This window comes from Sciurus vulgaris (genome assembly GCF_902686455.1).
Source record: "Sciurus vulgaris genome assembly, chromosome: X".
Lineage (NCBI taxonomy): Eukaryota > Metazoa > Chordata > Mammalia > Rodentia > Sciuridae > Sciurus > Sciurus vulgaris.
In genome coordinates, this window is record NC_136471.1 from 21898867 (window position 1) to 21970955 (window position 72089).

At 43.2% G+C, this 72089-nt stretch overlaps 1 protein-coding gene across 2 annotated transcripts; it reads right to left on the reverse strand.

Moving 5' to 3' along the window:
• Window positions 1-12106: 12106 nt before the first annotated feature.
• On the reverse strand, window positions 12107-41372 carry ARHGAP36 (Rho GTPase activating protein 36; the record flags this gene model as incomplete). Of its 2 annotated transcripts, XM_079123845.1 has the most annotated exons (12): window positions 12107-13355; window positions 15150-15256; window positions 15380-15477; window positions 15688-15864; window positions 16034-16182; window positions 16674-16824; window positions 17051-17106; window positions 17308-17500; window positions 17747-17982; window positions 18459-18524; window positions 19705-19863; window positions 41232-41372. In XM_079123845.1, the coding sequence occupies 12 exons, from the start codon at window positions 41287-41289 to the stop codon at window positions 13198-13200; spliced, it is 1608 nt and encodes a 535-aa protein (XP_078979971.1). In that variant the 3' UTR covers window positions 12107-13197. The 2 variants fall into 2 exon arrangements, with proteins under 2 accessions (XP_078979971.1, XP_078979970.1); XM_079123844.1 differs by lacking the exon at window positions 41232-41372 and having other exon boundaries at window positions 19705-19957.
• Window positions 41373-72089: the final 30717 nt, after the last annotated feature.

Consider the following 72089-nt stretch of genomic DNA (forward strand, 5'->3'; position numbering starts at 1 on the left):
TGATCTCTCATGGAACTGAGAAAGGTGACCCAGGCCTGCCATTTCCTGACAGTTTAGCAACAGAAGGTAGCCCACATAGGATTATTATTCCTCTGGACCAAATATGTGTCACCTACAACAGGTGAGCAAGAAGGCACTGTGAATCAATAACTGAAAGATAACAGAAAGATCTCAAGAACACTTGGAAACTACACCAACTGTCTAAACAGTGGATCAGTGAGAATATCTCAAGGGATATAAAAAATGTATCAAACTGGATGAAAATGAAAATATAACATATCAAAATTTGTCACTCTATTAAATTTCTACTAAAATGAAAATACGTAGCACTTAACATATACATTAGAAAAGATAAAATCGGTAATGTAAGTTTCTATCTACCCAAAGAAACTAGAAAAAGCAAAGGAAAATAAACCAGATACAAGCAGAGAGGAGGAAATAATAAAGATACCAGCAGAAATAAATGAAATTGAAAACAGGAATTGGATAGAGAAAAAAAATCAATGAAACAAAAAGCTGGTTCTTTGAAAAGAGCAATAAAATTGATAAATCTCCAGCAAGACTGACAACTAGAAAAAGAGAAAAGACATATATTACTAATATCAGTAATGAAACAGACTATATTTCTATAGACCCTGCAGAATTTCACAGGATAATAAGTTAATACTAAAAACAAATTTATGCCTATAAATTCTATAACATAGAATAAATGGACCTATTCCTTGAAAACCCCCAAACTCAACCAAAATGAAATAAGTAATATACGTAGTTTTATAGTCATTAAAGAAATTAAATTTGTAATTTTAGATGTTCCCACAAAAAGATATCTGTAGTCCTAGATGATTTCATTGGAGAAATCTACCAAATATATAAAGAAGAATTAGAATCAACTCTACAAAATCTCTTCCAGAAAGCAGAGGAGGAGTTAAAATTTGTGACTTATTTTATGAAATCAACATTATCTTGATACCAAAACCTGATAACAGTATTTTTAAAACCCTACAGATCCAATGGCACAAAAATTCTTAAAAAGAAAAGTGTGCATGGTGAATACATCAATGTAAAAAAAAATCACTTAAATACCATGAGCTCATAGACTCTATTCCAGATGTTAGCAGACTCAATATACATAAATCAAACAAAGTAATTCATCATATCAATGGGCTAAAAGAAAAATCATATAATTACATAAATAGATGTAGTAAAACGGATTTGATAAAATCCAACATCCTTTTGTGATAAAAACTCTCAGTACAACCTTAAGAGAAGCACAAACTCAACATAATAAAAAGCATTTACAAAAGACCTACACTTAACACCATAATTAATGGCAAAAGACTGAATGCTTTACCCTCAAAGATTCAGGAAAATGCAAGAATGTCTTCTCTCTGCACTTTTATTCATCATAGTGTTGGAAAATCTAATCACTGCATTTAGATAAGAAAAAAAATGCATACAAAGTGGAAAGGAAAATATAAAACTGTCACTCTTTGCAGTTGACATGATTGTCTACATGGAAAATCCCAAGTAGTCTACAAAACAATTAACCTTTTAGAACTAATAAGGAAGCTCATCAAAGTCACAGAATACAAGATTAACACACAAAACCAATCCCACTTCTAGATACTAACAATGAACATGTAGAAACTGACATTAAAATACAATACCAGAAATCTGGTTTTAGCTTGATGCAAAGAACTTAGAAGTTGTCACTCTTGTCATTACAACATGAAAAAACTGGACAAACTAAAACCTAAAAACTTCTCTTGGATTAATCAGAAAATCAAGGTTACAGGGCTAAGCACCATCCCTTAAGTTGCAGAGGCAGACACATTAAAAAATATCCAAAAACTGAAATCTGCTTTAGTACAGTAGAATCCAATATAGCCATAATGTGGTATGGTAGGAACATTTAAATGGTCATTTTGAAAAAATGCTAAAAGCTGAATGTGGACTAATTTAAGTGAGAAACTCATGAAACACACAGGCTTAGAAGGGCCCCCACACTTTTGTTGGTATGCCCTCCAGGAGCCCCACTGGGTTCTCATAACCTGGTTATGAACACAGGATCCAAAGAAAATCCTCTTATGGCTCTGAAGGGAGAGTAGAAAGAGTAACCTTTCTGAAATACATCTAGAGTTTTTTCAATAGTCAAGGCTAATCCCAGCGACTCAGGAGGCTTAGAAAGGAGGATTGCAAGTTAGAGACCAGCCTCAGTAACTTAGTGAGGCCATAAGCAACTTAGCGAGAACCTGTCTAAAAATTTATTTAAAAAAAAAAAAAAAAAGGCTGGGGAATGTAACTCAGTGGTAACATTCCCCTGGGTTAAATCCCTGTTACAAAAAAAAATCAAAATAAAATATAAAAAATAACCAAGGCTAACTCTTTCAGGTTTTCCCTTTGCCATAATCTAATTCTGAAACTTTATCCTAGCAGAGGGAAGAGAACTCCTCTGCACTCCAGCACCCTCTAGACTTCCTGTCTCACATCAGGGAAAAATAGTCAACGTGGGTCAGGATCTTAAGGAAGCAGATTGGAAACATGGCAGCCAAGGAACTGAATAGGGGACAGAAGAAAAAAAGCTCTCACTAGAAAAACACTTATAAAGGTTAAAACTCAGAGGCACAGACCCATTAAAAGACAGGTTTAATCAGATTACAAAATGCCCACCTGCTCCATGCTTTCACACCACACCAGCAGGGCTCCAGCATAATATTGGCAAATGGCCCATATCTTACAGGTCTTTCAGCTTAGGAGAGCACAACGTCTAGTGGGAGACAAAAACAAGAACACTAGAAAAATTTGAAGCCAATGCACCTTTAATAACAGAAAAAGTTAAATACAACCCAATTCCTGACCAGATTAACAAACATACTCAAATCAGAGGCTTACTTACCTTATATGCAAATACCAGATAGAACATGTTCAGGTTTGAACAAAAATTATTAGTCACACCAAAAGGCCAGAATATCAAAGTCTGAACAGACAATATAAGAATCAGAACAAGACTCAAATATAATATAGATTTGGGGATTATCAGAGAGGGATTTTAAAATAACTATTTTAAGGGGTTTAATGAAAAAGTAGACAACATGTAATAGATGAGTAATATAATCAGATAAATGGAAATTCTAAGTAAGATATTTTTAAATGCTGAAATAAAAAATACTAAAGCACAAATGAAGAATGTTTGTAATGGCTCATTAGTAGACTCCACAGAACCATAGAAAAAACAAATGACTTTAAATATATGTCAATAGAAGCTTTCCAAACTGAAACTCGAAGAGAAAAAAAAATGAAAAAAGAAAACAACATTCAAGAACTGTGAGAAATTTTCATATGGTGTAATATATGTAAATGGATTACCAGAAGGAGAAGAAAGAGAGAATGAAGAAGAAATATTTGAAGTAATAATGGTAAATAGCTTTCCAAAATCAATGCTAGACACCAAGTCACAGATCCAGGAAGCTTAGAGAACACAAGCAAATTAAATATCCAAAATATCATACTTAGGCTTATCATATCCAAGCTGTAAAAACCAAAGTAAAGAGAAAATCATGAAAGAAGCCAGAGGGAAAACAATTTGCCTATAGAGGAATAAGAATAAGCATTACAATGGATTTCTTACCAGAAACCATTTTAGAAGTGAGTGAAATGAAATATTTAATGTGTTGAAAGAAGAAAACCCACCAACCTAACATTCATATACAGTAAAATTATCCTTCAAAAGGGAAAGAGGGGGAAACAAAGACTCAGGGGTAATTTATACCAGTGGCATTCTCCAATATAAAAATTTTTATTTAGGTAGAAGAAAAATGATAAAGGTCAGAAACTCATATTTAAAAAGGCAGAATAGCTAGGTATGTCAGTACACACCTGTAATCCCAGCAAATAGAGAGGCTGACACAGGAGGATCACAAGTTCAAGGCTAGCCTCAGCAACTTAGCAAGGCCTTAAGCAACTCAGTGAGATCCCATCTCAAAAAAAAAAAAAAAGTGCTGGAGATGTAGCTCAATGGTAAAGCCCCTGGATTCAATCCCTAATACTCCCCCCAACCAAGCAAAACAAAAAGAAAATATAAATATGATTAAAATTAATCTAAATATAACAATAATCATTCTTAATGTGAATGATCTGAACATACCAGTTAAGAGACACAGTGAATAAAAAACAGACCCAGCTACATAGTGTGTATCAGAAACCCTCCTAGACAAAGATAGTGAGGCCTTCAAGTAGTTTAGCAAGACTCAGTCTCAAAATAAAAAATAAAGGACTGAGACTGTGGCTCAGTTGTTAAGCACCTTTGGGTTCCATCTATAACCAGGCTCACCAGGAATATAAGAGTATATACACAAGTTTTCAATATCAAAAATGAAAAAGAACACATCATCACTTATTCAATATACATTAAAATTAGGGGCTGGAGTAGTAGCTCAGTGGTGGAGTGCTTGCCCAGCATGTGTGAGGCACTAGTTTGATCCTCAACACAACATAGAAATGAATAAATGAAATAAAGTCATTGTGTCCATCTACAACTAAATTTCTTTCAAAAAAATTAGAATAAGGAATTACTAAATACAATTCTATGCTTGCATATTTTATAACTGACATAAAATAGACTAATTCCTTGAAAAAGACTATCAAAACTAATACAAAAGAAGTAGAAAACCTGAATATAAATAGCTTGAAAACCACCATATATGCTAAATTAAATTAAATTAAATTAATAATTTAAATCTTCTAAAAAGGGTACACCAGTCTTACATGGTTTTATTGGTGCATTCTGCCAAACATTTAAGGAATAAATAATATCAATTTTCCACCATCTTTTCCCAGAAAAATGCACCAGAAGCAATACCTCCTAGTTTATTTAATGAGACTAGCATTCTCCTCATATCAAAGCCAGATAAAAATGTTAAAGGTAAATTACAGAAAAAAATCTTCCATAAAAATAGATTCAAAGATCCTCAACAAAATATTAGTAGATTAAAGATAATAATGTGTAAAAAGAATTATACACCATGACCAAGTGGGATTAATTCCAGGTAAGCACTGCTGGTTCACCATTTCAAAATCAATTAATGTAATCCATCACAACACAGGCTAAAAAAGAAAATCATATTATCATATCAATAGATGCAGAAAAAAATTGGATAAAAATCCAATATTCACTCATGATAAAAACCCTCCTTAAACTAGGGATAGAGGAGGAATTCCCTCAACTTGATAAAGAACATGTATGAATAAAAACTACAGCTAACATATTTAATGCAAACAAACTAGATGATTACCCCCCAAAAAGGGAAAAGGCAAGAATGTCCACTCTCGCCACTTCTATTCAATATTGTACTTGAAATCCTGTCTAGTGCAGTAGCATAAGATAAAGAAATACACAAATAAGAAAATAAGTAAATAAAATGACCTTTATTTGCTAGTGCCACCAATGTCTATGTAGAAAATTCCAAAAATATCTTAAAAATATATATACACTCCTTGGAAAAATAAGCAAGTATAGCAAATATACAGAATACAAGGTCAATATACAAAAGTCAAGTACTTTCTTATATAGAGGTAATGAACAATTTGAATTTGAAGTAAAAACCAGGCATGCCTGTAATCCCAGCTGCTTGGGAGGTTTTGAGGCAGGAGGATGGCAAATTAAAGGCCAGTCTCAGCATCTTAGTAAAACCTTAAACAACTCAGTGAGACCCTGTCTCACAATAAAATATAAAAAGGACTGGGAATGTGGCCCAGTGGTTAAGTGCCCCTGGGTTCAATTCTAGGTATGAAAAAAAATTACTGTAAAGCTACAACAATTAATAAAGCATATCACTGGCAGATGAACAGACATATAAATCAATGGAAGAAATTAAAGACCCCCCCAGTAGGACCTACACAGATATAATCAACTGATTTTAACAGAAAAAAAGGTATTTCAGTGGAGAAAGGAACAAAATCTTTTCAAGAGATGATGCTAAAGCAAATGTCTACATAAGTAGACATTTCACCAGAGTATAGAGGTGTATGTAGATGTCAGATAAACACATGAAAAGATAATCAGCCTCATTAAGCATGAGGGAAATACAAATTAAAACCACAATGATTTATCATTGCACAATATGAGAATAGGTAATATTTTTAAAGTAATGTAGCTTGGCATATTGGTGCACACCTGTAATCTGAGCAACTTGGGAGGCTGAGGCAGGAGGACTGCAAGTTCAAAGCCAACCTCAGCAACTTAGGGAGGCCCTAAGCAACTTAGCAAGACCATGTCTCAAAATAAAAAAAATAAGAGGCTAGGGATGTGGCTCAGTGGTTAAGTGCCTCTGGCACCAAAAAAGAAAAAAAAAGATAAAATTTGGAGTCGTAACAACTCCAAATGTTGAAAAGCATGCAGAGCAACTGGATAGCTCATACACTGCTATTGGGGATCTAAATTGTTTTCAGAATTCTTTATAAAAACTAAACATGCAGTTACCTAGGACCTATAATTGCACAGTTTGGGCATTTATTTCAGGGAAGTAAAAATAAACATCCACTCAAAATCTGTACATAAAATGATTATAGAGGCCTAGAAACGACAAAATGTCCTTCAGTGGATGGATGGTTCAACAAACTATGGTACATCCACACTATGAAATACTACTCAGAAACACAAAGAGATGTATTCTTACAGACACGACTTGGATGAATTTCAAGGGAATCATGGTGAGTAAAAAGAGTCAAACCAAAAGGACACATGTAAATGATTCTATTTATATAACATTCTTGAAGTGACAAATTGTAGAAATGCAGAACAGATTTCTAGGGGTTAGGAGGCAAGGGTGATGGGAAAGAGAGGTAAGTATGTCTATTTTGCCATCAAAGGGCAACTTATCATATGTGGACTATATCAATTTCAATATCCTCATTGTGATATTCACTGTGGTTCTGCAAGATATTACCATTGGGGACACTGGGTACAAGGTACAGAAGACCTCCCTGCATTGCTGCATTGCTTTTTTTTTTTTTTTTTTTTTTTTTTTTTTTTTTTTTTTGCGGTACTGGGGATCAAACTCAGGGCCTTGTACTTGTGAGGCAAGCAAGCACTCTACCAGCTGAGCTATCTCCCCAGCCCTCTGCATTGCTTCTTAAAGCTGCAGGTGAACCTACAATTATCTCAAAATAAAAATTTTTAATTTAAAAAATTGCAAATAAAACACCCAGAGATGATGCCACTGAGACCAAAGTAAGCAAGTAGAACAACCAACATTTATTGAATATAATAATTTATGGTCACCTCTGCCACCATTATTTTATTGCATTTGTGGGAACAGAAACCTGATTGGTATGGATTGAAGAATAAATCTGAGGTAAGAGAAACTAGAGTAGTCTCAACAAACTTAGCAAAGAGATACAGCACTATGGTACCAGGTGACTGATGATCAGTGGAATTGTTTCAGAAGATCGATGATGCCTGATCATGTGAATAACTTGAGAAAATGAAAGATTCAGGCAAGAGAACTGCTAATAGTGTAAATAAGGTTCTAGGGGGGATGCAAAGGGAAAAGGACGAGGTAAAAAGACAGAGCAAGACAAGTAAAATAGGGACTTCTAAAACTGAAGGAATGCTATGCAATATGAAGTGAGAGCTAGGAAAGCTGAAGTGACCTTTGTAGGTGAGAGGTACCAGGAGTTGAACTTGGCTTTGATTTCCTTTAGGAATTAAGGTCTGCCATTTTATGGGGTAGAATGTGGGTAGACTGAAAGGGTATTTTTCAGAGAGAAGGGATGAAGCAACTTGGATGCAGGGCACGGTGGCACATGCCTGTAATCCCAGTGGCTCAGGAGGCTGAAGTAAAAGGATGGCAAGTTCGAAGCCAGCCTCAGCAATTTAGCAAAGCCATGAGCAACTTAGCGAGACCCTGTCTCAAAATAAAATATAAAAAGGGCTTGGGATGTGGCTCAGTGGTTAAGCACCCCTGGGTTCAATCCCTGGTACAAGACAGAGATGGAGTGGCAGGGGAGGAAGGAAGGGGGAAGAAACTTGGAACACAATGGGAAAAGGAGGAATCCATTCTATATAGGTAGTGGAATGGATTGCTCAGTGGCCTGAGGGTCCTGCTGAAGTTGGAAATTCTGACTGTTAGGGTACCAATGTTTGGAGTGCTTCTCCTTTCTACCACAGTGGTCCTTATTGGGATGGAAGCAGTCAGATGTTTGGAAAGTCCTCAAATGGAGACTAAATAGTGCAGATATGGTATTTGGGGCACAAGGGGATGATGTAGTCAATACTAAATTAATTTGCCTCAAAACGTTGGAGGCACAAAGAAAGAAGTGGCAAGCCAAAGAAGGGCTTGGGGCACAGCACCCCTCATTGAGGCCAAAGAGCAGATGCTGGGGAGATATGGGTCTCAGTGGGATGTTGAGTTGAGTCTTTCATAGGTGAAGCCATGCCCAGTGAGGCCAAGTGACTGGGGGTGGTTGAGGTGCTGAGAAGTTAAGTCAGACAGGTGTGAGGCCAGGGTATAAGGGATGGGTCTTCTGTGTCACCCAGGAGGAGGGCAAGACTTGGAGTGTCAAGTCCTTTGAGTATGGGGATGATAATGCTCATGTCTATGCACATTCTCAGCCCCAGTTCCATAGTTAGTTGTCTGTACTAGGAACATTAAGATCAGGAGAAATTTTTGGTTCACAGGCCAGAAAGTGAAGGGAATGTTTTGAAACAGTTTGCTTTACTATTTATTTCTTGGTTTTAGTTGAGTGAGAAAAGCACAGGTAAATTCTTTGACACAAACATGCATTGTGATATCCTCAGTCATTTGTTTTGGATTGGTGTCAACAAGTAAGCTTTGGTTTTCTACCTATATATATATATTTTTTTGTACTGGGGATTGAACTCCTGGGTGCTTAACTTCTGAGCCACACCTCCAGCCCTTTTTATATTTTATTTAGAGAGAGGGTCTCTCTAATTACTGAGGCTGGCTTTGAACTTGGGATCCTCCTACCTCAACCTCCCAAGCTGCTGGGATTATAGTAATGCACCCTGTGCCTGGTTTATTTTAGTATTTTCACCTCTCACAAAATTCTGGAATTGCAGTCAGGATGACTGTCTGAACCATACCTCCAGATCTCTGGTCTTGGGTAAATCATTTGCCAGACTGAGCCTTAGTACAACCACCATATAACAAGAACGTGGAAATGGATAAACTCTACATTTTCCTCTGGCTCTACTATCTGTAGAACCAAGATACAACAGTTAGGATCTGATGGAAATATCACAATTTTTGTCTAACATTAGGTTCTCCTACCTGGAAAACAAAACCTATATGGAAGAAAACTGAAGTTTACTTGTTGAAAGTGCAAACCCCAATCCAAAATAAATGACTGGGGACATCACAATGCATGTTTGCGTCAAAAGCCGAATCCTAAGATGAATGAGCTAGTATAATCTAATATTTAAACAATTCAGCTTTGAACACTGGCTATTTTTCTACTAACCAGCTGTATAATTTGTGCAGGTTATTTAACCTCTGTATCATTTTCTTCAAGAATTAAATGAAGATGACAGTAGCATGTATCTCATAGACTTATTGTGAATATTAAATTAAATGATACATGTAAAGCTTTTAACACACTGCCAGACACTTTGGAATAATGCGTTAACTATCATTATAATCATTATAAGATTATTATTATTCTTATAGGAACCCATGTCTGCTGTTTCTAAAACTCTATGGAAGGAAATATGTTAGACCAAACAGTATAAAAATAAATGACATACATCATAACACTTTCTAGGGCCATATCCTTGACATGGGAAAATTTCAAGTGTGTTATGATGTCATGAACTTTCAAGAAAGTTTGGAGGTCCCATCAATCATAGAGTAGTAAGTTTTCCTCTTACCCTCATAAGTCATGTGTCCCTGGATGTTTCTAGGCTTTCCTTTTGCGCCTATTCAGGAGGACTTTCTCAGCTGAGAACATTTAGTGGTTTCCCCCTTTATTACACTCCCTTCCCATTTGAGACCATTCTTCCCTGCCCCCCACTCCAGTGCCAGGGATTGAACTCAGGAGCACTTAACCACTGAGCCACATCCCCAGCCCTTTTTACTTTTTATTTTGAGACAGGGTCTCGGTGAGTTGCTTAGAGCCTTGCTAAGTTGCTGAGGCTGGCCTTGAACTTGTGATCCTCCTGCCTTAGTCTCCCCAGCCGCTGGGATTACAGGCATGCACCACTGCACCTGGTTTAGAGACCATTCTTAGACATCATTCCTTATCCTGTTTCTACCTCATCCAGCCTTAAACACTGTACTTTGACACTTTCATCCTCTTCAGTTAGAGCCCTTGTCCCTTTATCCTTTATTCCCTTTACTCCCCTTTAATCCCCTTCTACTTTATTCCATACCTCTCCACCTTTACTCCGCGTCACTTCCTTTATTCAACTCCACACCACTCCATCCCCTATACTACATCTTACCCCTTCCCTTTTTCCACATCACCACCCTTTTCTTCCTTTCCCACGTTACCCACCCACCACATACATCTTTCCATCTTCTTCATTCCATGTCACCCCTTCTCTTTACCACATTCCCTCCATTTATTTCACATCATTCCTTGACTTTTTCACAAGTTACCCCTTCCCCTTCACCCTATATCATCCCCTCCTCTATATTCCACATTACCACTTCCTTTTATCCCATGACACCCCGTCTTTATTCCACAGCACCTGCCCTTCACCCCATATCATCCCTCCTCCTTTGATATACGACCCCTCCCCTGTGTCCCATGCTACCCTTCTTTTTATTCCACATTATCCCTCCCTTTACCCGTTATCTTGTTATCCACATAACCCTGCTTTTGTCCCATGCCACCCCCTCTTTATTCCACATTATCCCTCCACCTTATCCCATGCTACCCCTCCTTTACTGTCATGCTCCCCTCTTTGTTCCATATCATCCCTTCTCCCCTGTAACCCCTTATCATTATGCCACACAGCACATATTTATTCCGCATTGCCCCACCCCTTTATCCCGTCATCCACTCCTCTGATCCACCTGAACCCTCCCCTGTACTCCATTTCACATTATCCCCCCCTCCCTTTATCCCATGTCATCCCACCACTTTCCTTTCCCCCATCATCCCTGCCTCTATATTTCACATGACCCCTCCCCCTTTATCCCATGCCACCCCTTTATTCACACTATCCCTTTGTCCCATCACCCTGTTTTGCTCCAGGACACCCTTCTCTTTACTCCACATTATCCCTATCCCTTTACGTCTCACCTCTTTACTCCACTTCGCCCCTCGCCTTTATCACAAGCCACCCCTTTATTCCACATTATCCATTCCCCTTATCCCATCATGCCCTCTTTGTTCCATATGACCCCTCCCCTTTATCCCATATCACCTCTCCTCTCATTCCATACAAACCCTTCCCTCACTAAAGTCATCCCCTTTACGCAGTATCCCTTCCTCTTACCCCATGTCATTCTTTTCCCTTTACCCCATGATACCCCCTCCAAATTCCACGTTATCCATACCCTTAACCCAAGTCATTCCCTCCCCTTTATCCTGCCACCCCCTTTTTTGTACTAGGGGTCAAACCCAGGGGCACTTAACCACTGAGCCACATCCACAGCCCTTTTTTATTTAGACAGGGTCCCACCGAGTTGCGGAGGCTGGCTTTGAACTCACAATTCTCCTGCCTCCTCGCCCAGTCACCCCCTCCTGTTTGCTTCACATTATCCCTCCCATCTATCCCATCATATCATTTGTTCTGTGACCCCTCCCCTTTACCCCATGTCACCTGCTTTATTCCACATTATCACATGCCATCTCCTTTGCTGTATATTGCCCCTTCCTTTATCCAGCCACCCCTTTATTCCACAACCTGCTTTTATCCCATGTTCCATTCCACATCATCCCAGCCCTTTGCCCCATGCCACCCCCTATTTCACGTCACCCTTCCCCTATATATCATTCCCTGCTGTTCCACATCACGCCCTGTCACCCCATTCTCTTCCATATATCCTCCCTTTTCTGCCTCCTTTCTCCTTTAGCTAGTTATATCTCCCTATTCACCCCCCAAAATTAAAGGGGAAAAAAAAACGCAGTAAGCCATGAATATGCTGCTGTCACAATACAGATGTTTATTAATGATTAAATGCCAGAGAAGTTTTAACAATCACAAATCTTCGAGCTCTGCGGTTGTTATCCATCGAATGATCAATTTCTATCCCTCAATACAATACATTCTTCATTCTATGGACCTCAGCAGTTGTTACCCATCAATATCAGCTGTAATTTGGATGTCATACATAACCCATATCTGTGTGTTACCAGAGCATGTCCCGCAAATTTGTACCGTCCTGCATAGAGGAACTACAGAGACGATAGAGAAGAACATTTGTAATCAGGTGACTTGAACTACTTGGAACTATGTGTCTGTACCTAAACTAGCCGTTTTGCTGACAACGTGGTGTGAATACCAGCCGTCTTTAAAACAGATCCAGGTACTAAAATCTAATTTTTCCTCTAAGTTTTGACCCCAGAAAAGCTAGTCAGGCTTACACTTGAGGTTTCCCTGTTGGTGTGACCTGAGCAAAACTGCACAGAATTTGGGAGTGGCTTTTTGATGAGCCATCAGTCTTAATAATTTGGGGGGGTTAGGGGGATCCTGAGGCGGCGGAGTTGCTGCGGGGACACGGCTATGAGTTGGTGTGACATGGTTTAGCTTTAATTGTCAGCTGTCAGTAGGCTGACCTAACGTTCCAGCATGCCTCTTGAGGGCCTTTCCAATAGAGCTCTCGGGAGGAGGGGCGGAAAGTCAGGAAAAACATGCAATCCCCTTTGGGGGAGGGAAAGCACCTCGAGATTTGTGAGCTTCTCTGGGACAGGTGTTTACCACAAATGTAACATCAATTAAAGGAGGGCTGCAGTGAGAGAAAGCCAAGACCAGGGGTAAAAGAGAAAGGCAAGGTAGCACCAGGGAGCCTGGGCATGACACAGAAACATCTCTGCTTTTACCAGCTGAGGAGACCAAGCATCCCCAGTGAAGGGGCTGGCAGTGTATTGGGAATTCCTATCCTGACCCGAGCATCAGGTGGAAATCCTCTCAGACCTTTATTTTCAAGACTCTCCTTAGTGTTTCCTGTGACATCCCAGGTCTACCCCCACCCTTTTCCCCTGTCCGGCACCTTAAAGGAGGAAAAACACCTAAGGAAAGAAGTAGCCGATGCCAGTTTTGGCCTCCTTCTCCCGGGGCACACGGAGCAATGGGCGGTCTTGCTCCGGAATGGGAGGGTTACCCGCTCCTTCCTCATCGTCATGGGAACGGGCAGTGCCGGGAGGCACGGCTGGCTCCTCAGAGGAACCTGGAAAATAGTTAACAATGTTAACTCCTAGACATCAGATAGCACCCAAGGCGCGCAGACCTAATTTGGGGTTTTAAACAGCACAAAAAAAAAGAAGACAGGGCAGGTATGATTATCCCCATTTCACATGTAAGTAAGTTGCAGCTAACAACACAGATTTCTAAAGCTCTCACCACTGTGGAATCTGAAAAGTTAGGTTAGGGAACAGAACAAGGTAGAGACCCCATGCTCAGAGCAAATGAACACCACCACCACCACCACCACCACCAGGGACACGGGGAAGAGGGTGACCTAACAACCACCACCATACTACAAGGAGCTTGACTAATTTTACCAAGCAAATGAGTAACAAAGCTGGAGCCGGAAGCTTACAGCACTGCATAAAGAGCACAAAGTAGATGTCACTCTTCAATGACTTGGGGCTAGGCTGAGACTTTTTAAGGACAGTGTTATCTATAGGAGATATAACATCTGAATCTTTATGGAACTGAATTGCCTTTGGACTCTGAACTTCTTTAGGGTCGACATCTTTAGACTTTGGGACTTCTTCCACATTCATGACTTCAAAATTGACAGCCACAGCTGGTGGAGGGTCTGGAACTGTACTGTAAATGGAGACATCTTCAGTCTCAGGAGTCACAATGTCAGTTTCATCATCTTCAAAAGCCTGGTCTTTCTGAGAATCTGGGATTTCTTCATGAATCTGGGTATTCTCAGGTTCTGGGGTCACACTAAGAACTAAGTCTTCAAGAGTGGGGTTTTCCTCAGTGTGTGTGTTTCCACTGACCTCAGAGGCTTCTTTATGTGCTGGAACTTCCTCTGTATCTGAGGTTTTGCTGTTTGGGAATGCACCCACATTTGAGGATTCTTCCTGACCTTGGATTTCAAAATCAGTGATATCTTCAGGGCCTGTGATCACATGGATAGCCGGGACCTCTTCAGGGTTAGGGTCTTCAGAGCCTGCAATTCTACCGATTTCTTCAGCACCTGAGGTTTCTTCATCATTTGGGACCACATGAAGAGCTGGGACTTCGTCAAAAGTTCGTTCTTCGGAATTTGAAATCCCACTGACTTCTGAGAATTCTTCCACATCTGGGGCTTCACCAACAGCTGGGATTTCTTCAAGACTGGGTTCTTCAGAATCTGTGGTTTCATTGATATCGGAGGCATCTGCATTGTCTGAGGCTTCCTCATTACCTGGGACTTCAGCAGCTTCTGGGATTTCTTCGTCATTTGGAATTACATTAAGATGGGAAACTTCTGCCAGGCCAAGATTGTGGTGGTCTTCAAGATCATGGTTCAGATTTCCTGCAGGGTTCAAGATTACTTGCACATGTGAGGGTCCTTCAGGTGCTGGGACCATGTCAAAATAAGGTATCTCTTCAAAGTCTGGGATCTCAATGAGTTCTGGAATTTCATCAACAGGTAGAATATCGTCAAGAGGAAGAAGATTATCAAAATTCAGGGTGTCGTCATCATCATCGTCATCATCATCATCATCACCATCATAATCTTCTTCGTCAAGCTCTGGTATATCTTCAAGGTGTGGGCCTGGAATTTCAAGGTCATTTGGGAGCTCAAAACCTTGATTGTCCCCAAAGACTACTTGATTGAAATATTCAATTGCTAGCTCTTCATTGAATGACAAATCTTCCTCAGAGGACTCATCTTCAGCAAGGACCTGGTCCTCAGCAGGGGCCTGACCCTGAGCAAGGCCCTGACCCTGAGGAAGGCCCTGACCCCCTGCAGGGAACTGACCTTCAGGAAGGCCCTGACCTCCTGCAGGGAACTGACCTTCATCAAAGGGCTTGCTCTGACCAAGGACAGCAGCCCGGGCTTCAGCAGAGGTTTCCACGGGATCAGAAAGTAAAGCATCTTCTTCCATCTTGATGCGTGCGCTCCTGGATGGAAAGGAATATTGAAAAAGTAAGTTATTTTGTACTTGGATTAATGTAAAAATCATCTGGAGTTGGAAGTGTCCCCATAGAATAATGTGCTTCAGGTTAAATGGAAAAAACACTCACTGGATCTTCCTCAAATTCCTGCGACGGATAAAATCAAGAGCTTCAGGACTGGACTTCCACACACGCTTAGCAACCTGCCTCTGAATATGAGGTGGCACCTGAGGGTAAAGTCAGCAACATTAGCTTTTATTGCTCGGCACCTTTTCATTTATATGTCTGTATCAGGTACCCTCACGGCCATCTAGTTTGGAAGGAAATTGTAGACTGGTGACTTTGTGGCTGCCTTCTTTGGTGTAACCACATACAATTCTCCCTTGCCTGGTGAACAAAAGAGTACTGTGTGAAGTGTACCCCAAATTTCCACCTACCTGAAAAAGAATATCCCAGTTATCAATCATGGCACGGACCACATTGACTGAAGCAACATAGTGGTCAATTCCCAGTCTTGTCTTCCGGGTCTCCCTCTTGCCGAACTTGCCCTTCTTCAGGAGAGCAGATCCAAACACTAGAGCCAAATTGGTGGAAGTCATGCGATTGCCAGGAACCTAGGTAGAAGAATGCAGAAAGTGACCAACCTTGAGACAATATTAGAAGCTGTATAAATGGATATACTTTACTTTTGTTTTTCTATCTTTTTTTAATCACTACATTTCCTCATACACTTGCACATGTCCCTTAGGACAGTTCTCACTACCCTTTCCCTGATCTTTTTACCAGTTGTCCATCAAGGCCAATTGAGTCCTCGCAGTGCTCAGTGATTTTATGCAGGGCCTTCAGCAGGCGCTCCAAAGTATCACTGTGGCATGGTGGCATCAGGTAAACCAGCAACTGCAGGGCAGAAAGCTGATCCTGGGGCTTCAGAGCTGGAAAAAGAAAAACAGGGACAAGCTTAGGGGGCTAGCCTTGGCAGCAACCTAATGCCAAGGAAGATGACCTGTTTCAAAGTTGATGATGGCCGTGCAGAAACTACCTAGGCCACTTGCCTTTACTTACCTTCAAAGATTGAGTTCAGGAACCCTGAAAGTAAAAAGTGTTCCCCCCATGAAAACCAGACCTCTATAGAATCTGGGTTCTTCTTTGCCCTGAGAGGGTATAGTTTCAAGAAACTAGAGAAATTCCCAGGCAACAGATTTATAAAGGAAAAACAGGAGACAAAGTAACCTGGAGACAGTTTTTTTAAAGATTTTTATTTTTAATTGACATTTAAGTGTATATATTCTAGAGGTGTTTTTCATCTTCTGATGTTCTTTGACTTAGGTCCTTGGGGGTCCTGCATCCCCCGTGGGGGTCACTAGCCCCATAGACCTCTGACATTTCCTTCCCTTGCCCCAACAAGGGAGGGCAGAAGACTTACTTGCAGTCAGAAGAAATGACATGTACAGATCGTCTGGCAGTAGAGAGTCCTTCATGTCACGGAAAAACTCCTTGAGGAGTGCAGCAACATCATGTACGTTCTGATTGTCATCCAGCACTACGTCCAGACCTTGATCAAATTCTTCACGGAGCTACAAGGGAAAGGAGACATGGTTTGTCCTGCCCACCACGGGCTCCTTGGTCATTCCTTCACTAAGTCCCAAGCTTCAGGGAGATAGCTGGCAGAATACTGTATGTTGCGGACTAGAAAGAAGACCTTTCCACACCAGTCACGAAACCACTGTCTTGTCTTTGGGGGAGACCCCACTTCCATGTGCATTTACTTAACCAAGAATCAAATGTGAACAGTCAATTTACCTCACGCACTCTCTGCACCGAGTACTCAATGGTGAAAATCCCCACTGTGCTTAAGCCTGAAAGAAAAAAAAGCAGATGATCCTCAGGATCTGACTCCTTTCCCCATGGTGTTTCTCTTCTCCTTTCTTAGGAGCTGCACCCCAACCCCCAGGGTCAGGGCAATGTTATCCAAGCCCTTGGTCCCACGATCTATTTCTAGAACATCCTTTCTCTTTAATTGCCTCCTTTCATAAATTAACTATTTACAGCTCCCTTACCATGTTTCTCAATGAATTTGCAGCAAGCCTCAACAACCTGGGGGATTTGTTTGGCAATCGGGTTGAGACTCATCTTCCTTTTGGATCCCAGAAGTCGCTGGCCAATAGGAAATGAAACCCTTGAAAGTTGTAGGGTCTGCAGCAGCAGAGCCCCATCCTCCAGCTCAGCCAGACTATCCACAGACACTGCACCCTATGGAGAAATTCAGACTATATTAAAATGGGGAAGGAGGAGGTCTGGATTTAGACCCGAGTACTGCATGTGACATTCACAACAGGAGAGATTCTCTGTGGCAAGTCAAGCACACTCTTCCAGAATGTTCGGTTTACCTCCCAACTCCCCCCCACCCCATGAGGACACAGGCCTTGACCCTCCTACCCCATATCACTGCACATCTCAGGAAGGGCCGCTGTCTGAAACCTGGTAGGGTTAACTCACTCTACGCCCACGGCGAGTGAACTCCCGGGGCAGGGTGGGCTCATTCCGCCTGCGACTGAAAAAGCGCCTGATGCGGCCAAACATCCTTTGCACCACGTTTCCCCGACGACGGCCCGCAGCCTGGCCGGTGGCTTCTTCAATCTGCATCCTGGCTGTCAGTTCTTGATGTTTGCGCCGGGTAAGCTCGTTCACCAGTACCTCTTCCAGGCGAATGCCAAACGTCTTGAGAGAGACGTCTGGGGAATCAGGGAGAGAAAGAATGAGAAACCTCAAAGCCCCGCCGTGCTTATATTGGGAGGAACCGCAGGGACTGCCACCCTCCCCCAAGAACCGCCAGCAGTCAACCCCACCCCTTCCCACCGCAGTGCCCCTCCCTGGGGAGCTAGCCAAAAAGACCCTGCAGTATTTACAGAAAAGTATTCAACACTCAACTCATCCCCACTCAACTACCCCCAAGGGGCTCAAGATCCTGCCAGGGGGTGACCACCTTGAAACAAGGAGGGTGATCTCAGGCTGGTCTGGGAGGACCGCCTCACGCGCCTCAGCTATTGAACCATTTCCTGATATCACCCCCTGAGGGGTTTCTGGGAGGGAGGGGGAGTGACTTGGCTGCAGTGGGCCCCGCCCAGTCTCCAGCAGCCAGGGGCACACTATGGGAGGGAGGGGTACAGCACCCTATTTCTCGCCTAAAGAAAATACAGAAGCCCCTCACCCCTCTCTTGTCCTCTCAGGATCATAAACCACTTCTCCAAGGTGTTGGGACGGTCAGTGGGTAGAGCTACAAGAGAAAAAGAAAAGAAACGCACACTTACATACAAATAGGACTTAGATAAGTGACTCAAACATGGCCATACATTTATCTGCAGCTGGGAGGGGGGGAGAGGGGAGAAGGAGCTCGTTCCAGCCCGCGATAAATATTTTGAATTCTCCCAGCCTCAGTTTCCCTGCCCGGCAACAGGACCAATCTTATCTAACACAGAGGAAAACTCTAAGAATTTCACCAAACCAGTTAACCTAAGGCGCATCCTGCTACGCAACAGCAGTCTCTCAACACAACACTCGAAACATAAAATTCAGGGGCGCTCAGGCGCCTGGATCACGCAACAGGCGAGGGGAGGGGCTCCGCCCGCAGCGCCACCGAGAGTAAGGGTCGCGAAGTTACTGCGAAGTGCTCTAGCACCCAGGTTGCCGTCGGCTCCCTGCGCTGCGGCGGGAGAAGCGGCGGCACCTGGCTGTCCCCGCGCTCCAAATCCCACAGCGGCGGCCACCCGCGAGGTCTCCTAGCCCTTCACTTCACTCAGTTCGGGCTGCACCCGTGGTGCGCACCTAGAGACCCCACCACCCCTTGCACTGTCCAATGCTGCTAAAGTGCCCCTTGGCCGCGCAACCTCCCCTACTCGGTGGCCAAATCTGCGCCGGTACCCCAGAGATCCTCCCACCCCACCCCCAGCAAGCTCGAACCCGGTCGGCGCGGAGTCCCGATGGCTGCTAGCTGAGGTGGGAAGCGCTCACAGCGGCTTCTGCAGCCACTTCCCCCCCCCCACCCCTCCCGCTCTTCTCCTGGTTTGGCACGTGTCTCTCACTGTCTCTCAAACGCGTTGTCTCTCTGTCCCAGTCCTCTCGGAGTATCTATCCTTCGGCACCTTAGTCGCTCTGCCGGATTCTGGAAACGCACCTGCACCTGGCGCGCGCTCTTCACCAGTGCTCACTACAAGTCAGTCCCTGACCCCCGCCTATTTGTCTTACCGCCCCTCGACCCCCCAGGCTTCCACCCAACTCAACTAATCTTTACCTGTTTTGCAATTCAATAGACAGCCTTCAACTCCCACTTCCTCAGGCGCCAGGGGATTAGACCAGGCGCCAGCCCCTCACCACCCTCCGGACCCCACATCTGTCCATTTTGCCCCGGGGGTCCACTCGCCCGAAGGCGAGGACGCCACATTCGGGGTACAGCTCACCTCTATCAGGTCGGAATTCAGAGAGGAAATGCCTGGCCACGAGTTCGTGGTAAGCAGTCTCTTGCAGCTTCAGACGCTCCAGCTCTGAGAGGCTGTGTATTGACACCATCTTCATCCTTCGGTCCGGATTGTGTCCTGGGGCTCCTCCCAGGACGCTCACTAAAAAAATGAAGGCAGACAACAACAGCAAAGTGGGCATGATTCTGGGGCACCGTGTCCTTGCTGCCTTCAGAAAAGGAATGCAGCCACCCATTCTGGAATCGGATGATTATCAAGGCTGCATCATCCAATTGTCACTGGACCTGGTGGAGGGAACTATGGGGGGGGTTAGATGGGGAGGGAAAACTGGGAGGCGGCTTCACCCTCAAGCAGGGCTGCCTCTGGTTGCTTATTTAAAAAAAAAAAAAAAAAAAAAAAAAACAACTTAAAAAAATCAGCTCTGAACAGATAGTTCAGAAGAGAAAAAAACCTAATTAGGAAAAAAAAAAAAAGAAACAGCCTCACAATTTTCTTTAGAAAGCACTTTTGAGACAAGAATTAGTATTTTCTATTAATTAGAACACTGATAGTTTTTTTTTTTTTATGATATACTCAATGCTGTCAGGGTTGGGTAAAAAGAAGGCTTTTGTCTAGGCTGGGAGCAATGTAAATTCTGTAAATCTATACAACTATTCCAGAAAACAAACTGGACACATGGGTGTGGAACCAAAGATTGTCCCCAGTCCCTTTGACCCAATAATTCCCCTTCTAGGAATCTATTCTAATGAAATCTTCCTACAGACAGGAAAATCCATATGCATATGAGCCATAATAGTAAAAATTTAATAGAAAAAAACTACCCCAGCAATGAGATTAGTTGTACAAATTGCATAATTTTATACTATAATCATTATGTAATCATAAAATGTTTACGAAGAGCCTTTTCACAAATACAAAATACAGAATTGCATCAATTATGATTACAACTACGTGAAGAAAAAAGATGCATAAAAATTAAAGACTAAAAACATGCACCCAAACATTAATAAGGTTTATATTAAGTGGTAATAGTTTACCTTTGTCTTTTCTCTATTTAACAAAATTTGGTCAACTTGATTATATTACTTTTCATGAAAAAAAAAAAATCAACGTCTACCAAAAACATTTCCAGACCATTTTCCATGAGACTCCCTATACAAAATTGGTGATCAGAGAGGTCTGTCTTAGTGTAATGGCAAACCTGTTTTATATGGCCTTTCTCCATGGCCCCCACTATCATTGCTCCCAGGTTGCATAGCATTCCCTTGTGGAGCTCTCCCTGTACCCCACAGCATCCTTTCCTGAAAATTCTGTTACCCATTTATTCTTTCATTCATTCATTAAAAAAGAAATCTATTAATTGCCCACTTCATGCCAGACACTACAGATTGAAAGGATGAGCAAGATAATACTACTCTTCTCATAAAAGATTTAACAGTGCAGTGAAGGAGATACACAGGTTAGCAACAATCTACAAAACCTTGTGATAAGTCAGTCAGCCAAGATATAAACAAAGTACTGTGAGAGGAGAAAGGAGAAAGCATCCAAGTCTGCCTGGAGACAGCAAGGGGGAGAGCATCCAGAGAGAACAGCTTGTACAAAGGCAAAGAGATGGGAGAGGGGTTCTCATCTCCAAGCAATATGATGGCATTGGAAGGAAATAAATCTGGATGGGCAGGAATAAGATTGTGAATGGCCCTGTAAGCCATGTTCAGCAGTTGGACTTTCTCCTGAAGCCAACAGGGAACAAATATAGGGTTTCGGGCAGCAAATGCCATTAGAGTTGTACCCTGGGGAAAAAAAAATCACGGGGAGCCATGAAACAACCTGGTTTGGGTTGAAAGCCTGAAGTAGGTAGATCAACAAAAAGGCAAGGGCTGCTGATACAAGTCAATGTCACTGGGTAGAAGTGACAGGACTTGGGGGAAAAATTGTAATGGAAAGAATTTAAGATAGCTCCCAAGTTTATGGTATGGGTGAATGTATGCTGATTTCTGAAAGAAAAGATAATTTTGGATACAGGGAATTAAATCTTTTTAAAAAGTAGTCACATACTACTTTTCTAAGCTTCCCTTTCCCATGGAATTTTATAATATTATCCTATGTAAAATTTGGAAGAGGCTTAAATTTCAAAGATCAGGTAATATGGCTTTGACAGCCAAGAGGTAGGTAAGGGCTTATCATGCAATAATCTTTAAAAAAAAAACAAAAAAAACAAAAAAAAAAACTATCCTTTTCCCCCCAAAAAAAACACACTCCAGCTTAAATTTTATTTCCAAAATTCTCTTTTGCCTTCTTTAATGGCCAAAATCAAAGATACCAGACAAGCTTGCCAGATAACTGAGGTGCAATATGAGAAAGGATGGAGGATCTTTTTATGGCTTTAAAACTAAGCTAAAAGGAAAACCCTTAGCATGAATTTTAAAGCCCCTTCAACTGCAAAGCACCATCCCCTGGACCCAAAGTGAACACCTAAGGCCAACCACCAATCTGCAACCACAAAGTGACCATTTTAATCAAAGGCACATACAGCTAACCACAGTTCCAGACTAAACCTCTAGCAATCCCCCACTCACAATAACAGGTCCAGAGTCGTTAGTCGAGGGTCTCATACTGACACATAGTCTAGCTCTTTTTAATATCATCCCCCCTCTCCCTTTACCCCAATCCAGTCATTTCTGTACCTGTCTTGGAGTTTCAGCTATTTCTTCTTCTTGAGGCTTACCAGATCTGATCACCCAAAGAGCAGAGCTGGTTCTTTCCTCAAAAACCAGGATGTAAATTAATCCCTCCCCTCCCCAGAAAATAAGGTAAGAACAAACAGTGAAACCTCAAATCAACACCAGCCCAAAAAGGAGAGAGAGAAAAGCCTCTGAGAGATGAGTCAGCCTAGATGCTTACAATTCTGAAGGAAATCAAAGGCCTTAGAATAAACCGTTTGTCATTGCCTCCCTGCTTCAACATATAGGGCTAAACTTAAGAACAGTCATATGCTCCAGTTTTACCAGCAAAATTGACACTGTCTTTCTTACCTTCAACCCTCTCAAGCACCAGTAGGATATAAGACAGAAGCAGAGCTAGGAAGATCAGTGTGCCCAAACAAGAAGCAGATAGGTGGGCTGGGGAGGGGTTAGAAGGCAGGCTTCAGCACTGTAGACAGGCACAAAACAGGTTCTTGGAATTGTAATATTTTACAATATTATTCAAGTCCTCAGGCCTGATATTCCAAACCGAACACAAAGGAAGGCTCCCCATAAAGGACCAAAGTGCCAAGAGACCTCTCTTGCTTCAAAGTGTATTTTCCTTTCCTCTTTAGTACACCATGGCACTAGCCTGAAGTGACCATGAGATCAAAAAGATGCTCCAGAAGGAATATGAAAGCAAATCAGCTCAGTTTCAATCTAGAATTCAAAATATCTGCAAAAATCATTTTAGAAAAATATCTGCACTGGGCACTGGAGATAGAGCCAAAGAGAACATAGCTCAAAGCCAAGCTTTATCATTTCTTGCTGTGTGACTTTAGGAAATTCAGTTGAATTCTCTGGGCCTCTTTGGTCTAGTATATAAAATAAGGAAATGGCATAAAATCCATCTCTGTGGATGTGAGAGCTGAATGAATAACATGATAAGTAACATTAGTTTTTAATAAACATGTTGATTTTGAAGGTTCTTTGCAAAGACCCTGAGTTTACCAGAAAACAGCCTTCAAAAGTAATTATATAAAGATTAGAATTGTTATCAATGCATTGAAGAACCTATCTTGTTCAATGTCTTCTAAATTCGAATTACTTGTTAACGCAGGTAAAGCTACCTGGGGAGATTTGGGAATAGATCTTTGCTCTTCAATTTCATCAGGGTCAAATATTTTTTTAAATCTTAAAAAATTTAGATAAACTGGGCTGGGGCTGTAGCTTAGTGGTAGACAGCTTCCTAATAGCTGTGAGACCAGCCCTGGGTTCAATCCCCAGATCCCCAGCACAGCAAAAAAAAAAATAGTTTGATATTTCAATTTTTATTATGATTAAGCCTATATGTCCCAACATTTGTTTTTCTTTCAAGCTATCTAGTTTGACATCATCAACAAAACAATTTCATTTATATCAGTAAAAGAGCAAAGAAATTAGCCGATAGCAAACTGGAGAATTTGAACAGAGCAGCAGGGCACCCAAATCAAGTCTCCAGCAATACAAAAAAGGGGAAACACCCTTGGGTGGCATCAAGTCTGTTTCACACGTCCTCCCAAAATGCATAGCACAGATGGAGAAACAAATTAACATTAGAAAGGTCACCCGCTTCGACATTGTGAGGACGGAAATGCTCTAAGCTAGGCATAAATCCACAGTCTTCACAATGTGGAGGACTAATTTACTCCACTGCCCCCGAATAGTTAGGAATGGTGCAGTGCTCACTAGTAAACATCTATGAGAAAAAACCAGGGTCTGACTGATGCTGTGGTTTGAATTCCTATAAATTAGGCACTTTATGGCATCGGCAGAATTTTGCTTCGAGCCACTGAAAGACCTTTGGAGTTTCAGAAATCAATACTGCACGGCGCTGGGTGCCCAAAAGGTATTGCATCTATGATATTCAAATATCTACAGGCAGTGACGATGAAGACATCCCCATTAATATATCGCAACGTGGGAAAGAGATCCAGGTCTGGGGATGAAAACATTTGGGCACCAATTTGGTCGCTGATACATGACCTCATTCATCCCTGAGCATTAATGAGTTAGCCTTTAAGTTGTTATCCCATAACCTCCATTTCAGCAAAGGCTGCAGATGCGGCGAACAGAATGACTCATTCTATCCTGGGAGGTGGTGATGCCCCCAGATAATTAAATTTGGGGACAGTATTCTTCAATACATAAAGTTAGACCATCATGCCACAGCAGAAGCTCAAAGTACATGAGAAAACCCTGGCTAAAAAAATTTTTTTCAGGAATTACTCAGAATATTAAACTGGTTTAGATAGAAGGAAACTTAGCCATCACTTCATCTAATACCTCCATTCCACAGTTCCAAAAACTGAGGCTCAAAGACAACAGGGATCTTTCTCCCTAAGGCTACACAGCAATTGGACAGCAGAGCCTGGACAAGAACTCAGTTCTCTTCGGTCTCAAGGCATTTTCTTCTGTCCTATCCACCTCTGCTCTGAATAGCTGCAAGATTCTGCATTGCTAAATAATGAAATGAAAAGAATGTACACATAATCAAAGCCTAATTCCATAAAGCCAGGGGAGGTCATATCTGAAGGCAGGCAGCCACTACAAATTACAACATCTCTGTAAAATAAGTACAGTCGTCATTCTATAGAACGTGGGATGCCCTTTTTAAATTTTATTGACTAAAGAAACAACACAGGCTCAGGATGGTGAAAGGCAATCTTTATGCTATAAACATTGCAAAGGAGAGTTTAAACGAGGCAACGTGCCATCAAATACAGCAAGATGTAGATATTCTCACTATTATCTGCAGAATGTGTCAGGGTGCATAATGGTGCTGGCATTACAAGCTGTGTCACATATATCATCTCCCCCCCCCCTTTTTGGTTGCTGCTTCTATTAAATTGTGGTGGAAGTAAAAAAAAAATAAGATGTTCTATCAGTGGGAGGTAAAAATTTTAATGCCCAATTTGCCTTATTCTTTTCATTTTTCAAAGCTTTCTATATGTCCTTTATGTGCAGACCCAAGCACACAGTAGGTGTTCATTAAGTGTTCATTGGGTGAATCATAGGATTATCAACTGAGGGTTTGAGAGAACATAAAGGTCTGATAATTAAAACAGCTATTCATGATTCATGAATAAATGAATCATGCCACTTTATGTTCACAACAACCCCTGGAAAGGAGGGAGGGTGGAGATTATTTCCCCCCTTTTACAGATAAAAAAAACAAACTAGAGCTCTGGTAGGGTTGTGATTTAGCTAAAGTGGCATAAAAATACTATGGAGGAACATGATCTGCTATTCCTGGGTCAGGCCTTGTCCTTCCCACCAAACTACGGTGTTTCTTAATATTCATCACTAACATTTGCTGCCTGGAAGTGGAAAGGTCCAAGACTACCTTCCTTTCTAAGGAAGTAACTGAATTTTTGAGGTTTTATATATGCTTTTTTGTGACATTCCTTGGGAGATGGGAATAAAGACAAGTGTTTGTGTATTTGAAAAACACTATTATGTATTAATTCTATGACATCTCTCACCTAAGCCCACCCTAACTTTGACAGTATAGCATCCTAGAAAGTTCCAGAGATATGGACTGGGACCTAGATTCAAATTCCAGCCTCACCACATAACATGAAAATTCACACACTCAATTAAGTGACTTGGAGCAAATTATCTCGCTTTTCAGAGCCTCAGATCCATGACCTTACAAAATAATTGTGGTGCCTGCTATGTGCAGCTGTGGTGAAGATTAAGATTAAAAAAAGATTGGGATGAAAGAATCCTCCAAAAGGTACTGTGTTGTACCCAAGGTAAGGAACTCTCCCCGACCCCTCACGAATAGCTGGAAATCAAATAAATTTGAGAGGAAACCTGAACAAAGTTTCTGCTATCTTTCTGGAAATGATATATCTGGTACCCTTGCTGAACAATATTCACTAGCCATCCTGGGAAGGTGGAAATGGGTATTCAATAACTGAGTGGGATAGGATGAACTATTTCTTCAGAGGTTTTCATGATCAGATGCAAAGCAACTATGGGATTTGGGGGGATTAGCCTGGCCTGTGAAATGTAGGGAAAAACCCGACTGGCCCACAGAAGGAATTTAACCCCTACCTTTGTCTTCCATAGCATTTTCAAGCTATACTCTTAAGGATGGTGGAGGGAGGGGACAGCCATCCAGAGTGGAAAGCCCCAGTTCTTGCCCTTGGGATCTTACAGCCTAGTTGAAGGTCACATAAATGTCAAGTGTCTGAGGGACTATCAAGAAAGGCCCATGGGTCTAATATTCTTCCCTGATTTTAAGTGTATTTCCTCTGTTTTGTTCCTTTAAGAAATAAAGAAATGACTATTTCCTCATGCCCACCAGCACTTGGCAGACCCTTCCTCAACTGTAGGTTTTCAGTATGCACCAAGTTCAATTCATTCTTCCCACCTTCTCAAATCCCTGCCCCTTCCCTTCAGAGGCTCTGAGACTCACTCCCTTTCAGATGCATACACATTCCCACTCAGACATCCATCTACATGCTTGCATCTTCACACCCTCAGATATGCATTTACACACACACACACATATATGTATACATCCTCTGTTATATATTATATGCAATGTTATATATTACATACACCCTCCCCAATGTATTCACATGAAAGGGAAAAAGGGAAATGAGTGAATTAAAGGAAAGGTCATCAACCATTGCCTCTCCAGATTCCATCTATGGCTTCTTACAGAGTGGGCATGAGAAAGAACAGTCTAATGGGGACGCTCCCCAAAACCATCTAGACAGAGGCCATGACAAAGAAACCTTCAAAGTTCTCACAATCTGTGCCTGGGAGCTTCCCCCCTCCATCTTTCTCTGCACTCCCACTCTACTGGCTTCCCTTTGCCTTTACATCTTCAACAAGCATCCAATTTTCTGCCAGTTTTCTTTTCCAAAATCCTGAGTGTCTGTCATAGGGAATTGGGGCTGTGAGAGATGTTTTTCCCTGTAGTTTTTATGATAGGAATCACATTTTTAAAACTACATTCGAATAACCATTTTTCTAAAATGCCCATGTCTACCCATCCTTCAAAATTAGACCAATGTCTTGACTATGGTGGAGTGATAAAAAGTCCTAGACCAGGAGGGAGGGAGCCTGCTCAGTCACTAAGCAGCTGGGTGGCCTTGGGCAAGTCAGTGAACACCTCCAAGTCCAAAAACACAACCAGCATAATTTATTATTACCCAGTTTAACAGCACTGTAAAGACACAGCCCTCATGTCTGTAGGGTCCTTGATTATCCTAAAGGACTGAGAGAACTGCAGGACACAGTGCCACACAATTGCTAGCCGCAGTTCAAAAACGCACCCCCCCCCAACACACACACACACACACACACACACACACACACACATGCTCGCCTACTCTTCTGCAGACCCAAAGGACCAGAGGGGGTGGGGTCTGTGCCCACCCCCACTCTTCCACCTAATTGGCCCCTAAGGCCAACTTAGGCCCTTGACCTAGAGCTAGAGACAAGGGGAGGGGGGTGCTCCAGATGCTTCACCTTCCGCCAAGCGGGCTGTCCTCGGCCTCTGGCTGCCAAGGCGCTAGAGAGCATGGCCTTCGGGCTGGGTTGGGTTGCGCTGCACGTGTCCCGCCCCTATCTAGCTCGAAGGAGCAGCGCAGAATCTGCAAAGTTAAACAAAACCCCCCGCTGCGCGCAAAATCTACACTCCGCTGCTAGTCCCCTCGAGAATTCCAGCAATCCAATCCCGCCTGCGAGCTCTAGGTTTGAACCCTTGACTCAAAAGCCTGGGGGCAAGGTGTTCCCGCACTCAGGCCTCCTCTCCCTCAGGCGGGCCCTCGACTTGGAGTGCCCTCGCCCCCCTCTTTCGCCCCACGGTGGGCCGCACTCGGTCCCCTGGTGCCCGGCCCCTGCACTACCTCTTGGCGACTCTCCTGGTCCGGCCAGGGAATAAGAGGCTGCGTGACCTGCTGGTGGGTCCGGCGACGCGGCCGCAGCAGCTAGTCCTGAGACGAGCTGCAGGCGCTGTGAGCGCTTGGCTCTGCCGCGCAGATTCCCCCACTCCCTGTAAAGCTTTCCGCGGTGGGGTAGGGGCTGATTCATAGCAATTTTCTACACGGCAGCCAGCTCAGTGCCTTACGCATACCTGTTTGCTGAATTCCCTGGGCTACTCCCACTGTTTCTCCCCTTATTTAAAACCAATCTCTGTTTCAAGATTCAGCCCAAGGGTCCCTTCTGCGTGCTGCTCTGAATTACCCACCCCTCCCCTAGTCATGCACAAGATCTCAAGTTACAGGTGGAGGAAAGGCAGAGGTGGAAGTTCCGATGGTTAAGAAATTTACCCAGAGACAAGAGCTAATTAGTCCCAGAGCCAAGGTGAAGGCCCAGACCTCCTGGACCCCAACTCAGTATACTTTTTGCTATACCACATTGCTCCCCTTCTTTCCTGAGTCGTGACATTCCAGGGCAGGGTGCATCTTTTCTTGGCCTTTTGCACATAACCACTGGACTTGCCTCTCTTCCTGCTCTTTGTCTCTCATTGACAAGGGCTTCTGCTCTCAAACTCAGACAAAAAGGTCATTTTGTTCAAAGTTCAGTGAGCATCAAGAGCAAACAGCTGACTTCACAAAGTCCCCCCCCCCCCACCTGGCTGGCAATCACAATAACTTCCCCAACCCCCACTCCCTCACACACTATCTTCATTTTTCATTTTCTGTCTTCTGCACCTATCTAGACACCCAGGAAGTCAGAAGGCCATCCTTTAAAAACCTTCCCCAAATCCCCCCTTCTAACCTGCATCCCACCCATCCTATGTACAAATCACCAATCAAACAAAAACACATTATTTGCAAGAGGTAAATATTCTCATCTGATATAACAAGGGCAACGTGGAGTTACAAACGCAAGGTCTCAGGTAGATAAAGTTTCACATACAGTTACTCCCCTCCCAACTGACTTTCCTTATCTCCTAAGCCAAGTATAATTGTGTTATTGTCAAAGAGGGGTAAGAGAAGAGGAGAGGCAAGTTGAGAGTGTCAAAGACTATAGGTGAGCCCAGCCAAGAGGGAAGGAGGGAAAAAAGGGAGAGGATAGATGGAAGGTAGCCTCTGGTGGCAGGCATACATGGCTACCATGGAGGCCCAGGAAAACATGAACTCATTCCCAAAATGCTCAGATGTGGCTCAGAAGGGCCTAGATTGGAAATGAGATACAGAAGCCCAGTGGCAAATTTCTTTTATCCTCTTTAGCGGGAGATTCTGGCTCTGGTAGTAGCCTTGGTGGCGCTGTTTAGATTTAAGTACCACCCATTCACCACCATCACTACTACCGAGATACCTTTGCGCCCCCCCCCCAATGAAATCAGTCTTATCCCAAACAGAAGCGTAATTTGAATCAGGATGCTCCTTCAATTGAAGGAGAGGATCTCTCCATCTCCTGTGGAAATGGACTGGGTTCTGCCCCTTTATACACTTTAGAGTACCAGATCAGGAGAGGGGGAGAAGGAGGGAGCAGCAGTTTGAGGCTGGTCCAATTTGTCCCTGGCATCTTCCCTTTCTCTTTTCTTCTCATTGGATTATTCTACAGTCCGTCCATCCAGCCCTGGCAGCTCTACTCCCCTTCCTCACTGCAGGATCCTGTATCCAGTTCTCCCCACCTTAGGATAAGAGGCTGATATTGGGGCATACCTTTCTGGTGATGCTCGATTTTAAGATGGAGTTTTAGACTGATATTCCAGGGAGTGAATTTACAGAGAGGACTGGCAGGTTGTTGGCTTGGATTACAGGGATTGCCTTGTTGACAAAGACAACATGATACTTTACAGACTTAGGTCACTGAATACCAGTTTTCTTATCTGTAAAAGAGGGGAATAAAATGCTCATTCCCATAGTACCGTGGAGAAGAAACAACATAGGTAAAGTACTAAGCACTTGCTACTGAACCCAGAGAAGAAAGAGTTTGCCCAGGGTCACAAAGTAGCAGAGTCAGAATTAGAACTCTTCTCCCAAACGCACTCGACCAGAGTTGTGCCTTCAGCTCTATTTTATCCTCTCAGAAGGCCACCAAAGCTATCCTTGGGGATGTGGAAGTAGGGAGGTAGGGTTAGGTATTGACTCTATGCATATGAATAGGATGCTAGCACTTGGTCTCAGTCTCAAGGGACTAAGGCTCAGGCTTCTGCCTCCTTCCCCTTATCACCACTCAGGTAATCTCTCCATGCCATCTTGGACTGATTCATTGCCACTTTAGCACCATCTCTGCTGCCCAACTCTGAGGTGGTGACTCACCCTCTAGCTGGCCAGGGCCCCTGCCCTCCAGGAAAGAAGCTTTCTTCTTAATTGACTGCAGAAGCCTCAGCCGCAGTGAAAATAAATGCCCTTTCAGGCAGGCTTAGGGATAGAGGGCTTTGGGGAGGAATGGAGTAGTCTAGGTCCAAAACCTTTGCCCTTCATCCACAGTGCCCAGGGTGCCACTACTGAAGTCCCCTCTCCAGGTTTCTTATAATTCTATATATACCCTCAAGTCTCAGTGTTTATAAAAGATTTCACTCAGGACATCCATTTGCTGCATTAGAAGCTGTGGTGTGTCTGGCACTGTGCTAGGCACTGGCAGGACATGAAGTAACATGAGAGATCCCTGGCGCCCAATGAGGGTTCATTGCAAGTTTACAAATACTAACAGCACCTTGGTAAAGGAAGAAAGTATGCAACAGGAAGGGGATTGGGAAGTGGCTGTTAGGGGGTTGTGATTGGCGGCCAAAACCCCCCACCAGCATCTAATCTCCTTCCCTAGTCCCAACTCTTAACATCTTTGTCCTTTTGATGAGGGTTGCAGAGAGAGGGAGGCATTGGCTATTTTTTTTATTAGAAATACTTATCCTAGTTAATGTCACCTTCTCAAACCTTAAAACTACCTTGTGCCCTTAGTGAGCAACTTGCCAAGATAATCAGTTATAAAATGGCAGAGAAGAATTCGAACCTTTAACTCCCAAGCCTGTGCACTTTGCATAGCACTTTATACAATGCTTCTCTGAGAAGTGGGAGGGGAAGCATCCTTCTTTCCCCACATCCCTTCCTCTGCTGTCCATTCATCTACACAGAAAAGACGCGAGATCTGACCATAGTATTCTGGAGTGACCCCTTGTAGCCCGTTTATGGTGAGAGGGAACCTCAGTTTCCTGCAGGCACCATGCCGCTAGGGGTGCAAAGCACCTTCAACCACTCTGCCGCCCCCTGCCGCCGGTGGCTCCTGATCAGGATCAGAGGTTTCAGCTCCCGCAGGTCTTGGGGGGCTAAGAAAAAAGCTCACCAACTGCCCTAGAGCAATCTGGCAGATAACCCTGCCAGATTTGGTGACGTAAGAGAGAGGGCGGAGCATTTACAGCGCCCTACTACGTGTCCACAGTGGGAGTCCGCGATTTACAATAGCTATTGCCTTTGACTTAGAAAATGTGTTGCCATGCAAAATAGCGAGCTCTTCATTAACCGAAGTCTTCAAGTTAAACAGGTTTCGCAAAGCGCTTGTGTGAAGATCTCAACTCCTTACTTCTTAAAACCAATAACCCCCTACACCCCTTAACAATCTTCTGCTCTCTGGAGTTGGGGGGGTGAAGAAGCACAGCCCCTGGGGAGCAGGCAAAGGTCAAGGCAGTGATGGGGCAGTGGGGAGGGGGCAGCAGGGAGGGTGCAGGGAGGAGGAGCCTCCGGCAGGGTCGACCGTAACCTGAGTCAGGGTCCCTGCCGTGCCTGCCGGCTGATTCCCGGACCTTCCCCTTCCGGTTTTCCTGGGCTCCTACTGGACCCTACCTGGACCCAACTTATTCCTTTTGCATAGGAATGGGGAACAAAGGGCCAACAACCCAGGTCAAAGGGAAAAGAGCATCTGTGCCCGCCCCGCCTTGCCCGCCCATCCTCCCTCGTTTCTTCCCCGCCTCCACTCCTCGCCCCCTTCTCTTCCGCCCAGAGAGAAGGCGGGGGCGGGCTGTGTGTGTATGTATGTATGCATGTACGCGTGTGTGCGCGCGCTCGGGTGCGGTACGTCTGTGTATTCCGTGTGTGGACGAGTGTATATGGGGTGTGTATGCGGTGCATGTTTTAGCCCAAGTGTTTGGTGTGGTGTGTATTTGGTTCGCTCTCTGGCATGAAGCATGTGTTTGTGCATGCACGCTTGTAGGTTGTATGTTTCTGCCCGATTATAATCGGTGTGACTGAGGGTGCGGTCTGGGTGTGGGTGTGTTCAGTGTGTGTTTCAGGGTTTGTGATTATGCTGGGGTGAGTGTATACATTGTATGCAATGTCTAGTAGCTTAAGCTTGTGTGCATATGTATACTGGGTGTGTGCTTATCCTTAAATGCTGTGTGTCAAAGTGGATTTACAGGTGGTGTTTGTTATACAGTGTGTATGTTCGTGAGCAAGGCATCTATACTAAAGGTGTGTGTTCAAAGGTTTATGTATGTGAGGATTCGGTGTGCCTTTTAATTCATAGGGTCAGGTGTGTGGTGTGGATGCATGTAGCCAGCATATGTGCTTGCATGGAGGGCTGAAGATGATGTGCCTTGGAAGGGGTCGCACGAGTGTATGGGTGCAGCGTGTGAAAGCATGGGTTTGTCTAAAAGAACCCAAGTGATCCTGCTTGTGGTTGGGGGCAGGGTGTGGGGGACGTTGCACCTGACTGGGACCAGGAAGGAGGTAGGGGCTGCGACCCCAGCAGGGGTGACAGCTGGCCTGATCTCCTCAATGGAAGTCTGCCCGCCCTCCGCTGAGTTCCGACGGGGCGGGGTGTGAACTTACCCGGCTGCTCAGAGAAATGAAGAGGAGTGCGCCGCAGGAGATTTGGCCAGGTAGGGTGCCTAGCGCGCGGTGCAGGGGCTGGTGGGAGTAAGCTAGAAATATTGGTCACTGACCCCACGCCACCCCCCCCCCCCACCACCACCAGGAGATCCCAGTTTGTGCCAGGCTGAACCCAACTATTTGTTCAAGGCCTGGATGTTTCACACCTCCTTGACCTTGTGTGGGGCAGATCCAGTTGCCTGGAAGCCCTTTCCCTTATGACAGACTCCCATTTTTTTAAGACCTAACTCAAAAGTCACAAAAAACTTTCTTTGTACCCCTTCCTCCCCAGTTGAGGGCTCCCTCTTTGGGTCAGCACAATTACAGGCTTCATTCTTATGACATGATCACATACCACTGCAATTATTTGACCCTCCATTTATTTCTGAGCTGCAATGGAGAATGCTTGGTGTACATTGAGAATAGTAATCATAATAATGTTTCCATTTATTAAGCACTTACTGTGTACTAGGCATTATCTACTTGAATTCTCACAATGAGGCTGTGAGGTAGATGGAGCTATAATTATCACTATTTTACACTTCACACATCAAGTTCAGAGTAGTTGAGTAACTTCCCTACGGTCACACAGACCACATGAGGTAAAACTGGTATTTAAACTCAAGTCTGCCATGCTCCCTACACCTTTCTTTTGTACCAGGCAGCCTCACTAAGAGTCCTCTGATCCCTGCTAGATGCTGAAGTTTCTATCAAACAGTATGATTTCCCAGTATCTTTCATTTTGAGTTTACTGACAGGACCAAGAATACTCAGAATAATTACTTTATCTCCCAGACAGCCGATACCTTCACCACCTAATTACCTGCTTTTGGACACCTAAAAATCTTTTAATTAGGCACTGAAGCCCCTCACCAGCTCCAGTTCTGGGAGCTCTCCTTAGGCTGGTGCTGAAAGAGAGAGAATTGGTATTTTCTGGTCATAGGATGGTAGAATTGGATATGGAGGAGAACGGAGGTGAGGGCTCAGGATGGAGTAAGAATGATTTCCCGGCTCCCCCAGACCCATTGTTAACAGCATCCCCAGCAGAAGTTGGTATGCAGTGAATTTCAAACAGACCAGTCCTCTCCATATCAAAACGCACATTGAAAAGCAAGCAGGGTCCCCTTCAGAAGAGATTACTGAATCGCCCTAATTTTGTATTATTCATCATGGCAGGGGGGGCACTGTGCTCACCTAATGAGGTTCGTGCTGCTCCAGTGCCGTCCAAGCAGCCTCATTTAAGAAACTCAAGTTACAACAATACATTGTATTTGGGGGGAAACACGTTTATTGGGGCCATGGTGTCAGCCCAGTCACAGCTGAAGGATCTCTGGAATCACTGGCACCCCATTCAGCTCCCAGGGAACCGTTCTAGGCTGCTGCAAAGAAGTCAGGGGGTGGAGAGAGAGGGACAGACAGTTCAACGGTGGTGAGTCACTTTGCCACTTTTCAGGGAGGAAAGTGAGAAGCATGGTTTAAATTGCCACTGTTATTATTGTGCCCTTTCAGCGGGCACAAATGAGCCTAGCGTGTAGACGAAAAGCAATTGGAACATCCATAAAACTCCCCGCCCCCAGCTGGGCCTGGGTCAGCACCTCATCCAGGGTGGGCAGGAAAAGCCTTGCCTCCCACATTATGTAGCCGCAAAGTCATCTTTTGGGGGGGGGGGCACAAAAGGGCTAGAGAGGCCAGTCCAAGTTGTGCAGGGCACAGACCACCTGAAATCTTTGGTTTCATTGCACTTAAGTCTGTACAAGGAGTTCATGAAAACTTTGGTATCACCCAGAATCTGGTGTGAGGCACTAAACACTGCCCAGGCTAGTGTAATACCTCCTTACTCTCCTCTGAATATACTAGCTTCACTTCCACTTCCTCATAGCCACTTGGGAAAGGAGAGAGGCCTCACCTAAGACCAAGACACACACATGCACACACTCATTCCTTGGAACTTAAAATGCCACAAGTCCCTTCCTTTGGAGTTCAGAAATGTATCCCTCTAACGCAAGGATTATATGGGGAATTGTAAAAGTGGAATGTGCTTTCATAACTCCCAATTACTCAAATAGAGAGATTTGCTTGCTTGCATCCTAAAAACAAGAATCTGTGGGGCAGGGCATTCAAATGTGAATTTATTGAGACAAATCTTGCTTTCCCCATGAGAATAAAGCCCTGGAAAAATCAGCTTCTGTCTTTATCATGCAGGCTGAGAAAGACCATAGGCTTTGGAGTGAAATAGCTTTGAGTTGGCACCAGCTCCATGACTTGCTGTGTGATCTTGGGAAGGTTACTTTGCCTCTGAGCCTTAGTTTTCAACTGTGAAATGGAGATATTTAATACCTACCTTAGACATTTTCCAGGTGACTGAAGTAGGTCAACTGTGGAAAGTGCCAGATGAATGCCTAACATGCATTAGTTCAAGAAAAGGTTCGTTTTTCTTCTCATGTATCCCAGAGTATCTTAACCAGGATTCTCAGGGAGTGGAGGTGACTAAGCTGGTAATTTTCCTCATTACTGGTTTGTCTAACACTCCTGAAATAGTCCCTCTTCTTTCAGGATGATGTTTTGATCAGCCTAATGCAGCCCCGGAAGAATCGAACCTTAAGTCCAATTCTCACTCTCTGCAGTTTCTCCTGGCAGTGTTAATGAGGACAATGTTTCCGATGTAATACTCTATACAGAAAAGGCTGAAACTTTTTGCTCAGTATCCAGACATCTACCCATCCCAACTGCAGACCCAGTCTCGATCCTGCCTCCTAACTGTGTGCCATTATGCTCAAGAAATAAGGTGACTAAATATTTCCCCTGACTTGTGTTTTTCCCCTCATGTCTACCCTAGAAATTAAGGGCTCCTAAAGCCGTCAGATTTCTTATAGCCACTAAGGTTGGGAGGTAAACAGAATGATGCAGTTCTGAGCAATGCTATGCAGCACCTAAAATACATCTGATAAGTTCTTATTTCTTCTCAGCTAAAGGGAAAATAATCTACCCTTTGTCAAAACCAGTGAAGGGAAGACCCCATCCATGCCCCTTCCTCCCTGATGCTTTTGCTTCCCTCTAGAGACAAAAGGAAGTCATTACAAGCTAAAACTGCATTTGAGCAGGGAGCCCAGGGGGTAAGGTTAAGTAGTCGGGTAGGGGGAGTGAGTGTAATCCCAGGGAGGGAGGAAGAGACTACAGAGTCAAAGTACAGAAATTTCTGGAAGCGACTTCTGAAAGGCTATTCTTTGATGTTCCCAGTCCCTGGAAGATACCTTCAATTCCTTCTCCTTCACCCTTTTGTATCCTGCATGCTACCCTCCCTCACTGACCCTAGACTCCTCTCTGCCAGATAACCTGTTAGTCCTTAGGATTTAGGAATCTAAAAATTTTCTCCAGCTCTCACCCATCTGCTTTAGAGAATGTCCTGTAGCCTCCACTTTGAGAAGGCAAACAAGAGGGGTAACAATGAAAGGTCAGCCGTGTTACCCAGGGAACAGTTGAAGCAGGGGTTTAGAACACCCCATACCACTTAATAGGTTTCCTTAATAAGCAGGGACCTACCGGCTGCAGGTATTTGGTGCCCACCCCGAGGACACCTTGTGGTTTCTCAAGAGGTGTATCTGAAACGTGACAGTAACTGCCAAGACTCAAACATTTCATCTACCTACTTTTGCTGATACATGTGAGAATAAATGGTACTGCCAGAAGGAAACATCATTTCCTAGTGACTCAACCCCAGCTATGAGAACACAGGATTTCATCTTTCAGTTGAAATGTGCACTTTTTCACAGAAAGGAATCTATAGATAATTGATCAAAATGTAGAATTTAGACCCTTGGGAGGGTATCACCAATGGCATATTAACCTCCTAGTAAATGTATCTGCTATAGGTTGGTACAGTGCTAGGAGCTTTGTAAATGTTATATTTTAATCTCAAATTTTGAAGTCAGACAAAAAGATTACATTGGTTGGTTGCTCAGCCACTGTGTAATGGAACGAGTTACTGAACTTCTGAGTTTTTGTCTTTAAAACAGGTAATACCTTAGAGTTGTTATGAAAATAGATTGAGGTGCTTTATATAGAGTGATTGGTATTCAGAAATTGTGAATATTTGGGGAAGAAACAGCTTTTGATAACTGTCACAGAAGGCATTTAATATAATGGCATCTATAATAACAACCACTATTATTTATAACCCAGTAATGTAAGCATTATTATCTCTCTTTAAAAGAGGTTAAGTAACTTGCTCAGAATAACAGTATAAGAACAGGCCTGGGATTGAAACCAGCTGTCCCTCTTTCCACCCAGCATTAGCTAACATTTCATGATCACTGGGAAGATCATGTTTGGTTGGCCTGATCTAGTCATTGTATTTAAACTAAAACATGAAGAAAAAAAATCCTTAAACTATGTATAGTGGGATTCTAGATCAGTGTATAGATTAGCTGCATTTCGTGTGATTAGTCTAAAAACCTTTTTAAATTCTAATAATTTAAGAACAAATTTCACACACATTTGAGAAAAGAAACTATTACGTCACCAGCTTCATAGAATCTCTAACTTTACCTCCTTGCTGAATTTTCTTCCAGTCGTTCAAAAATCCAAGTTTGACAGTCATACCACTTTCCATGTTATGTGTTCTTCATAGTATGCAACCATAAAAATGGTGGCTAACAAGTGGATATGTCATGGAGTTCATTTAGCCATTCCACTATTGTTGGACATTTAGGTTGTCTTAGTAGGCAAGTGTGAAAACAAAGGAATGATGTTGCTTTTGCCATTGCCATAATCACCCTTGGGGACCTGGTGTCCTGCTCTATCAATGCTCAATGTGCTTTCTGTCATTTGATATTTAAGCTTGATGAATGTCAGCTCCACGGCTGGAGCCCAAGGTACGTTTGCAAAAGGATTATTTTCTGCCAGTTTTCATCACTCAGATTCCACATTTCATCCTCCTGGTGGTAAAGTGTAGTCTAACCTGGTAACCTAAGCTCTAGAGCAGCACATTTTCCTATGGAGAAATTTCTCGAGGTGCAAACCACTAATCCACAAAGGAATTTTGGAGGTCCTGCCACTGGTGAAAGGGGGTGCCTGTTTGATCCCCCTCACCAGGGGAATGGGGTGTCTCATTGGCAATCTTGCCCTCGCCCTGGAAAAATGACCCTGCTGCAGCTCAACCAGGCCTGGCCTCAGCAAAAATCGATTGGGTCCCATCTTCAAGAAAAGATCAAATTTGTATGTAAAGTGGGCCCCAGGGTCCCTTCAGCTTTAGAGTTTTGGCTGCTTTACAGAAGTTCAATTGTTTGAGGCCGAGTGCAATGCCAAGAATAAACTGGGGAGAGAATTTCAAGTGGGTCAATCGTGCTGTCCCTTTCCCTGGGAAAGAAGGCCTTTCTGGGCCCCCATTCCTCTGAGACCTCAATGTCTCTCCCAAATTCCTTCATATGGTGCCCATTGCCATCATCGAGCTCCTGGGCAAGGGGAATGGGGATGAAAAGGCATTTAGAATGCTTTTGCCATTCTGTGCAATCGACGACCAGCTACTCCCCCAATCTGAGGATTTCTGAAAGACATTTGAAGAGGGGCACCAAGAACAATTATAGCCCCACAGAATATCAATAGTTACTCACAAAGTTACCTTTCACGTTGCACAAGGTTTCTCAGGAGGAGTGCATTGAATTGGGCTATTACCTCATAAAAAATTGTGCTAAAAGATTAATGACTTACTCAAAGTGATGTTGTATGACTTAAGTGAGATTATACACATGAAGAACTGAACCTAAGGGCCCAGCATTCAGGCAGTACTCTTACATATATTGGCTGCTACTCTTATGAGTAATCAAGTTGGTGAAGGCAGTGGTGTGCTGCAGAAGTAAGTGGTTGAGGGGAGTTGGGGAGCAGATCTCACTAGACAGCAAATGCTGCAGCAAAGATAAGGTCTTGCACTTGGGTTCAAACACCAACTAAATACAGAATGGAGACTCTGAAAAGAACTTGAGTTTACTTTATTTTTAACAAGTACCTTTGGTTTGAAAGTAATTCCAACAAAAAGTCTTTGGGAAACTGGCACGTGTGTGGTTTTTGTGAGTGGTTCATGCAAATGTGATGTATGTTGTGTGTATGTGATGACCGAAGCAGACGGCTTTGTGTGGGGGCATGCATGGGTGTGGGATGTGTACGTATGGATGTATTTATGGCTATGTATGTGAGTACCTTGGGTGTGGCATGAGTTTCCAAAAGAGGGAAAGTCAGCCGTCCAGGATTATATTTATAGGGGCACAGCTGGAAATCCTCTTTTGGCCAGGTCATTGGGCATTTATAACTTGGAGCATGTTCAAAGAAAAACAGCTAGATGTGGGTAGGGGCCTTGTAGCCATGTCACATGTTAAACAGATGAAGGAACTAGGGAGAGTTGAACTGGATAAGCACTGGGGTGAACAGAGCGTGGGGGAATAGAGAGGACTGGTAATGTTCCCTAGGAAGGGGAATCATGAAGGTCAGTACTAAGGCCAGAAGGTGGAATCTCCCCAGACAGATTTAGGCTCAGTTTAAGGAAAAGCCTTCTAATTATAATAGACATTTGGTTTTAGATGGGAGTGGGCTTCCTAGAGCTACTGACTCCCTGCCGTTGGGTTTTTCATAAAGGAGCCTTCATGCCCTTGCCCTCATTGCAGTTACAACCCTGTAAGCCAGACAGAGTTGGACCGGTTCCCCTGCCTCCTTTCCAGGGGTAGAGTGTTTGAACCCTAAGGCCTTAAAAGGCATCTCATAAAATCCCCCTTTAACTTATCAGGGTCACATGAATTTAAGAAAAATAAAGAAAAAATTAAACTGTGTATGCAGATCTCTTTCCTTTTCAGAGAACTTGTGGCTTGCCAGAGACTGTACTCGAACTGACTAAGCATGCTGCAGTCTCTTAGCAGGCCCCACATCCTGGGTTGGTTCTCAGCAGGGTAGTGGGGCTGGCAAGAAGGAAAATCGGGTCTCTACTGAATTAAGTTGCTGAGGCCCCTCTCTCTGCCTCCCCTCCACTGCCTGTGAGGGGGCAGAGGAAAGAAGAGACAACCTCAGGTTTGGTCTAAGGCCGGTGACCAATGACGCACTCTCACCAATATAGATTTTGGAGGTGGAGACCATGGAAAAACAGGTGGCTATAAGGGCAGGTGGTGAAGTGGAGAGCGTGGGGCCTATCAAGGGGGAGTGAAGGTCAGTGGGTGGGGGTCCTAGGAAATCTCAAAAAGGAAATATCAGCCCCCTGAAACTGAGGGAGAAAAGTTTCCAAAATTTGTTTTATAAAAGCAGTCTCAGGAAGTGGCAAAATGTGACCTGCATACTTACACTTCTGCTGTGATCTTTGCACACTTATGTCCTTAATTGCACAGGATAGGAGAACCAAGGACTGAGCAAGTACCCAAGGAAAGACCCCGAGCCTCTGCCACTGGGCAGTTTGGGGCAGTGAGCAGGACCTAAGCTGTCCCAGATTAGCTGCCAACTCCTTGGGTGACCTTGGACAGGCCTTTCCCATCTCTGGGCTTCAATGTCATCATCTCTTAAATGGAGGGATTGCATTTGATGACTCTAAGGGGCCCAGGATGATATTCTGTGGTGGAGATTGGAACAAGGGAATAGGCTTCCAGGCAGAAAGAACCCCCCACCTCCTTATTCAGGAGTCCTTTCAGGGACACTCATCCTTGGGCCTTTAGAGCCCTTGAGTTGCGGGACCTCGCTCCTGCGAGTCTGGCCCCAAGGATCTGGCTGTCCCTGCGGGTGGCTGAGCCAGCGACTCCGCCCCCGCACTCGCCCCTCGTCCTGCCGAGCCATTAGCGCGATTGCTCTCGGTTCCCGGCAAAGCTGGTGATTTATGCGGGTCCTCGACGGGCAGTCCCTCCGGCCAGGAACAATTAGCTAAAAGCCAGCGGGAAGGGAGGCAAGGGGGCGGGGAGCCAAGCCCCAGGGCGCCCAGCCGGGGCTGCAGCCGCCGGCCGCCCCCAGCCGAGCACCCCAGCCCCCCGACTCGGTGGGCCCCACTCACCACGGCGGGGGCGGGGCTCAAAGGCCGACGCGAACAGGCAGTCCAGTATCCACGCCATGACCCGCGCTCAGTGCCCGGCAGCCTCGTAGCTAACCGCCGCCCCGCACGGCGCTCTAAGTAGCCCCCGGTGACCACGCCCTGGGCCGCACCCTGCACCCAGCTCTGAGTGTCTTGGTCACCGGACACCTCCTGCATGTCACCAAGGGGGCAGGGCCTCAGGGGAGCCCCCCCTTCCGCCGGAGGGGAGGGCCGCTGGTCCCGCAGCCCCTTCCCCCACGCGGAGGGAGGCCAAGACACAGCTCCCGTCCCGAGGAGCTGACTCTGAGGGCGGGACCCTGCCCCTACCCCAGGGAGCCCAGAGTCTGAGGGGAGACGCCGGCTCAGCCCTGGTGAGCCCCAAGTCTGAGAGGGAGGGAAGGTCCCTGCCCTGCCAGGCACCCTTAATCGAACGCAGGTATGCGGGCCTGTCCGCACAAGATACAATCTGAGGGCAAGGTGGGGTGTCAGTCCCAGGGATCCACAGATTTGAGGGCAAGATAGGCTCCCAGCCTTAGGATCCCCACATTTTACAGAAAAGTCATCTCAGCCCTCAGAAGGCCTAATCTAAGCGGAAGCGGCGTCTTTTCTAGGTACCCCGATCTGAAGGGGAGGCACTGCTTCTGTCCTTGGGAACATTCCTATCATACCCCCAATCTACCTTAGGAGATCACCTCAGCCTTGGGTAGCTCCAAGAATGGTTTTAAGCACTGCTTCTTTCTAGAGGACCAAGGATGTCAGTAGGAACAATGATTTTTACCAGGCAAGGAGCCCCAATTCTGAGAGTAATTTACTGCCCCTGCCCAGAGACTATCTCAGGCAAGAGGGAGATGTTCTCCTTCCTGGGAACTTTTAGTTTTGAGGAGATTGATCCCCAACTGAGATAGAACACAGCATCAAGCATGTATTAATATGGGGTTCACGCACTTGTGGCTAACTTACAGATTCCACGGCCTATGCTTTTGCTCCGAGCACTGGCATAGAAGGGGCACCAACATTTATTTTTAGAAAGAATTTGACATTTGATATTTTAGTGTGGGGTGGTACCATGTTGAATTTACTTATACTTCTTTTATGGTGTCATATTTTAAAATTTTAAATTCATATGGGGGTATAATGCCACAACAGGTTCAGTGTGTACGTCTCTGGTGATGGTAAACCAGCCCTGCCCCCATATGCTGGGGTAGAAAGTAGAGTAGCCATAGATGGACCACATTGGATGTGAAGGGCTTCCAAAGGCAATTTCTTTTTTCTCTTCAAGTCCAGGGGTCCAAATTAATTTCTCACCCAGTTCTGCGATTGGCAGCTGTACAGGCGTGCCTCGTTTTTCTCTACTGGGAAAATGGGGCTCTGTCAATCAAAATGCTAGTGAGGAGGTAGAAAGAAATATAGAAAATCCTCTTCCAACAGCTAGATTGCCGGCCTGAAGAGTGGAAATTGCAATCACTGGTCCTTTGGGGAGAACAGTTATTACATTTGCTTTGCTAACCACTGATATTAACATGGCAGAAGGGGAGCATAAAACGGAAAAAAAAAATTGCTTGTACTTTGCCATGCAGTTCTTAGCAAAGTAGAGCTACAGTCGGAGCTTAAAGGGTTTCCACTCATTTTCCTCCCTTTCTGGGAAACATGGTACCCCTCTGCCTTTGTACCAATTTCTAAATCATTTCCAATTTTCCCTGTTTTCTAAAAGCAATCAAAGACAACAAACATTCACCAGACCTGCTTTTACCAATTTCTGCTGTACAAATACCCAGTGATCCAAGCCAAACAAGTCTGACATCTAGAAATGTCCAGCTTCAGGCTCTGGATATTGAAAGCTCAGCCTTACCTTGTCCTCAGTTTATCCAGCCCCAGCTTCTGTAATGACCTTAATAGGTTCCTTTTTTTCTTCCCAAGTACATGAGCTTGTTTTTCACTCCCTCATGGCACAATGGGTACCTGTCTGCCAAGCCCCAGTCCAGCGTCCTTGGTAACTGAAGTTTCTCTGCCTCCAAAATAGCTAGCCCTACCTGCGAGCTGTCCTTCTTTGTTGCCTTTTCCTCAAGGGACGCGATGTGGGTAAAGGAACAAAGTTAAGGATGCTTACAAACTACGATTGGGAGCCCAATTTTGTGCTGTGGACTAGCTAGGTAATCTTGGGAGCGTCCTGTAACCTTGTTGAGGCTTGATTTCCTCATCTATAAAATGGGGATATTGATAGTTATGAACAAGCTTCAGTAAACCAAAGCATCTACTATTTTGGAAAAAAAAGAAAGGGAAATATAGTGATGAGAATGCAAAAAAGCCAGGCATAGTGGCACACACCTATAATCCCAGCTAGTCAGGAGGCTGAGTCAGGAGGATTTCAAGTTTGAGACCAGCCTCGGCAAATCAGTGAGACCCTGACTCGAAATCAAAAAGGACTGGGGATAGAGCTTATTGGTAGAGCACCCCGAGTTCAGTCTCTAGTACTGAAATAACATTTAAAAATAGAGTAACCAAGTTACCAGTTCTCCCTTCTCTTTGACCCATCTACTTTGCCACTAAATTACTTAGTATTAAGTTCTCTTCGAAACTCTTTAAATGTCAAACAGGGGAATGCATTAATCCATCAATCCATTAATTCATTCAAATATTTATCAAATGTCCTCTAGGTGCCAGATACTGAGCTATGCAAATAATGTTGACTCACTGAATGAATTATTATGCAATTATTTTTAAATATATAATTTGGAAGTTTATATGATAATCTGAAAACACACTTATGATACTTTTAAATGAAAAGTCAGGATGCAAAATGTATGCACACTGTAATACAGACAGTGAAAATAAATAATACGCCTATACACAGGAAAAAAAAGGCTACAAAGGAAGCACAGCAGAATCTTAATCATGATTGTATTTAGGAAATGCAATTATGAGCAATTTTAACTGTTTCATTATTTTCATATTTTAGTATTTCAGTTTTTCTTTAATAAAGATTTTTTTAGAATTAGAAAATACTACTTATAGAAAACAATCTTTTACTTTGTCTTTGTACAAAGGGTAGGTTATGTAGGGGAATGATGAGCCTATAGGTTGGGGTTTTAGTAGCACAGAGTACTTGGTCTAGCTTTGATGACTCAAAAAGAGCTTAGGAAATCTGTAATTGAAATGCAGAACTCATTTCCTATGCAGGGGTACTTAAATGGTTACACTTCCTTTTCAAGTATACAGCGGTCCTTTGCAGCCAGAAGCCCACTAACCTAGACTTGCAACCTCTCATCTCAAAGTGTTTGCTGACAAGTGGCACATTAGGCATCTTTGTCCTCTCCCTGACAGTCCAAAGCCAAAAGCTCAACATCTAGCTGCCTCTTAAATAGAGCTACAATCGGAGACCCTTAAGAGCCAAGCACCCTACTCATAATTTAGGTCATTATCTATTGCAAGGTCTGTAACCACAATGATGAAGTCAATCTGGGAACTTGCTATCTTGAAAGGAAAGCCATCAAACTTTCTTTGGCTTTCTTGAAGCAAATAGTGCTTGGCACCCAGTCTAACTATTACTAATTAAATGGAACTCAAAGGCCTTTAAACCTTGCCATCCATCAGTTTCCCAAGGTATGGTTCATTAGACCAGATGCATCAGAATCCCTTGGGATGTGCCATAACAGTGCACATTCCCTCCTCCCATTCCAGTCCTACTGAATACGAATTTGAGTGAGGACCAGAAACTAGCCTTTGTTTAAAAAAAAAAAAAAAAAAAAAAAAAAAAAAAAAAAAAAAAAAAGATTCCCCATGGAGGCTCTTAATAAAATTAGAAAAACTAATATAGAGGAAAGAAGTATTCTGTAAACCCTCCACCACCATCATCTCTTCCCATTGCACTTTAGCTGTAAGAAATACAGGGGCAACCATCTGGGGGAACTGATCACTTCAGCTTCACTCCACTTCCTTTAGAGAAGTGGGTAAATGTGTGGTGTGGAAAACTGACCAAACCTTGAAACCTAAACTCCTGATAGGCACATTTAAAATGAGCATACTCTATATACATCATCTACCTGGATTTTCTAAGAATCCTTGCATATATGTCTACAGGGCACTTCTCAGCTGATTTCATTTGAACCCCCTACTTGTGCTCCTTGCATCAGGGAAGAGACAGTTGAAGCACAATAGAAACATCAGAGTATTTCAAGTTGAAATAGCATGAGTAAGGCTGGACATGCTGGCTGACAGGCTGAGTAAATGTGAATGTGTCTGCTTCTCAGCCTGATCCTCCAAAATGGGGATCTCAGTCCCCCTGACCACCTCCCTTTACAGGTTGTCATTAAGGTCTCTATTTTCAGGAAGGACAGAACAAAGTCCCCTACCACTGTGCCCACAGATTAGCAATGCTGCCTCCCAACACCTCCTTTTGAGAAGTCCTATCAGGAGGTCCACATGGTATGCATAGGGACCCTATGTACTCCCTAAAGGGGACTGACTCTAAAGACTCTGCCTCCTTGTCTTTGGGAAAAGTTTATCTGGGCTCATGGTAAACCCATTAGTAACATTGTGGGGGACTTTTGTGGCCCCTCTGAACATCAGGGGGGCCTCAGTTTCCACACTTCTCAAGTAGAATTTTGCAAGGAAAACAAAACTCCTTTCCAGCTATTTAGCAACACTCCTAGCATATACTGCTTCCATAGTGCTTTCTTTCATAGCTCTATTACTTCCAAACATTTTCCTATCAAAGCCTAACTAATTCCTTGCACGATTTTTATGAGGTAGACATGGAGGGAGTTATTCCCATTTTTTAAGTTAGAAAAGCGAGGCAAAGAAAGTGACCAGTCCAAAGTCACCCAGGGGAGGAGAGGTGAGCCGAGACCAGCCTCCAGATCTCTCTCCCACCCACTGAGTTTTTTTCCCAGTACTCTTCATTAGATCCCATGAGCTGTCTGTCAGTGTACTGACACCACTCAGGAAAATGCAAGTTTCATCCTGACATCAGAAAGACAGAGCTACGATTACGCTTCAGTCCCCAAGGAGGCAGAGAAATTGCTTTTAGTTGACAAGTGCATCTCCCACACACATACCCCTCTGGTTGAATGAAAAGATAAAAATCAAGTTAAAAATCCCAAATGCTTATTTAATTTTGTAAAGCATTTTGTTCTTTGAGCTAGGGGGAGGCTGGATGAGAGAATTTTCCAAGTCTACAAGTCTCAGCAGGCAGGGTGGGGAGAATAGTAGGTACTAAGGGGGCACAGAAAAAACGTCAACAAAAAGGTGGGGAGGTGATCTTTTACTTTTGTGCCATAATCAATAAGACAAAAAGGCATTATCTGAGAAAAGAACTACAAAGAATTCAGTGTCTGTTTATACCTTTGGAAACTAAGAGATACATTGTCTGATAACTCCATTCTAGATGAAAATTCTGTGACTTCCAGTAACAGGTGTTTGGGGGGAGAATCAGGAGGACCATCCACTTCCACGTGTTACCAGAAATCTCCAGGCGTGGGGCCAAAGAAGCATTTCTCCTGAACTTTTGCTAGCTCTGAAGGTCATCTCTGCAAATCAGTTGTCCTTATGTTTAAGTGTGGCAACTCCCAAAGTGCTCTCATATCTATTTTCACATCTGAACCTTAGGAAGCTTTGGGAAGTTGGCACAGAGATTAACTTGACCCTTATTTTAGAGAAACTGAAGTTCAAGGGGAAGTGACTTGCCGAAGTCACTGTCTTTTTTAAACCTGTACTTGCCTCTTCTTGTGCTCATCTCCCTTTCCTACTGACTGTACATGTCCAGGCTTAAATCTGGCCTTTAGACTTATATGCCTCCAGTCCTGAAGACTGGGAGACTTTTCCCTTGAGAATTCCAAAGACCTTAGGAAGCCTGAGGATCTTCCCAGCTAAGATCTTTACTCTTAGGACATGCATTCTGAAGCATTTAGGAGTGACGAATCATATCTGCATATACTTCCAAGTTGGAGGGTAGGGAGAAAAAAAGACAAAGAACATAAATGTAGCAAAATGATAGGATATGTACAAGTATTTTAGATTTATTTGTACATTATAGATAAAAAGTATTTATAGGGTACTGTGATATTTTGATACAAGTAATATTGTAAAGTGTTTAAATCACTTTAGATATATTTCCTCAAGCATTTATCATTTCCTTAGAGCAAAGGCATTAAAAATTCTCATCCAACTTTTTCTGAAAAAACGGTACCTTATTATCTATAATCACTATTTTGCAACAGTACACCAGAATGTCTTGCTGCATTTTAACTAACTTATTGCCCATCGATCAACTGACCCCACCCCATCTTCCCCTCTGTACCACCCAGTCTCTGGTAACCACAGAGCTATTCTCAGTTTCTACAGATCAACATTTTAATATTCTATACAACTATTTGTTGTATCATTCTTTGAACTTAAACTTGAAATACAAAGTTGAGGGAAATCTCACCCCAGGCAGTCATCCTATCCACCTAATTTAAAATCTGGGTGCCAGTGGTATATAACCTCCCACACAACTCCACTTCAGGACTGCATCAGGGTGACCCAGCCCCAAGCACAGGACTAGCAGCTCAGCAGGAGGGGGAGGCTAGATCTACAAAGTCTTGGTACCTTAGCTGGAACTTGGGCACTGGAAAATGAGCACATGTACTGAGTGAGGTTAGGGTGAAGGATTTGGTGGCAAGGCAGCTAATTTGGAAACCTAGAGAAGCTTTCCCCCAAACAAATTCTAATTAGAGTGGGCAATTTCCCAAAAATAGTTGTTTTTCCAGAATTTGCTCATCAGGGTTGGAAGTGTCATTAGAGATAACCTAGTCCAACCTCCTTATATCACAGTGGGGACACTGACATCCAGAAAGGCAAAATGACTTACCCAACATCGCCTAGCACGTTAGTGGCTGAAATAGGACTAGAAGCCAGGTGTCCAGCCTCCTAGTCCAGGGTTCGGTCCATCACATCACACTCTCAGCCCACCTTGAGTTCCTTAAGTCTTGAAAGGTCATCTGCCCACCCCAGGGCTCGCTCTTCAGACCAGCATAGCAGTTGGGGGATTTGCAGTCAGCGACAGTCCCTGCCACTGGGAGCAAAGCCAGGCGCCTGAAGATGGCACCTGTCACATCCCATTGGAATGAATGACCTCCCTCTGAAACTGAGACGGGCCAGGCGGAATCTGGGAGCGGCACCTTGAGAGCAGTCAGTCCTGGCCCATGCGGCTGGTGCGCCATGGACATTGAAGGCAGTGAAGGTCATGGAAAAATGTCCTGAGCACTGTTTGCTAGGGAGTTTTCTACCTCTTGGACCCCAAGTGATTTATTGATTACTTTAGGGGCAGCCACTCTGGTTCATTGGTTTAGCTGCCATTACCCCTGAGGGGGCGGGGTGGGGGTTGTCTGCCTGCTGCTTCTCTTCCCCTGGTCTGTCTGCTTACAGGATTGGTTCATGGGACAGCTGAGCTGAACCCTCGTGAGCCTGTCGGGATTAATGGCATTTGACTGTAGATCATGAGAAATCACATCAGTAGCTGTGGGTGGGAGTGGATGGAAGAAGCAGGAGGAGGACAGAAGAGGAAGAGAGAAGTGCAAAAGGCAGAGGGAAGAAAAAGAGGGAGGAGAGAAAGAGGAAAATGCAATGAAGGAATTCTCTTGCACACCAACCGCTGACATTTCTGAGCCTGTAGCTTCTTTCACTTTTAATCATCTCCGTTAATTGCCATTTGTCAATGCAAATAAGTCTTTTTGTGCTATAACTCAATCCTAGGATAACCCAAGTCTTAAACAGAGGCAGAGCTCGCTTCATAGTCCTGGTTTCCCCTAGTTAGTGAGTTGGTTGCTCTTTTCTCCATGTGTTCCCACGTCCCAGGCACCATTGAAGCTAGTATGTGGACACTGGAACCGACCTAAAGCACTGAGCATCTTTTGAGTTTCTTTGGGCCTGGCACCTAACCAAGCACCCCTCCCGACTTGGGGCCCAGCACCCTCTTCTACTTCTTTCAAGCACCCAGAGGTTATAATTGCCATGCTGTTCCACCCTCCAGATTCCAGAAAACTTGCCAGACTAGAAGTTTAGGGGCAAAGTAGACAGTTGCCATCGGAGATGAATTGGCCTAGGACCAGACAGTACCTATGCTGGAGAAGAGGGGCCATACCTGGGCCTAGATCAAGTAGGAAGGTCAATGGGATACATCCAGCAGGCTGTGTGTACATGTCAGAAAGCTGAAGACCAGGTTATATTTAAAAAATCCTTTCTCTTGCTCTCAATGGAGGAAACATTTGACTAGATAACAGGACTCTGGGCCCACAGTGACTTAAACAGGAAAATACAAGTCTAAGTGAATACAGACACTATTTTATTATTGTTTGAGTACTGGGGATTGAACCCAGGGGCACACGACCACCAAGCCACATCCTCAACCCTTTTTTAAAATTTTGAGACAGGGTCTCAAAGTTGTTTAGGACCTTGATAAGTCATTGAGGCTGGCCTTGAACTTGGAATCTGTGTCTCAGCCTCCCGAGTTGCTGGGATTATAGGTGTGTACCCCATGCCCAATGGTACCTGACTATTTAAGTTGTGCTCTGGGGTGGCAACTTCTGTGAGAGGGAAGGAACAGTCCATGGGACATAGGTACATGGACTGTAGGCTATCCCTGCTGGGTGAGACTCTAGGGCCTAGTACCTTGGAACTGGGGTATAGCTCTCTCCCAGCTCCCTGGGAAAAGAGAACCACCAACTTATCCTCCAAATCACACTTTGTCCTCAAAGACTCAGATTTATTTAGTAAAAGTGAGATCCCCTGTAAGGTATGGGCTCAGGCATAGTGATATTAATGCCTACGGTCAGGCTCATGAACCAAATGCAGGGCTGGGGAGATAGCTCAGTTGGTAGAGTGCTCGCTCTCACTAGCACAAGGCCCTGGGTTCGATCCCCAGCACCGCAAAAAAAAGAAAAAAAGAACCAAATGCAGAATCTTGGGCCTTTTGGGTTTCTTTTTTGTCCTTTTCATCTACCCCAAAGAAAGAAGGACCCTCTCTGGGGCTTGCCCTTGTCATTGATATTCTGAAGCTTGACTCCTGCTGCTGCCACCTCAGCCACCAAGGAACTTCTCACTCTTACATCTCCCCTCCACAGACTCCATCTCTATGCCCACAGCAGCCCTCTCCATAAAGCACCATCTTTCTCTGGCTTTATTTTACCTTCTATAGGGTCTGAAGATCTTCTCAAAAACATGGTGTCTGTCATTTACTATTTTACTTCTTTCCACTCTGCACTACCTATTGAAGGGCTGCATAGCTTTCTAATTCTAGATGCAGTGGCTCCCTGTCAGTTCTCAGTCCTCTTGGCCACTTGGCAGCATTTGCTGTGCCATGATCCCTTTCTCCTTATTGACTGAAAATCCCTCTTAGCTGAACCTCAGGTCCCAACTCAGAATTCTTCTGCCTGCTCAATAATCCTCTCACACCTTCTTATTCATCTTCTACTTTCCCTATGGACTTCTTTCTCATAATCCAGAGACACGAAAATGCTCCTATAAGAAAACAACACTCTCCTGCCCCCAAGTCCCCTTCTAACTATCATCCAGCCTTAGTCCTGAGTGCCTTCAAATAGTCTAGATGTGTTCTCTCCCCCTTTTCCCCACATTCTCCATCCTCTGTCCATTGTAACATGGCTTCTGCCCCTCCACACAAATATGCATACTCAACTCCTCTGTGCAGTTACCAATGTCCTTTTGGAGGTCTAACCCAAGGGGGCATATCTGTGCTAATATGATTTGCCTTCTCAGCAGAATTCCATATTATGAGACTCTTTTCCTTTGGCTCTGAAGACAGTGTACTAGAGCAGTGTTCTTACCTCTCATTTCTCCTTCCAACTCTGCTGTCTTCTTTGGTACACTAAATGGGAGCACCTCTTAATGCTCTGCTCTTGTATGAAGGGGCTCATCCACTTTGATGGCCCTTATCTCTCTGGATCACTCAGTATGTAAAATAATGGTTCTGCTCATAATAGATAATTAGTATTTACCTAATTGACTAACATTTGTTAGTTGCACAGTACCCGAAACATAATGAATGTTCCATAAAGACTATTATCAGGGTTTTACAGTTTCCAACCATTTCCTGTATATTTACCTGACTGCCTTCTCATAATAACCCTCTGAAGTTGATTCTTATTCCCATTTTAATAGACGAAAGCAGTGGAATAGAGCTGACATTTGTTTTCTGCCTATTCTGTGCCAAGTGCTTTATACACATTTTAATTTAATTTTCACAAAAGCACTGTGAAGTAGGTGTTCTTAGCCACATTCTACAGATGGGAAAACTGAAGCTCAGAGAGGAGTCCAAGATCACAGGGAGTATGTAATTTACCACCTCTGCTATCTCATTGTTCTGTAAATTTGATCATACCAAATCAAGCGAGCAATACAGGGGAGGCATATAAAAAGGTATTATAGAGTGATATTATAATTATTGTTTATATATAAGATTTTTTGGATTTGCAGTCTTATGAAATTTAATGTCAGGCATATGAAGAGCTGAAAAGGAAAATACAACCTCTATTTCCAAACATTCTCTGCCTTTCTGCTTGCGTTGTTGTAATAGGAACTGATTATTGAGTGCTTACCATGTGCCAGCTATTGTTGGGCTCTTTCCATGTGTGCTTTCATTTAATCCTCAACATAACCCTATGAGGTAGGGGCTATTGTCCTACCCCAGTCTATACATAATGTAATTGTCCCTCACAGGAGTTAAGTAACTTGTTCAAGGACCCCTAGTTTGGGAAATAATTGAAGTTTTTAATTCAGGTTGGTCTGACTCCAAAGTTAATGGTCTTTCAGTGATACTACGCTGCCTTGCTGAGAGGCCAGAGAAATTAAGGCTCAGAAGGACCGGGTGACGTCAAGACTCCTGACTGTTTTCCTACTTTGCTCCAGCTGCTTTCATCTCTTTGTTGAAGGGACTGCTTTGCATTGTCAGTAATCTTTATATGTCTGTGGTCTGTCTACTCAACGACATTTTCAGCTCTGCCAAACCTCTTTAGATCCCCCACAGATGGTTCTCACTAAATACTTGTCGATTGATAATCATGGGACTCTCTTCAGTTGAGAGAATTATTAATAAACAATCGGGCTTTGACAAAGCCCTTCACATCTCCAAAAGAGTTGAGCCCTTAGTGCTTAGGAGATGTATCAATTCCTCGCCTTCCTGCAGCTTGAAGTCAGGAGCCCACACTCCCCGCCTCCGCATAGCATCCATTCTCCAGGGAACCTCAATAGCGTCAGAATCATTTCACTGAAGGCTAAATTATGTGCGTGACTCTGGGAGGGTGAGGTCCCAGTAAAGGGGGAGAAGACTGTGGGCTGAATTTCGGCATGCAGATGGACCCTGGGGATGTTTCTCACCATCTGAGATGATGTGTCAACCTTTAGCAGCCACACTCCATAGAATGAGCTCTAAAGATTGATTGTTCCTGTTATTATTGGGAATATTAATAATCACTCTTATATTTGTACAGTGAACTTCCATTTACGCAAAAGGCTCCTGCACAAGATTTCATTATTTTTAGTTTGTGCTGGCCTTCAGCAAAACCTTTTTGGCTTCAGTATTCCCCGGAAGAAACAGTACTCTGCCCAGCTTTCGGGGGGAAGAAAACCATCCCGGGGAAACAGATAGCTGAGACCCTGAGAAGGGGAAATTCCAGAAGGCTGGAATTTAAGGTCAGCAGTTGATTCTGCTGAGCAATAAAACATGTTTGAAGTCTGAACACAGATCCCCGATCTCCCTCCTTCCCTTTGCCTGCTTCCAGGGCCAGCAGGACCTTCCAGCCCAAACAGAATCCCGAGCTCCTCCAGCCATCAGAATTCACCCCTCCGCATCCCTTCCCCCATCAATGGCCTCAGGGACACTTCTGTGGAAGCTAGCTCATCAATTATCTCTTCCCCTCCTCCAGACCAATTTTCTCATGCATTTGTATGAGTTCGCTTAGCATCCTGCAAAGAGACAGGCAGTAGTAATAATCATAGCTAACACTCATGGAGCTTTTACTATGAGCCAGGCACTATAATAAGCACTTTGCATGCATAATCTCTCTTCATCCTCATAATAGTCCTAAGAGGAAGAGTTATTAAGATCCCCATTTTATAGAGAAGGAAGTTGAGGTTCTGAGTAAGCAACCTGCTCAAGGCCACACAGCTAATGCAAAGCCAGGATTCAAACCCCATCTATGAACCCCTCCAGCATACTGTCTCTTAAATGTCAGCTTCCATTTTGTAGACACAATCAGTGAGACTCAGACTGGAAGGCCATGTAGTGTTCAGAGGAATGAATCGTACTAAGTCAGAAAAGAGATTTCCTCCCATTTCTTCCAATAACAGGATAGATGATTCTAGGGAGTCCCTTAAAGTCCCCCGTTTCTGAATCTGCAAGCAGGGTCCACAGTGTGAGATTCAAGAGATGAGCTAAAGGTTAATCTCCTCCAAATTTATAGAGTTTAAAAGCACCATGCAAATGCACAGGGTTCCTTATCATAATCCTTAACATTATTATTCTGGTCTCTAAACATACCAATGAACCTGGGATAGAGTCCTGGCTCTGCCCCTGGATTCTGGTGCCATTTAAGTGCCAAGACAAATGGTCTCAGGGAGTCGGGGGTGATCCATTATCCGGATATGGATTATTTCTCAGGAGTAAATCGTTAGCCCTGTCGTGTGGCTGATGAATTCTCCCACCGCACCTGGGGGCTCATCACTCTGCAAGGGACGTGCACGGAATGTAAGTAGTGACTGGAGTTGCAGTGTGACTCTGCAGATGGGGTCCTGGAGGCGGGGAACAGGGATGTGCCGATTAGGTTCCAGGGAGCAGCAACAATCACACCCACCTGTGAGTGAGAGGACAGAAAATGAACACAGCTCAGGGCAGAAAGGGTAACTCGTGTCCTCTTCTGATGCTGGACACATGTTTGGGAAGAATAAAGCACAAAAGAGGGAGAGATCCATATTCAAGGATATGCAAAGGAGGGAGGATCCATATTCTTATCTGAGACATAAGAATGGGTAACAGAAAGAAAGAGAGGAAACTGGAGATAGAATAGGAACAGGGAAAGGAGAGGAAAATAAAGAACCACAGAAAAGAGTCAATTAGAAAAAGAATAAATTCAGAAAGAGGACATAAGTAAATGGAGAAAGAGGGGGAAATAAACAGATCCAGAAACTTTTAAAGAAAAAAAAATTTATGGGGCAAGATACATCTAGAGAAAATAAATGGCAATAGAGGAAGAGAAAGGGAGAGAAACGAAGAACCAGAATTTAAAAAGATAGCAATAGAAAAATAGAAACAAAGATGGAGACACAGCTAAGGGAAAAAGGATGAGACTTGGAGGATTACCAAAAAAAAAAAAAAAAAAAAAAGGGAAAATTTGAGAAACATGAGGCAAGAAATTGGTCTTAAGGAAGAGACAAGAAATGTTTTTCCCTTACTTGTGTCTTTTTCCTTTGGTTGTGGGCACGCACGATTTCAATGTGATGCCTCAGGGCTGGCCTTAAGAATGATCAGAAAAAAGAATATTCGTGGGGAAACAAATTAAAAAAATGCAAGTAATGAGAGAAAAAATGATCACAGTCACTAGGTGTCTTCCCTTGCTCCGAAGCTATTAGCCATTCTTGTACATTCTTCATTAAGCAACAGAAAGATAGAGACAATCACCTACTGAAATACAGGCCATAGAGATCTAAACATAGATAAGAACACGTGTGCATGTGCACTAAAAGTGAGCCAGACAACATTGAGGCCAACAGGCACATGAAAAGTAGCACATCTGAATACACAGGTGCTGAAAAGACTCGAGATGTAGGGTGAGAGACTCAAAGCAGTCAGGTATCAGAGCCAACCTAAACACAAGGATGGGCACAGGCAGAAGAAACTGACGAGGAACTAGATATACTGCTGAAGATGACGGAGGCTCAGGAAAAGATGGACATATAAAGAGGTGCAGGAGCCAGGGTGGGAGGAGATTCAGCCTCAGCTCCACACCTCTTATTTGCCTCCATGAAGTATCCTAATAAAGAGCATTTACCTCCCTGTGTCTCCTGCCCTCCAAATTTTCCTCTGGGCTTTGTAATGGTTGTCAACAGTGTATTTTTATTGTTTATTAAATTTTTTTTGAGTATTGGGGATGGAACCCAGGGGTGCTTAACCACTGAGCAACATCCCCAGCCCTTTTTTAAAAATACCTTATTAGAGACAGGGTCTCACTGAGTTGCTAAGTGCCTTGCTAAGTTGCAAAACTGGCTTTGAACTTGAGATCCTCTTGCCTCGGCTTCCTGAGCCACTAGGATTACAGGTGTGCACCACCACACCCAGCTGCATTATGGTCCTTCTTAACTTCATTGGACTTTGCTTTTCCCTTCTGTAGTTTGAAGCAGATGGATTTCAAGCCATGTGACCTGCAACCCCTACTTGAATGGGAAGAGTGCCATAAGATTTCCCTAGATAAGGAAGGATTGTCTTGTTAAAGTTTGAAAAGCTCAGGGTTACACAGGGCCAGATGAATTCTATTCTAAGGGTCCTTGCAGCTCTGACATTCTGGGATTCTATGACTAAGAGCTAATTCATTCAACTCTAAACCCACAGTAATTGGGCAGAACTTGATTGAATTTCCTGGGTAAACATGGCATCACTGTCTGCCCCAATAAATATTTAGCCATGACCCCAGTTTATTGATTATGTGGAGTATCAATATTTCTTGACGCAGTTTCCAACACTGACTGGTAGACTTATGATGTGAAACATGCAGGCTCAAGAGGCCTTCCCAGGAAAGTCACAGATGGCTGTTTGTGTGTCCGTCTGGCTTGGGTCAACACACAGACTGCCTACCTACTCTGGCTGGGTACATGGAGGAGTGACACAACTGCCTTTTAAAGGGGCATAGTCTTCAGCGGATAGATCAGGTTGGCTTAAAACTCAATGCTGTAGCCAACTGATCATTAAGAGAACCTAAGTGAACAGGGCTAGAATTGTGCAGCTCTACTTTGATGAGTGACATCCCTTAGAATTTCCATCTCCCCTAATATTCATTCTACAAAGTGTGTTTTCTCTGTGCCGGTCTGTATGCTAGAGCTAGGGATATAGCCATGAAGATACAGTCAACTCTCACCTCTCAAATATCTCATCTGTGAAATCAGAATTATGTTACAGTGGGGGTGGGTATTATACAAGGTAAAGCCAAGTAATGTTGGTGCCGTTCAGCATCAACAAACTTAGGCCTATGGATAAATATTTATGAGAAGAAATAATTTGGTAGGAGTATTACTATATATGCACACTTTTAATTCTTCCCTCTGGCAAAACAGATGAATCAGACTTTTTAGGTATGCAGTATTTAGGATGCATAGAAGTCTTGCAATTAGTTCAGGTAAAATGACTTGATTTTTTCCCCCTAAGTACAACTCTGAAAAGTAGAAGTTAATACTTTCTCTTTTAATTATACATTCTTGATGAATTTCATTTGTTGGTGATGGTTTGAGAGCATTGTTTTCTTGGATAGAATAAAGGCATTTACTGGAAAAGGGAAGATGAACTCTCTCCTCGATACTGCCTTGACACTAATCTGTCATTCCCAAGCAAAGATACATTTGTGTAAGTTGGTGAATTTGTTCTCTTCCCTCATTCTTTTGCTTATCTAGTCCTTTCATCCAACCACACACGTTTTCTGACACATGAACTGGGCCAAGTGCGAAGATACTGGAAAGATTCAGATGTAACTCCTGTCCTTAAAGGGTTTCCACTCCAGAAGGGGGCTAAACAAATAACTTGAGGACTTTACAATGAGTGCTGTAACAGAGGTGTGTACAAAAGCAAGTCAAGAAGAATTGGCCCTAAGGTGAAAGGCGGATGAGGATGCTTTTAGAGACAAGGTGATCCATGGTAGGGTATGGTGAGGGATATCTAAAGGTTGACCCTATCCAACACTGTGGGGCTACACAGGTCCAGTGCCATTCCTGAAGTTCTTCATTTTAAAAAGACTGTATTTGTAGTAGCCACAGCTAAACAAGCAGATCAGTCTGCAGCTGGGATTAGCCCAGTAGCCTGCTTCAGTTTAACTGCTTTAATTTAGGATGAAATATATGCACTCATTTTGAAAAACATGGGCCAAGAGGATGCTCAGATAGTGGTCCCTATCCCTAATTCCAGTTTCTTGAAATCAGACTTTTCCACCCAATACCCCCTCTTAAGCAGAATCATTCTTTCATGGGGGCAAAGGGTTTTGAGTAGTACTGGGTACTGGTGGTGGCTTTCAAATTATTCACATTCCAAAGGAGCCTTAATGATTTCCAAGATAATTGGTTGTAGAAATAAGTCCTTCTAAAAACCCAGCAATAGAATGTTCGTGATGCCACAGGATGATTCAGAGCATTTGGCCTTAATTACTTTGATTGTCCGCCAGGATTTAATATATGAATATTACATTGCGATCTTCAATTTAATTTCTTGTGTAAATGGATTGTGGCAGAATCCTGTAGTCCTGGAACTGGCACATAATTCAGCGTGGGAGACACTATCTTAACTCATCTCATTACTCAAGCCATTTGTTGTCCTTCAGGCTTTGACAGCCAGGAGATGGGAAAGTAGCAGAGGTGATGTGATCTCTCAACCTGGGTCCAGACAGACATGAGCCATAGTCTCTACCCATTACAATTACGTTGTTACACAGACACAGACAGCACTTATTTTCAGACAGGAAAAAACACTCCAGTCAACATGCAGCTGTGTACCCTGGGTCTTTCTTAGCATTGTAGGTGGGCAATACTGGGGCATGCATGCAAAAGGCCCGAGATCTAGTCCTAGCTTGGCTACTGACTTGCAGTATGATCTTGGTCAAGTCCCTTAATTTCTGAGTTTCTAATTCCTTATCATTAAAGAGAACTACATGATTGTCAAGTTATTTCCATAGTGAAGCTTTTCTGACCTATTAGTAGCACACAGCAACTCTCGTCTTGGCACCATTGCTGGATGGTTGTTTCTATCTATCCTGGAAATAAGCAGCCCCCCAAGGGCAAGATTTGAAGAAAGGGGGAAAGAGGGGAGATCAGTGGGGAGGAAAGAGGGAGAAAGGAGGGTAAAAAAAGTGGAGAGAACAGCTCTATAAGCCTTAGTAAGGTACCTTACAGGATTCAGTGAGCTTGCTAAGGCTTTATCAAAAAGGGGGTCATTTGGAACTGGGAAGCCTGATGAGAGCTAGGGGATGAAAATGAGACTTGAAGAGTATTAAATGGGAAGTGATAATACTGGAGAATTTGTAGCACCAGTAACAGCTTGCATCTAGGAACTATGAAGAACTCTTATAAGTAAGAAAAGGGCAGTCTGAAGGGAAAAATGGACAAAAGACTTAAATAGAAATTATACAAGAGTATATTCAAAAGACCAATAAATATATGGAAAGATGTTCAACTCCGTTAGTCATTAGAGAATTACACATTAAACCACAGTGTGATACCACCACACACCCACCAGAATTAAAAATTTAAAATCTGACAATACTTAGTGTTGATAAGGATTTGGCATAATAGAAGGGTGTAAATTGGTACATGCTTTGGAAACTGGCAGCATCTACCAAAAGGGAACATATGCATAACCTATGACTCAGTGATTTCACTAACAGAAACACAGACACATGTACACACACACACCCAAATGTCCACAGTAATGTCTCGATAGGCCCAAACTAGAAACGGGTTAGACATCCATCTACAGCAGAAAGGAACAATGGTGGCATTTTCATGAAAGGGAATATTATACAGCAACAAGAATGAACAATTATAACCTTCATGCAACACGGATAGAACTCAAACAATGGTTTCCTGCCTCTTTCATTCAACAAAGAGTATACACTGAATGATTATATAAAGTCAGTACTTGGCAATACCATGGTGTTTGGGACTGTATGCTAAGATGTACAAGTGATTTCTATAAAAATTGGAATAATTTTTACCTCTCAAGAGGGAAGAAAAGTTATGATTAAGGAAGTTGGGCATGAGGTGGGCTTATAGTATTCCATTTTAACTGGGTAACAGTTAACACAGGTGTTTTATTGAGTAAGCGGTTCATTTATGGTTTTGCAGTTTAAAAGCTTTAAAATACAGAAGAAAAAGCCAAAAAAATCTTTGTCTCAGACTATCTTCCGAGAACCCTGCTCCTGGCTAATGGCATTCTACACTTTAGGCGAAGAGTGGGCAGAGATTGTGTCATTTTTCTCTATATCTGTCTGCCACGATATTCCATCTTTAAATCAGCCCGATTCAAACTTGTACTTAACAGCTGTCAGCTAACTGACTGTAGTCAGATTATGTCCCTGCTGCTATCTAGGCCCCTTCTCCTTTCCCTTATTCTTAAACTATTCTTCATCCATTTTAATTGTGTCTTTCTCCTAAGTCTATTTTTTGTTATTTTTGCAGCCTTGTTCATGTCCTTTGGACCAGTGGCTGACTGACCCAACTGGGTTTTCTCTGCTGGAACCTCAGCAAGCTCTCTCTTCACTAAGGCTTCCTCTACTCCCGGCTAACTCAGGTAGGGTATCCATTGTCACCCAATGCCCAGATCTTCAGGACTAAAGTGCCTTTCCCAAAATCTTTGGGGCCAGATACATTTCAAAATTCTGAATCATGAGAATTTAATCCAGATGACCATGTACATTTACCTATACTACATAACACCTTCAGCAGGTAGTCCTCTGTAGTTCCCTATAATCAAGCACATTATTTCTGTTATGAAATCTAAGAATATTCACACTAAGTGAAACCTAAGAATATTCATGCTAAGTGAAATCTAAGAATATTCACACTAAGTGAGATAAAGACTATCATTTTAACACAAGTTAAATAAGTTAGTATCAAGCTTATAAGTTTTTGGTTTTTAGAGCTTTGTCACTTGGGTAGTGAAAATAAGAAATTCATGATTTATAGTAGGATCCCAAGGTTGGTTTGGTGGATGAAAGGATCGAAGTGTGGATGCATATATAGCATGTGTTTATCCTCTCAAATAAGTGAGAAATGTGCATTTAATAAGAGTCTTCATGACTTTAAGCAATACCAAATATGGGCACATTAGATTCCATTGCTAGTCAAAGGAACACTTAGAAAAATCTACCATGTAGGTCTGCTCTGATGGTCACCTGTGGGCCAGTCATCAACCACTCTTTTGCATAATACAGCTAATACCTGGCTGCAGATGAGGTGTGCCTGACTAGAAGGAAAACATGGGCACAGCATGTGCCTGTAGTTATTCTTTTGGGCTCAGTGTAAAAAGGAATGGGTGAGCTACATGTATCACTTTCAGATTGTCCTCCTTCAATCATTTTTCTTAATCCATCTTTGCAAAGGTATTGAGTGGCAGATTGAGACCCCTTCCCAGAAAGTACTCAGCATAGTAAGTTTATATTGCTAGTTAAGGGTAGAGCTGGGTGTTTACCTTCCAGCCACCTGGGGGATAAGTGTACTAGTCTTAATGTGCTGTGATGTCACAGAAGCAAGGCAGGGAGCACCAGAAGAGGCTAGCAAGGGACGAGATCATGAGTTGAAGCCATGGGAAAACTCAGGAGAAAACCATGCAGCCACTTCTGGGTTCACTGCCTAGAGGAGAGACCCAGCAGGGCAGGTGGATTTCAGGAGAGGTTAGAAGGCTCAGCCTCGATGTTGCAGGACATTGGGCCTTTTCCTTCTAGAGGATGGAGACTGATTAGCCAGCTTAGCATCTCCCAGAACAGCACCCCAGGCTCTACAACCTTTAAAATAGTGAACCAGCACTTTCATGAGCTATCTACCCTCTCTTCCTGCTCTACTTTTCAGCACCCATGAATCTGTGGCTTCCTTTTAAAAATAAAAGCTTATCGTTTCTCCTGAGAAATACATGCTTCTTGAAAACCTGGGAAGTCAAGAAATATATGAACACAATCATCTCACCTCTTGCACACTTAAGTGCATTTCCTTCCTGTTTCCCTGCTTTTATTTTCCCATCTCTTTATAAAGTTGTGATTGTAGTTTTTATCTTATCTTGACTTACACTCAAGTATATTGGGAGCATTACAAAAGCTATGATTCTAGTTTGATATGAGCATCCATCAGATGTTGTAGGGCACACTTAGCAAGTATAAAATGTGTACCCTGACCTTATGGAACTTACAGTCTGGATGTGAAGATGAGATTGATACATCAAGCCGATAATGAGAAATCCAAAATGGAATACAGTTAAGTGTCCTTCAGGGAGAAAGGCTGGAAGGACAGTGAGAATCTAAAGGGGAGAGAGATGGATGTGGGCAGCGCCAGTAAGGAAAGACTCCTAGAGGGGGACTCACACTGGCCTTTAAAGGCTAAGAAGAAGAGCAAGGAAAACAGAAGCATCAAGGAAACAGAAGCAATGAGGGAAGCTGGATTGAGCCATCAAAATCCCTTTATCCTTTTTTTGTTGATACAGAGCTGCCCATGGCCAGGATTTCAGGACTCTCCCAAGGCTCATCTTACATATGAGCAAATAAACCCAATTCTCTAACCTAAAAAGGGGATTTGGAGGATAAGTGTGTGAAAAATGAAGCACTCATTAATGTGGCAGTAGCTTAGGCTCAGACCTTTTGCCATTTAGTAATTGGCTTGCTTCATCGCTGTATTTCAAACAGCGATGGCTCAAACATGATGCTAGTGGCCAGATTCCCCAGTTGGACAACTTCCTAGGTAGATAGCTGGTTATATGACTCTACAGCCTTGGTCAGTCAGTTAACTACTGTGGGCTGGTAATCACAAGAGTAAGCAATGAGAGAAAGCACATGGCACAAGTTTCCTTCTTCATCCACCGAAGACACAGCTAAAAACTTGTTGGGAAAGTTAATTAAGAGGCATTTGTGCTCTGAAGATCTCCCAGTGGGACTAGGAATTTCCCAGGGGCAGAAAACATCTAGTTTGAAGGATAGAAAGGTACATGAAATACCACCGTTTACGATTAATTTTTAATGCATCAGAAATGCCCTTGCCTGTGGTCAGGAGTCCTGCCACTATCTGCATGAGTTAGACCAAATTCCATTACCTGTCCAAGTTCACCTAAATTTTCTTCCTCATCTGTAAAATGGGAACTGTATCAGAGTTCCCTTTTGGCACCAAAATTCTATGAACCCGTGACTTCTTTGGACCATATCACAGCCTTTCAGATTTCAGGAATCCCCTATGACCAATGCAAACAGCTCTGAGAAAAGGCTACATCTTACCCCGTGTTGCCAGTCACCACCATACCTGGGAATCGAAGTCCTTTGGGGAATGGGACCAGAAGAGTGAGCAGGCCCAGCCCGAGGGGAGAGACACAGAAAGGAGAAGTGGGTGTGCCCCCAAGTTGTCACCAGTTAGGCAGAGGGAGGATCTTGATACCTCCTCCTCTATCTGCCTCTCCCCTGAGTTCCCAGTAGCAGGCTGTGCCCAACTGCATGCCTACGTAGGTGCCTGCTCACTACAGGGTGACCTGGCTGCCAGCATGCTGTTCCAAGCCAATGAGAGAACTCTGAAGTGAAGTACCCTGGGGCCAGTCACAGATGGAAATCTTTCTTTAATGGCTAGAGAGACTATCTTTGGCTCCTTTTCATTGGTTCAGGCCAACTGAAGGCACTCTTGATTCTCAGCCAATGCTTAGCCATCAGCCAACAGGAGTGGGCTTGGCGGCTGGACCTTGTTTTCATCTGAGACTGATGGGTAGCCTGCCTCAAGGGTTGCTCCGTCTCCCCATCGTCATCCCTGACTGAAAACTTTTGCCATGGACACAAAAGGCATAAGCAGTGGGAACTAATTGGGGCAGCCCAAGGAGAGAGAGAAATGCTGGGGAACCCCTGCAGATGAGTGCAGGCAAGCCAGTAAAGGGAGAGAATAAGCAGGTAGATTTGGTAGGCATGGGCACTGTGAAGCTGAGGGGCAGATCCCGACAGACTCCTATTATTTCCTTCCTATCTGCCATTAAGTACCCAAGCGGCTTGTTCCAAATTCTACAATACCCTCTTTACTCTTGTCCTGTAGCCCCAACCACAGTAGAAGGAGGATTCCTCCCAAAAGATTGGGAGAAGTTTGTTGGGAAAGGTATGCCAGCTTCCAATTGGGGAATCTGCATTCCCCACCTTAGGATGTTCAGAATACTCAGATAAAATTTGTGACTCTAGACTCCAAAGACACATTGACCCCATGATCTTTGTTCTGATATCTCAGACTATAGTCTGATTAGCTCCTCATAAGCTTTAATGAAAGCCAAGATTATGGGTTCAACCTTGAGGAGACTGTAGCCTTCACTTTGGTCTTTGGCCACTAACACACCCAAGGGCAAAGCCCCTAACCTGGGCAGCTACCCAAACAATAAATGTACACACAAGGCAGAGAGCGAGGCTGGAGGATTCAATGAAAAGCCTATTTCTGGAGAGATGTGGTCATTCATCAAACACTTGCTGAGTACTTTCTATGAGGCAGGCACTATGCTAGATGTTAAGGGGACAGAGCAGAATAAAAGATATGCTAGATGTTAAGAGGACAGAGCAGAATAAAGACATGGAATTCTGGTGAATTCCTCCAGGGAAGAGCCAAGGAAAGGGCATGTTTTGAGCATTGATGATAGACTGACTAATTCCTTTAGTGATTGAGCTACTGTAATAGTTGGCTTTATAATACACCCAAATCCGCCCTTGGTAAAACTGGTCAGAAATGTCTAACTTCAGTTTTCCTTAGAAAGGAGTTTGCTACAAAGTTGCTGGGAGACCTTTTTCAGTTCCCTTCTTAAAATAAGTTTGGACTGGGGTTTGTAGAGCCCTTTTCTGATCGGATAGTCCATCTAGGAATCTGTAGTAGCAGTTATTTACTCCTTAGTGTAAGAGTCAATCAATACATGTTCCTTCTCCCTGGGTTTAGCTATGTTTTAAGCTTTGTCTCCAATTGTGGGATGAAAGGCTTTGTCATTTCACAAACAAATTGCAGGGATCTGCCTACAGGAGGGAGAAGTATTTGTGGAAGGGGAATAATTAGGAAAGGGGATATAATAAACCTTACAATAATCCTAACATCCTCTTTCCTTAGGGTATAAGACCCTGCATTCAGTTGAGGCTAATCAAGAGATTACATAGTTACTGATAAAAAGAATTAAAAATAAGCCTTCTTTGGGGCTTACAATACTTGAACGCTAAGGAACCTCTGCAACAATGAGCATGAGGGGTCTAGTGAAAAAGTTCCAAGCACCTATTTCACAGACTCGGGATGCAGGGATTGCAACAGCAGCTGTGTCCAGTGATTTTCCTTCCTGCTTGTTTCAGGTTCCTTTGAAGCCCAGATCTGCGTCTTACTGCTCACGAATATTTTGAATGTTGCAAGGTCAGGAAAAGGAACAGCAATTCAGAAATGCACATGATTCCTTAAGTACACTTAATTGTAAAAGACATTTAATCAATCCGAGCCCCTGTCCAAACATGGTAGCAAGGAGAGGTAAAGCAAAGCTTTTGCCATTTCCCTCCAAACCAAAACAAGAAGCCAAAAGGGGGGAGGGTAGAATCAATGAATCCAATCAGTGTTCTATATTAATGTTTCTTATATGATAGTGCTGATTTGCAGCTCTCCAGGTGCCAAATGGCATCTGGGAAACATTACTCCATCCCCCAATTGACGTAATAATTAGATTGCATAAATGGCTCCTCTGCACTCACTGCCAGCCCAAGAGACAAATGTTATTGGTGAGCCAATCAATCTTTCACCCCAACACACACACACACACACACACACACACACACACACACACCCCGTTAAAGTTTCAACCTGCATCAGCAATTATGCTGTGGAGGTCAAAAGCTACCCAAGTAAGTGAAAACTGGCAAAGATGAACTTCAGGAGTGGATTATACTGCAGCGTTTCCCAGCAGGGTATGTATGGTCAGGACCTGGGATGTACACAAATGGGTCTGTGACCGGACATAATAGGAGGGGCCAGAAGAGAGAAGGCTAGTGGCCATATTCCAAGACTTTGTTTTTCTCTATTCTATTTCATACATAGAAGAAGGAAGGGGCTAAGGAGAGCTTGGCAGGGGAATACATCTGACATTTGGCAATAATCCTTTGGATAGGCAAAATAAACACCTCCCCCCAAATACATGTTTAAATTCCTAAAACTTGTAAATATTGCTTTCTGTGGAACTTTGCAGTTGTGATTGAGATCCTTAAAATGGAGAAGTTATCGTGGCTTATCTAGCTGGACACTAAGTGTAATCACAAGTGTTCTTATAAGAGTGAGTCAGAGGAAAGTAAAAGAATAGGAGAAGGTAATGTGATCGTGGAGGCAGAGGTTGAAGAGCCACAGCCACAAGCCAAGGAGTGCCGGCCACTATCAAAACCTGGAAGAGGCAAAGGACATTTCCTCCCCTAGAGCCTCCGAAAGAAGGTCAGCCCTGCTGACTCCTTGATCTTGGCCCAGTGAAACTAGGATGGAATTTCCAGCCTCCATACTATGAAACAGATTTCTGTTATGCGAAGTCACAAGTTTGGGGTAATTTGTTAGAACAGCCTGAAGAAACTAATACGGTTCTTCATTACTTTGCTCAGGTCACAAGTACAATAATAAACAATCTTCCTATTCTCATAGAAGAGCATCAAAAGTCTTCCTCTGGCCAAAATACACCCTCCATCTACCAAGATGCAATATTGAGCACTAGGAATTCAAAATTCACACATACATTTCTACATTTGGGACAATTCTTTCTTGTTGCTACATTGCAAACAGTATGTACAAGTCCTTGTTTTCCATCAGTCCTTTTGCATGAATTTATATATCCAATTACCTCCAGCCACCAGGCAGGCCTTGCGGGGACACAGAGGGACACTGAGCAGGTAGGGAAATACAGTAAATATGTCTAAATTGAAACCACAATTGGACTCAAATCAAATCTCTTTTAGTAATAACACTAAGTAGGGCCTTTAGGAAAACAAGTCATGGCAGAACTAACTTAATTTACTCTTCTGATAAGGTTACAAGGCTTGTAGATCAGGAGAATGTTGTAGACAGGATGCGTCTGGATTTTACAAAACCTTTTGACTTAGGCTCCCATGAGCCCTTTGTAGATCAAGTAAATAAATACAGGCTGCAGGTGAGACTCCAGAGCGACCAGGTAGTTGCTGATCACATGGATCAGGGTCTCTAATGCCAGGTCATAAGTCTCTACATCAGTCCCAGCCATGTCACCATTCTTATCCAACAGCTCATGTGGAAATCAAGACAGATGGCATACTCCCCAAGAGAGAATGCTGGGAAGCTAGAGGGGTCCAGCTGACAAATTGGATGTGAGAGCTGGGATCCAAAACAATCTCAGTAGGCTGGAACATGGACTGACCTCTGTGAAATGCAATAACCAACACTGGGAATCTAAAATTCACATGAACAAACACAGGTTTATATACAGAGGAACCGTCAGGGTACAGAAAGTAGAAGGGTCAGCAGGCAGACAGCTGGATGAGTCAGAACGGTACAACTAGCAGAATAACAAACAGATCAAGAATGTGCGTCCCCAGAAACAGGAGAGAATGAACCATGCTCCCACTCAATTATTCCTCATTGTCCAGACCATGCTGGGGTTCAATTCCAGAAACGATTTCTATCAGATGTGTTTTCTTAAAAAAAAAAAAAAAAAAAAAAAAAGATAAGTGGGGGAAGAGAACAGGGAGATGTTGGAAGGGCACAAAATTTGTTAGGAGGAATGTTCTAGAGATCTGTTGTACAGCATGATGACTATACTTAAGGTGTACTTCAACATTGCTAAGAGATCTTAAAATGTTCAACAGATACAAAAATAAGTGCAAGATGATGGATGTTAATGAACTTGGTTTAATCATTTCACAATGTATACATATGTATTAAATCACATTGTACACTGTATATGCAGACAATTTTGTCAATTATACCTTGATACAGCTGGGGGCAGTGAACCAAAAAGCTCAAAGTACGTAAGGTAAAAATTGGCAGTCTTACTTCTTCCCAACCCCTAACCTTAAAGTTGATCCCTGTTAAAAGAGTAGGGAGTATATTTATGCACCTGTTTTTCTATGGAAATATTATATACAATCTCTTTGAGTGGTGCTGGGAATGGAACCCAGGGCCTTGCACATGGTAGGCAAGCACTATCACTAAGTTACAGCTTCAGACCTCCATGATTTAACACAAATGAAAGCATGATTATATATGTTTCCCAGTCTTTTTTGCCTTGCTTTTTATTTCCAATATTGTGGGCATTTTTCCATTTCAGTGATCATAAGAGCTAATAAATCGAATGTTTTCCATGTACCAAGCATAATTCTTAAAGTATTTCATGTTTTCACTTATTTATAATGCACGAGATGGTTACTATTATTATCCCCATTGTAGAAAAAACAGGTTCACAGAAATTTCCTAAGATCAGTTATTCAGTGACAAAGGTTGGAGTTCAGGAATGTCCGATTCCAGAGCCTGTGTTCTTGACAAGTACTCTACACTGCCTCTCAGTACTTTGACAGCTACTTCATTTTAAAATATGGCATAGATATTTATTGCGTCTGAATCATAAATTTAATCCTGTAGTAGTGGACATAAATTGTTTCCTTATTAAAGCATTGTTTAGACTTTTAATACCTAATATACATTATCAATCTCCCATGAGTAGGACAGAGTAGACAGTATGTTCAAAGCATCCTTAATCATGGCATATTTTTTCTCTCACGGGATATAGAACTGGACCATTGGGGATCAAATTTTGGTGTGTGTCTGCATCACCTGGGATGCAAATGTAGATTCTCAGGCCTTGACTAAAGTGCTTCTGATGTAGACAGTTCAAAGACCATTTTGAGAAGTGCTGCTGTGTGCTATGGGATTATTCTTTGATACAAAAAGTGAATATGAGTCATTACATAACTACAGTTGTAGATAGACCAAAGGTGAGAGAAGAACTCTTTCCCCTTCTCTCCTCAAGCTACCTAATGGTCATAACTTTCTTTGCTTCGACATTTTGTGAAGCATTAACCTGGGTTTCCCAGTAGTCTAGCCCACCAGCAGCCATCATACCACTACCTATCACAATGAAGAACAATGCCATATGTATAAATCCATAGGTGAAAGTTTGTAGGGAGTTCCTTCCATATAGATTTGAACTCTTACTACTAGAACCTCTCCCTTAGGATTGATCAGTTTCTCATTCAAACTTATGAAGGCCAAGAATTAACCCAATAGGTAAAAAATGAGAGAAACTGTATATTTTTTTAAACTGATCTTGGAAAAGTACAAGATGACCTATTCATGCTCAAGTTATACTTAATAGCATCAAATCACATTCACCCTTTCAAGTTATTACTTAAGGGTCACCCGATATTGGAGACAGGAGAGAGGACCAGGGGAGGGGACGGAAGGGGGAAGTATAGCTATACTGTCCAAAGTAGTGCTTAGCAGAGATGCTACTGGAAATGCTCACCTCTTAATGAGCGGACAAGGGGTGTACTAGTCAAGGAACCAGAGTTGCCTCTCATTGTTCAATCCCAAGCCCTGCACTTGAGACTGAGCAAATCACATGTTGAGATTTCCAAAAAACATTACTGCTGGAGTCTGAGTATCCTTACCACAACTGCAAGAGGTCAATGGGACATGGCTACCAATCCTATAGACAGGGGGAGATTTGAAAGCTAAAACAGTTGGACGAGATTTTGCCTAGTGGTAGAAAAGGGAAATACACAGATCATGATGCAGTTGAAGGTATTCTGGATTATACAATTTTATGTTTAGCAGAATCAAAAGCAGGTAAAATTGTATAGAAAAAAACTCAAAGGAAATATGGATCCAATATTGACCGCTATCTCTAAAAGATTGAATTATGGGTAAATTATGTTTTGTATTTCTCTGGGTCCTCTCCTGACCTCAAATATTCTAAAGTGGACATTACTTTTATACATAGGAAGATAAATATTAAAATAGGGCATTGGCTTAAAGCCCCAGATCTACTCCTTGTATAAGTTGCTTCACTTGCTGAGACTCAGTTTCCATGACTGTCCTCAGGTTCTAAGGTTGAATGGAGATGTTGGCAGAGAACAGAGGAGAGGAGGGGAGAAGAAAGCTTAAGACTGAGATGCTTCTCTAGAAGAAGTTATCCTGGAAAGTGGAGACACCATTTTCTCAGCTTAGAGATGGTGGCTATGAGGATTTGCAAGTTGTTGAGGGTTATCATGGAAGTGAGAGAGTTGTTGCTATTAAAGACCCTGTTCCTCCTTCATTCACATGCACCCCTTTCCCAAACTGCTTAAAAATGCATGCTTTGGCTCAATTTGTTTTTTCATTTCCCTGCAATATTTCCCTAATCTCGTTACCAACTTGAGTGAGTGTTTTCTGCTTGTTACAAGTCAATCTATCTACCTTGGCCTTACCACCATATCTGAGCTCTTCCACCTACAGAGTGTTGTATCATTAACAAGTTCATCTACATAACCCAGTAATGACCCAGGGCTATGCAGCAGTCAGCATAATGATTAAAAAGCAACCTGAATCCAATTGTGATGGTGCACACCTGTAGTTCCAGCAACTCAGGAGGCTGAGGCAGGAGGATTTCAAGTTTGAGGCCAGCCACAATAATTTAGCAAGGTCCTGTCTCAAAATTTAATAAAATAGAAGAGCTGGGAATATAGCTCAGTGATAGAGCACTTGGCTGACATTTCAGAGCCCTGCATTCAACCTGTAGTACTGAAAAACAATCTGGTTCAACCAGGACAAGATCTGATGTCCTTATTCAAAGCTAATTAATTGCCTTATTAATGCTAATTCCTCATCTATATCCAGAGTCAATTGTTGCAAAGAACCTGTATATGCCATATCCTTCTGGGGCCTCACACCATACTGGGAGGAAGACAGAGCAGGGATGGACACTCCTGTTAATAGGATACACAGAGGGCAAGTGACCTACCCTAGAAACACAGAGTTGGTGACAGACAATACTGTGATTTGAAATCAATTCTAAAGTATACCCAAGCCAGACTCTTTCCCTTTTACCATGACATTAACTTACAATTGGATGGAGAAATGTAAAGAAAATGAGTAACTCTTTACCTAACCATTGAAAAATTTGGTATGGTATACAGCAATCCCTTTTTGTTACTGAAGGCAAGACACATGACATAGTAAGACTCCATTTGGGTCCTGGGGACCAGAGATGGGAACATTCTGAGATTAGCACTGGCTTTTCCACAAATCATTTTTTCCTTTTTTCATCCATTTACTATTTGTGTATTTATTGAACATTGTGTATGTGCCAGGTACTGTTCTTAGTGCTGGTGGATAAGTTACAAGAGGACAGAACATGGCTCAAGCCCTCAAGGAATCCATCATGATCTAGAGGAAGAAATTGGAAACAGGCATGGCTTACTCCAACTACAAGTAGCATTTATGTCATGAAAGCAAAAATGCAATAGTGGTCTAGAGGGAAGGTTTGGCTCTGTTTGGAATATTAAGGATGAGTTTGTGTTGTATGATAGTCACCTACAATGATAAATACAATTTAAAGAATTAGGAAATGGATGGGGGTTGGGGGCTGCCAGGAAAAGAGCAATATGATGCAGGCACAGGGGTAAGACACCAGACGGATTAGATGGGAATCAGGGGATAATTCTATTTTGATGGAGCTGGAATTGGATCTAAGAAAGGAAAGATAAGATGAGAAGATATGTTTGGGGCTATGTTGTGGTAAGCTTTGAATACTGCAAGGCCCAGCCTCAGCTTCCGTCCTTCTCAGAGCTCAGCAGGAGTGACTGCCCACGGAAGGCTTTAGGCACGAAGGATTGATGCTCCTCCAGAGGCCAAGGAAAAGGAGGTGATGAATACATGGTCTCAAGAAAGGGGTAAGCCATGCTGAAAAACCTTTGCAGGGTGGGTAATGGTGGCTAACTGCTTTCAGAAATTTCATTCACTGAAATGTTTGCTTTGGCATCTTTCTCTGTTCACCTTTACTTGTGCTAGACTTTAAAACTATAGTGCTTTCCTCAGCTCCTCTCCCATCATTTCTGCCTGTTGAGAATACTAATTCATTTTCCCACAGTGTCTCCTCTGCCTTTTTCCTTCAATAGTGCCCAATTCCCCATAGTTAAAGCCACTGATGTCTGTTTCTGCTTAGTCTCTTTCCTGATTCCTCCTTAGTCAGTGTTCCCCAGAGTTAAGTTCTTGGTCTTCTCATAGTCTAATTTACTTGACATTCCTGGGCAATATGCTCCACTCACGTTTGCAGTTACTATGGCTAATTACCTCTAAATCTGTATCTCTCTTCTCTTCTGAGTCCCAGACACAGCCAGTTGCCTATTAGACATCTCTTTGATAGTACACAGATAACTCCAACTCACCATCTGTACCACCTTTCCTGAAGAAATGATCTTGACCAAACATGTTTTCCCACCTAATCTACATGCTACACCTTACTCAAATTAGGCACCTGGAATTTTCCAATTCTCCCCAGTCATCGCCCCCCAAATACCCAATGAACCAGCAAGTCCTGACGTTTCTACTTCTTTAATATTGACTGAATATTACTGCTTTTCATTTCTACTGCTATCTCATCTGGATTCCCCAAATTGCCTGATTTACTTGACCTCAACATTTGTCACAGTTCTTACAATTCTCATGTAAGCACTTAGTACTTTCCTTCTCAAATATCAGCTTCTTCCAGGAAGCATTTCCTTATCATCCCCAGCCAGTCCCCTTTTTTGCATAGATCTTACACAGGAAATATTGGAATTCAATAGGATCCCATAGGGAAAGAACATCAGAAATGGTTACATTTCCTATTTCTTTAAATAAAAATGAGTGCAAAAGAGATTATTACGTCCAGAAATATCTTCCAAG